This window comes from Desmodus rotundus, chromosome 4 (assembly GCF_022682495.2).
Source record: "Desmodus rotundus isolate HL8 chromosome 4, HLdesRot8A.1, whole genome shotgun sequence".
Lineage (NCBI taxonomy): Eukaryota > Metazoa > Chordata > Mammalia > Chiroptera > Phyllostomidae > Desmodus > Desmodus rotundus.
The window spans coordinates 128524274-128596362 of NC_071390.1; the positions used below are offsets into that span (position 1 = coordinate 128524274).

The following is a 72089-nucleotide window of genomic DNA, read 5'->3' on the forward strand; positions in this document are numbered from 1 at the left end:
CTTTCTTTCTTTCTTTCTTTCTTTCTTTCTTTCTTTCTTTCTTTCTTTCTTTCTTTCTTTCTTTCTTTCTTTCTTCTTTTCTTTCTATCTCTCTTTCTTTTTCTTTCTTCCTTTTTGATTTAGACTTTATTACATTTTTTCCTTTACTGTTTAGTCCCCTTATACCACCCTCCCCCGCCCCAGCAATCACCACACTGTTTTCCATGTCCATGAGTCCTTATTTCTTCTTGCTCAATCCCTCCACCCCATAACCCCCAAACCCACTAGCTATCATTCTGTTCTCCATGTATGAGTCTGTCCCCATTTTACTTGTTAGTTAAGCTTGTTCATTAGATTCCACATATGAATGAAATCATATGGTATTTATCTTTCTCTGACTGGTTTATTTCACTTAGCATGCTTTCCAGGTCCATCCATACTGTTGCAAAGGGTAAAATTTTCTTCTTTTTTTATGGCTGAGTAGTATTCCACTGTGTAAATACCCCATAGCTGTTTTATACACTCATCTACTGATGGGCACTTGGGCTGCTTCCATATCTTGGCGATTGGAAATAACACTGCAATGGACATAGGGGTGCTTGTGTTCTTTTGAATCAGTGTTTTGGTCTTCTCCAGATATATTCCTAGAAGTGAGATTGCTGGGTCAAAAGCAGATTTATTTTTAATATTTTGAGATATCTTCACACTGCTTTCCACAGTGGCTGCACTAGTCCGCATTCTCATGAAGAGTGCACAAGGGTTCCCCTTTCCTCCACATCCTTGCCAGCACTTGGTGTGTGTTGATTTATTGATGATAGACATTCTGACAGATGTCAGATGGTATCACATTGTGGTTTTAATTTGCATTACTGTGGTGATTAGTGGTGTTGAGCATCTTTTCATATGTTTGTTGGACATCTGTATGTCCTCTTTGTAGAAGTTTCTATTCAGGTCCTTTGACCATTTTTTATTTATTTATTTTTTTTGTGTGTGTGTGTGTGTGTGTGTTGAGTTTTGTAAGTACTTTATAAATTTTGGACATTAACCCTTTATCAGAGATAGCAGCGAATATGTTCTTCCATTCTGTGGGTTTTCTTTTATTTTTCGAATGATTTCCTTTGCTGTGCAAAAACATTTTAGTTTGATGTAGTCCCATTTGTTTATTTTTTTCTTTTGTTTCCCTTGCCTGGGGAAAGATATCCAATAAAAAATTGCTATAGGTGATGTCTGAGATTTTGCTGCCTATGTTTTCTTCTAGTGTTTTTTATAGCTTCAGGTCTAACATTTAAGTTTTTGATTAATTTTGAATTTATTATTGTGTGTGGTGTAAGAAGGTGATCTAGTTTCATTTTTCTGCATGTATCTGTCCAGTTTTCCCAATACCATTTATTGAATAAACTATCTTTAGCCCATTGTATGTACCTGCGTCCTCTGTCAAATATTAATTGACTATAAAGGTGTGGTTCATGGAATGGAAGAATTAACATCATTAAAATGCCCATACTACACAAAACAATCTACAGATTCAATGCAATTCCTTTCAAGATTCCAATGACATATTTCACAGAACTAGAATAAACATTTCAAAAATTTATATGGAACCACAAAAGGCCCTGCATAGCAACAGCAATCCTGAGAAAGAAGAACAAAACTGGAGGAATCACACTACCTAATCTCGAACTATAGAAAGGCCATGGTAATCAAAACAGGATGGACTGCCATAAAAACAGACACAGATTAATGGAACAGAATAGAAAGCCCAGAAATAACTCTTGGTTTAAATGTATGCATTTACTCTCATGCCAGAGTCCTTTGATAACAGAAGAATTGAAAAGCTTGAAGAACAGAATATCTAGAAATAACCAACATTTATGTGGTTTTATTTTTCTCAGTATAGAATGTGTGTATAGAATTAATAGAAGAAAACTGTTGGAATTCTTACTTTGGGAATCCACAAAATGCAAATATTAAAGCATTGTTTATTAATTAAGACACATTTTAAGCATGCAGGTAATGTTAAAAATTAAATATTTTAATTTCTCAACCATCTACTGATCTTTAATAAGGATGCACACATGTAAAACATCTTTTGGTACTGTAGGAAAAGATTCAAGTGTTTTCATTTTTATATTTGAGAGCTATAGGATCTTCCCAAAATATAGGGAAATCAATTCTCAGCTTCTGAAATCAAGATGAATTTGATTTTTTCTCTATTTACTATTATATTAGAATGTGATACTGCTCTGCAAAGTAGATGGAGAAACAAGTATTGTTCTTTATATTTATTGAATGAAAAATATGCACAAAGGCCTAATTTTGTGAATTAGAAACACAGTTATATCCAATTATAAGGATTGCATTATTTGATCATGTCTTCCCTGGAAACTTGTGTTAAAAAAGGGTAGGGTTGGACACTGGCTTCAGATAAAAGGTGCCTACCCTTCTGCAGGGAGCTGGCATGGCTTATCCAAAAAGGAATCATTTTCTCTATTTAGAAAGTTAGAATAGTTTTTTTCTTTTCTAATTTAAGTTTTGGGGCTTTAAAAAATAGCTTTATCCAATGGAAATAATTCCATAGGCAAATTAAAAACAAAATTTCTATTCATCTATGGCCTGAAAGACAAGTCTGGTTCCATTATTCATGATAAAGGCATACTTGGGATTAGTAATCTTTACAGTTTCGTGCTAGCTTAATTTTTGCAAATCATACAAACTAAAGTGTTTCAATGGTAAACCACATACAACAAACATGGTAAGGAATGAGAGGTGCAGACTGTTTAAACTCTGAGGTAAAATTTGATAAGATGTTTTACATAACTTTAATGAATTGACAAACAGTTCCAGATGGCAAACATACGTAAGGGATTTAGTCAAACAATTTTTTGGCAAGAACATTATGAATTTTGTAATCAGCTGAGAGCCAATGAAATACAAAGATGAGTCTAGTTAATAATCTACAATGATGAGTTAAAGAAGTATATTAGTGCTAATTTCTCTATTCATCCTGCCTTTTTTTCTTTTTTCATCCCCACAAGGCTTTGGCACAATGAAGTGGGTCACCTTCATTTGCCTTCTCTTCCTTTTCAGCTCTGCTTACTCCAGGGGTGTGTTTCGTCGAGATGCACGTAAGAATTTTATTTTTCTATTGTTCAAATTTATTTTGTTTTCCTAGTGAAATAAAGTTGCAGTAAACCCTGAGTCTTTAAAGAAGTAATTTTCCTTTAGCATTAGTTAGTAGACTGTGATGATATTTTACATTATGAACCCTTAGGAAGTTATCTTAATATATTTCCAACATCTTAAGTGACAAAAAAGGTGAGAATTGTTTAAAAGATACTAAGAACATTATATCTTATCCAAGTTTTAATATAAAGCCATAAATATTTAATGATTTTAATGATTTTTTAAATAGTGTTATTGGTAATTAACTTTTTTGTTTAAAAGCAGAAGAAAGAGTTCACCATCACCATAAGATTTTCTGTTGTGATCAGAGCCCAGGATTTTGGAGTAAATGAATACCTAAGTCAAGTGGAGAGAAACATAAAAAATAATATCATAAACAGTTATTTTCTTTAGAATTTAAATAAATCTTTCTTTTCTCCTAGACAAAAGTGAGATTGCTCATCGGTATAATGATTTGGGAGAAGAAAACTTCAAAGGCCTGTAAGTTAAAATACTGAAGAGTGAAATTCAATGTTTCTAAAAGCATTGTTTATTATTCTGAAGTTCTTCCATTCCCCTGTCATCAGAGTCCAGACACTAGAACAGTATTGTCCACTGGAATTTTCTGCATTGGCGAAAATATTCTGTAGCAGTGCTATCCAATATGGTGGCCACTGGCTACCTGTGGTATTGAGAACTTTAAATAGAGAAAGTGCAACTGAAGATCAAAGATTTAAATTGTGGCTGATGGCTGCTGTATAGGAAAGTATAGCTCTGAAACTCTTACATAAGCTGGCTGCCGGAAAAGCCTTTAACATACGGTACCTTTTCCTGCACGGTGACTAAATTCCTTTACCTAAAATACAGATCTGTGGTTTCTTGAGAGCATCCTAATATATATTTTTTAATATAGTAAAGAATGAGAAAATGGTTTTTTAAAGGTCAATTTCATTCTATAGCCTGGTTTAAAGGAGGTATGTGTGCGGTTTTTGCTTTTTGTTTTAAATAGTCAAAGAGCCTATTTAATGCCCCTCATCTAAACAATTAGATCTACTTAGAATACATTTTCCCTGCTTGCTGTATATGTCCGCCTCTATTCACATGCACACATATATTTAAACATGGGGAAATACATACCTCTTTGCTTAGAAAACTGCATATGGCCTCAGAGAATTGCTGATGTGAATAGGCTTCCTGACTAATAGTGAGATGTGTAAAATATTATAGAACACATACTGGTCACACAATGTATTCCCTAGCACAGCCACCTACTTTATACTAAAGTTTTATTGTACTACGCTTTTCCACATCCTGTGTTCCAGTGTGCTGGCTGCCTTCTCTCAGTATCTCCAGAAGACCCCATTTGAAGACCATGTGAAATTAACAAGTGAAGTAACTGACTTTGCAAAAGCATGTGCTGCCGATGAGTCAGCTGAAAACTGTGGCAAGTCACTTGTAAGTACATTGTGACTTTGAGTGTTATTTCTTGTTATTTTAAATAATCCTTGTCATTACAATGGGGAAACATCCCATTTAGTCTTTCTCAACTATTTAAAGACCATATTTGTAAGCAACACTCACAGATGGGTAAAAATGGAGAAATTCTCGCTATGCCCACAATTTAAAGAACATTTCTTTATTGACACCACTCACAATGGTCATAGTGTATTTCAATGGAAATCTGTCACTTGTAAAAGTCTCTTTTTACAATTTAAAGTTTGCTTTGTTTTCATAGAGGCTGATAGAGATGGCAAGCTTTTTAACCTTCAGAAAGCACTCAGCTGATTTTTGTGCTAATTTTGTTACCAGGATAAAATAGTAGTCCAGGTATATAGTCCTCACTTTAGGGATACTTATATTTTTACATTCAATGAAGTATTGCAACATTCATATGTTTTAAAGGACTTTGAGCTTTTGGTATTTTTAGGTAGGTTTTCAATACAAAGAGAGGCGTGTGTTTTTCTCACCACACACTTTATATATACTCTTCTGGATGGCAAGTCTGTTTTTTATTTATCACTGAAGCTTTTCCTCATCTCATCTTATCTGTCCCTCGAGTCAGAATCAGTACTCTAACTTCACACAGTGTTGTGGCTCTAAATATAAATTTTTAAAATGCATTTTTTGAAAATTAATAAATTCTGTTTTGAGCAGCATGTTTTCCCTGGAGTTATAGTTATTTTCATACTAAAAATTAATGGGGATGAAAGAATTCATTTAATGGAATGTGCTTTGAGGCAAATATTTCTAAAACAAAAAGATCTATGTTTTAATGCAGCAACAATTGATATATAGAGAACTCTGTTACTTCTCAGTTGGACCAACTATGTGTAATTTCTTAAGAAGTAACTGTCACACTATATTAGTTACAGTGGGTAAAACAGAAGGGCAAAATGACAGCTGGACCTCTCACAAAGGAGCAGATGGAATGAGTAACTGCCCCCAACGCTTTCCTTTCTAGTGCGAGTTCGCCTGCTACTTAGAGGATTATTTCCCCTTGATGTTTATTTACCGCAATCACTGCTACTCTTTAGCCTCAGGTGGAAGTCGAAGTAACATTCATGCTTTAAAGCCATTGACTGTCATTTTGCCCTTCTGTTTTACCCACTGAGACTACTAGTGAGACAGTTACTTCTTAAGAAATTACATGTTGATGGTCCAATCAAGGGAAGCTCCCTAAACCTGATGAAAAAAAGTGGATTTTTATATGATTTCCTCACCAACATTTACCAGTACACATTTTTAACACTGTTCTTGGGTGTGAGGAAAATAAACGACTGCCCAGCAATTTAAAGCCTTTTCTCTTCCATTCAGCATACCCTTTTCGGAGAGAAATTGTGCGGGGTTGCGTCTCTCCGTGACACCTACGGCGAGATGGCCGACTGCTGTGACAAGCAAGAGGATGAGAGGAACGAGTGCTTCCTGAAGCACAAGGACGACGACCCGGGCCTCCCTGAGCTGGTGAGACCAGAGCCCGACGCGATGTGTGCTTCCTTTCAGGAGAACACACAGAAGTTTTTGGGAACGTAAGTCATCAGATTTTTATGCTTCAGAATTAAAAATTCTAAAATAGGTCAAGGCTCATTATAACCACTACTACAACAAAAAAAATTAAGACTTTGAAGCTTTTGTTCTAATGGCAATTTCCAAGGAAGTAATATTTGATACTATACAATTTTACACAATAAAAAATTTGATCAAAGATCTTTTGAAATTCATTGGAACAAGACATGATCTGCATGAAAAAAAATTGACATGTATTAAGATATTATGAAGATATATATTTATTTATTCTCAAAATAAATTTTATTTTAGTCAATAACCTTATCACCAATATTTAACTCTTTTGTATATGTGTATATGCTATATATATGCGTGTGTGTATATATATATACACACACGCATATATATGTGTTTAATTTTTTCCACTGGCTTTAAAAATGACAAAGGGAAGGTCATCACGTGCACAGTGAGTTTAACTGGTAAGTCAGATGTCTTTGGGTTTTGGAGTTTCTAGGGAAAATGTTGATATTAATTGTTCCTCTAATACTGTCTGTTACAGAAAAATGACTGTCTGTTCTTCTTTGTAAAAATTCAGATACTTATATGAAGTTGCCAGAAGACATCCTTACTTTTATGCCCCGGAACTCCTTTACTATGCTCAGCAGTATAAGGCAGTTTTGACAGAGTGCTGCCAAGCTGCTGACAAAGCTGCCTGCCTGGGACCAAAGGTACGCCCCAGCAGAAGACTCGAAGACCCAGTTCACACTCCAGGCTCCCATCTGGGATATCTTACCACTAGATTTGGGGCACCGAAGTCTCTGCTGCTAAATTTCTTTACCTGGTCAAAAAAGCCTTCCTTATCTTACCTACCTCATATAATTTTTACCCCTTTTGAAGGCCCATGACATCCTCCTTCCTCCTAACTTTTGCCAAAGTGAATCTGATAGAGGGAATCATTGTGTATATGTCTAAATATCCCTCTTCTTTTTACAGTGAAATACACTGTAGAAGCTCATTTGTAAAATTGCACAGCAAAGGGCCAGTTTTTTTATCTTTTCATGAACGTTTCTTATTGAGGAGGAAATACAAAGTGGAGGCTTTCACTGCATCTAGAAGCATGGATTTATTCATTCATCTTGTAAATATTTATTATGTTCTGCATCATCTTTTCTACAGACTTCATTGATGTGCAAGTTGGTGAAGGAGGGATTGAAATTAACTTATGCAAAATTAAGAAGTCAGCAGAGTTATATTCCCTGAGATAATAGTGTACTCTGTTCTTCTACTTTTCCCATCAGTTCCATTTTTCGTGGCAATGCCAGCGTAGGCTGTTAGCTACCAGGCTTCCCCTATGGCCAGATGGTTTTTCCTCTAACTACATAACAAAATAATTATTTGCCAATAGTGAGTACTTGGGAATTTAGGTGTATATTATATCTTTAAAACTTAATTTGTCATAGTCTAGCTGAACTTATGAGGGGTGTTTCATGTAGAATCTTTAAAAATATTTTCAAAATTATTTCTTTTTTCAGATGGATCCTTTGAGGATCAACATACTGGTCTCAGCTGCCAGACAGAGACTGAAGTGCTCCAGTCTCCAAAAATTCGGAGAGAGAGCTTTCAAAGCATGGTATTTTAAATTTAGTTTTGCACTTTATAATGATGTAAATGATGGTGGTTCTGTTGACAAAATTGTATGTTTATATGTGAGTACTTATACAGTGCCTTTACATACATCTTTCTGGTTATCTAAAAGGTAGAAACTTAATAGAAGTAAAATGGGCATAAATGACAATTTGTCATTATTTTTTCTCATATTTTTTCAAGGTAGTCAAAAATTAGAGGATATTTTCTTTTGCTATGCTAGGACAGATATTGAAACTCCTATTTATTTATAAAGAGTGTGGATCTTATTCCTTTTTTAAGTCACTTTTTATTTTTTAGTTACAGCTGACACAGAATATTACATTAGTTTCAGGCATGCACCCCAGTGATTGGACATTGTGTGGCATACGGGTCTCATACCCATCTGACGCCATGCATCGTTATTAGAGCATCATCCACTATGTTTCCCGTGCTGTATTTCTCACCCCATGACTATTCTGTTACTACCAATTTGTATTTCTTACTCCCTTCCCCTTTTTCACAGAAATCTTATTCTAATTGTCCACTATTTTTATACAGTTGCAATCAGGGTCTTTAATTTAATTTTGTCTCCCTCTGTCCCCTGCAATTATCTGAAGCTGTCTGCTTGTTCTTTTATGTTCTGATCAATAAATTCAGCCATCAAAGGTTACTTCTCATTTCCTCATAGGTCCAGCTCTGTTCTTAATTTCTTGTTTTTGCCTGGGCCTTTATTTTTATATTACCTAGCTGGTTCTAAGAATATCCTTCAATATCTGAGCTCAAACCCTCCACACTCCAGTCCCCAATCCATCACTTGCTAGTCAACAATTAATCAACACAAACAGAAGATACAATGGAAATAATACACATTTTGCAAGGTCTCTAGAAACCATCATTTGCACTATCTGCCTGTCACCTCTATCACCTACACCAAAATATCAGACAAATAAATAAAAAGAACCACAAAGTGAAACAACACACAAACAGGCTGTGACTCTGGGGGGAAGAAGTATCTTTGATCTGATTTAGGCAGCTCTGAAATGATTTGTGAAAGCATGTGGATATTAGTTAGCCTTTTACATTTCATCGTCGGGCTTAAAGACTGTGCTGGATCAACTTCGTGGGAAAAATAAACTTAATGAAAGCTCCCTAATTTTGGGAAGTTATACAATTTCTTTTCTCAGAGTCCTTCAGAAGTCAGGAAATAGGCTTTTAAATTGGTAAAAAAAAAAAAAAAAGGTAACTGGAGTTTGCATGACCCTTTCCAGTTTATAAAACGCTTTCCTATGCATTATGTGATTTAACCCCCACAACAATCCTGTGACTTAGCACGCAGTTATGACGCTGTAGGGGCTGAAGCTCGAGAGTCTAAGGAACTTGCCTAGAAGGACACTGCTAGTTCGCAATGAAGTCGGATCTGGAGGTCAGATCTGGGCTCCAAACCTGATGCTTCCCAGAGGTCACCCCTTTTAGAGTCTCTCTTTGATTTCTGATTTCATGAATTGCTGCCTTCTTTCTACCCACCGCTCACTCTCACACTGGACAATTCTGCCCTAAGGAAACATTTTACCCTAAGTTAACAATTTGGTTCAGAACCAGCACTAAAATAGGAACTAGTGAATTTTAGAAATTGTTTCCATATTTCATTTGGTCCTGAATTTTTTGTTATAAGTATTATTTCCCTAGTACTTTCACATAAAATATTGCATGTTAATAAAGTTTTGATGGGGGAATTTTCTTTTTAGGGCCGTAGCTCGCATGAGCCAGAAATTTCCCAAGGCTGAATTTACAGAGGTTAACAAGCTGGTGAATGATCTTACCAAAATTCACAAGGAATGCTGCCATGGCGACCTGCTTGAGTGTGCAGATGACAGGGTAAAGAATCCTCAGTATTCTCTTTGGTAACTTTGCTTTGGTGACATGCTTCAGTTGATATAATGAATTTGTTTAGTGTAGTTGGTGACAGCTGACAGTGAATTGAAATGGTCTTTTATGCCTAATATGCTCAATTTTTTCCCTGACTTATTGTACTTTAAAAAAAAATAAACCTGGCTATCTGACTCACTAAATGATCTGATAAACATATTCACTAATTTGTAATTCCTGTGAGTCATATTCTGGGAACAGAGGCTTGAAGTGAAGTAGGACAGGTGCAAAGGTAGTTTTCTCAGAAGATTTTTTGGGAAGATGGGTGGAGTGGGAGAAGAGCTGAAAAGACCTTTGGAAATTATGTAATTTTTTCTATATGTTCTCCCTCAATATACAAATATTTAGCAAGACATGTTTTCCCCCTGAAACTTAAATATATGACCAATACTAGAATCTTAACCTCTTAGGACACTTTCTGGAAAATCTAAGGCAGATATTTGACATGTGTAAGTAGGTCTGTGAGCACAACCTTGACTAATCCTTCAAAAATCTCTCATGCTCTATTTAGTTATTTGATTTCAAAATGTCTGCAGTTAATGGTGGGGAATGTTTTGAAAAAACAATACTGGGTTTTTAAAAATATGCAGTATGCAGTATATATATTTACTTTTCAATTACAGTTACATCCAATATTATTCTGTATTAGCTTCAGATGTACAGCATAGTGGTTAGAAAATCATGTACTTTACAATACAGAGTGACCACCCATGTTTCAAGCACCCATCTCTGTGATTATTCTGTAACAAAAATTTGTACCTCTTAATCCTTTTATCTTTTTCACCTAGTATTTACCCTTTAATACTAGATTTTAATTACAAAACTAAAATGCCTTAAAGGCAGAAATATAAAGTTAATAAATAACTGATATGGGTCCCTATTACTGAGTAGATTTTAATCAAATGGAAATGTTTTAGTAGGTTCTATCTGAGTCTCCAGGTTTAGGTGCACAGACAGAAAACGTTCACAGAAGGCAGGTTGGTATGTATATGGCTTTAGAATGTAACGAGACGTGCTCGGCCAACATAACAAAATATAATAAAAGTCTGTAGAGAAAGTATACTGATGACAGTTTACGTTGAGTAATTTTCATCAACTTGCTGATAGGCGGATCTTGCCAAGTACATGTGTGAGAATCAAGATGCAATCTCCTCTAAAGTGAAAGGATGCTGTGATAAGCCTCTGCTGGAAAAATCCCACTGCCTTGCCGAGTTGGAAAATGATGACTTGCCTGATGACCTGACCCCACTAGCTGCTACTTTTGCTGAAGATAAGGATGTTTGCACAAACTATAAGGAGGCAAAAGATCCCTTCCTGGGCATGTAAGTGGATAAGGAATTATCCTGTCATAGCTTTTATATGGTCTGAGGATTTAGGAAACAATTCTAGACTTTTCTTTGGAGTTGTTACAATTGTTGCCTGCAATGCTTAGTTACCCGTTCCTCTTTGAGCCTTTTAAATTTTTTGCAAAAATTTAATTAGTTTTAAAAAATTGTCACAATAATAACTGCTCATAGCAAAAACTCAATCAATAAAGAAGAGTATAAAAGTAATAAGTCAAAGTTTCTGTCATCTACCCCTCCATTCCTTACTCCTTAGGGCTATTTCTGGAAATACCTCTACAAACATTTTTGTGTATACATAAATTATATACTTATTATTCATTTATTTATTCAGAGTATTTCTAGAACTTACCATGATACATACATATGAATATATATAATACATCTTTATGTCTCTGTATCTATCTATCTATCTATCCAGCTATCAGTCATCTAACCTACCCATCTGTCTGATGGCAGCAAAGACGGATAAAGAGAAGTATGGAGTCTGCTGCCAGGTGCTTTATATTTGTTTGCAAAGGCCAGATGTCCAGTACCATGGCAAGGCAATATACATTATATGACAAGATAAATGATCAAATATAGTCAGTGGTGATAAACTTTGAATTTTTATTGTTGGAGCATAATAACATTATGTGCACCAAAAAAATTTTTTATAAAATTATGTACCCTTCAAGATTTCATTCATACAGAGGAAAAAGAAAAATTTATAAATATCTATCTATCTATCTGAAACTTTTTGATATGTAGTCCAAATCCAACAAAGTATACATAATAACAGATGTCATTTATCAAACATTAATATGTGTCAGTGTGTGGTATGCATAAATTTTGTCATGTATTTCTCACAACACTCCCTACGAGATAACCTGTTGTTACCTCCATTCTAAAGAGGAGCAAACTGGAGTTCCGATAGTTTTAGTAAATTGCCTAAGGTGAAATAAGTGTCAGAGCAATGAAAGTAGCTTTAACTCTGATCCCCAGACCCTTGGCCACCAAGCTTTACCGCGTGGGGTTTAGTCAAACTGAGACCTTCGGGATATGAGTTATTCTTATGATTAGTTATATGATTTTTCTTGCTTATTAGCTCAGCTAAGTCTATTTTACTTTCATCTTAATTAGGTTTTTGTATGAATATTCAAGAAGACATCCTGAATATTCTGTTTCATTGTTGCTGAGACTTGCCAAGAAATACGAAGCTACACTGGAAAAGTGCTGTGCCACCGCGGACGCTCACGCGTGCTATTCCAAAGTGGTAGGTTTCTCAAAGGAAAAAACATGCAGCTCTTTGACTGGTGATTCCAATAATAAGGAAGAAAAGTAATGCCAGAATGCAAAATGTTATATAGTAAAATTGAGACATTCTCTTCAGATGGTCTCAATCTTTTGCTCTTAAAAATTTTAGTGACTCTTTGGCTGGTGTGGCTCAGTGGACCGACCACAGGCCTGCAAGCCAAAAGGTCACTGGTTTGATTTCCGATCAGGGCACATGGCTGGGTTGCAAGCCAGGTTCTTAGTCAGGGGCGTGGGAGAGGCAACTGATAGATGCCTCCCTTGCACATTGATGGTTCTCTACCTTTCTTTCTCCCTCCTTTGCCCTCTCTCTAAAAGTAAATAAATAAAATCTGAAAAAAATATTTAAAAAATTTTTAGGGAAAAAATAACCTTAATAGAATAGCTAATAAAACCTAGAATAGTCTGGGGAAAAAAAGGATCTGAAGAGAGAGCAGTGTCAAGATTTTACAAAATCTTGACCCTGCCTTTTCTGTTTTTATACTCTTGAACAAAATAAGATAAAGTAAATTTAAGTATGTATTAGAAGTGATATGACTTAGATATAAAGTTAACCTAATTTCAAGATTTATCAATTATTAAGAATTAGTATCTTAAAAGGAAGGTTGCAGAATCTATTCATTTAGAATGTTTTCAAAAAATTTTCAGATTGGCTTTACAAGAAAAAAAGTAAGAAGAAATCTGTTCTGGAGGATTTTTAGCATATTTAGCTATGCTACAATGGGATTTTTAGCATGTTTAAGCTACTTAGCACTATAACTGATATGGTGGTTTCCAAACTTTAGAATCATAGGGAGGTGATGTTTTCCCTCTACCAAGAACCTGCTATATGCCAGGCACTCTACTGGTTCTCATAACCAAGGTACAATCTCTTCTTTCAGAGAGCTCAGGATCCAACTGGAGAGATGGACTAATAATAACAGTGACTCTAATCATAGCTGTATTTTATTGAACTTCTACTATGTTCCCGGCAGTTTTAATTTAATTAGCTCAGGTTGTTTTTACAGAGGAATTCTCTGAGATAAACACCATTCTCTGAGGTTTCTAAAACTTGGCGATTGGAAGTAACATTCACAACTAGAAAATGAACCAGATGACCTGGCTCAAATACCAGCTGTGCTCTCCAGAACCTGAGTATTCTTAATCACTTATACCATACACTTTGGATGTACTCTAGTAGACTTGTCATCAAAGATCTATTTACATTGCTTTGGGCAGAAAGGAAGAAGGATCTTATTCTGCCTAGAGGGGTAAAAAACAGCCTGCATCTTGTTCTTAGGTGGAATCCTGTAAATACAATTCTTTTATCTTTTAGTTTGATGAATTTAACCCTCTTGTGGAAGAGCCAAAGGAGTTAGTCAAAAAGAATTGTGAACTTTTCGAAAAAGTTGGAGAGTACGGCTTCCAAAATGAGTATGTATTTTGTTTTTGACTAATTTTTTCTGATCAATTTGTAATTTTTTTAAGATGTAACATATGAAGGGGGACCCAAGAAAACCAGAATTTATAAAAGATTGTGTATTTATTCTCACATGTTTAAACTTTAGTCACTTTCAAAATACTCTTTATTTGATGCAATATACCTATCAAGACATTTTTCCACTGCTCAGAACAGTTTTTGAACTCATTGGTTTTGATGCCTTTTAGTGCTTCTGCCATTTTTCCCCTCACCTATTCTATATTGGCAAAGCCTTTCTCTTTAAGGACTTTTTTCATCCAGGGAAACAAAAAATGTTGCTTTGAATGAGACTGGCTGAATAGGGTAGGTGGGGCATGGGGGTCATGATGTTTTTGGTCAAAAAGTGCTGAGCCCTCAGCATGGTGTGGGCAGGTGTGGTTGTAAATCACCCATCAGGAAATGGGTAAACACGTTCAAGACTTTTCAGTAAAAAAAATTTACTGAAGTTGAATGCAGCCTCTCAAAACACCACCAGCTAGTACACTGATACAGATGGGTTTCTGGAACACCCACCTATCAGGAGAAACTTATACTCCAAGGGGCCTGCCCTCCTGAAGATAAGTACAGTCTTTCTTTTGGTTCCCCCTTGTAGATAGCACCTGCCACAGAACTTTCAATCATGAAAATACAGTATATATTTCTAATCCCTCTCCCTCAAGAAAGACTGGAGAAGAAGAGAGAAAATAGTTGATGGGATGTAGAGACCTATATTTGAATGTAGTTTAAAAATTAGACTCTTGAGCCTGGGAAGGAAAATACCAAACCTTGGGATACAGGAACTGAGGATGACCTTTGAAGGTTAAGGAATACTTACTTTATGGACAAACTAAAGACACCAACACTTTACAGAATGGAAAATAGTTGGACTTGAATAGGAGTGACTGAAGAAGGGTTGTAATATACGTTGACAGACTGATGTCCTAATCTAATACAGCCTACCTGTGGAGGCAAAAACAAGAAGGGGCACACCATTCAGTAGATATTTATTGTGCAACTTACACATGTCAGCACTCTTCTACCTGTGGGTGCTGGGGATAACAATAATGAACGAGTCTCCTCTCTTGAGTAGATTACAGTTATACATTGACTTTCCATGGTGATTGGAATTCTTAATAAATGATTGTTCCATGCTAGATACAATGTTTGGCTGACTGCATACTTTATTTCTTTTAAGTTAATCCTTGCACCTTCCCTAGTGAGTCAGGTATATTTCTTCCTATTTTATAGCTGAGAAAATTCATCCCTATCTTCTAAAGTTAGCACAGTGCTGATGTACAGGGTGGGAAAAATTAGGGTTACAGTTGTGAGTACATGAAACATAGAGTTAATAAAGCTATCATAATAATCATGACCTGTATGTCTTTTTCCATATGAACAACTGTAAACCTACTTCTGCCCACGCCTGCATATTAAACTGAGCCGGCTTTATTGAAAGAAACAATTAATAAATATATTAATGTCACTGAATTATACTAAGTCACTTTCTTAAGATTACTCAGCCCTGGTAGAATTTAAATTTAGGCTTAATAGTTGCTTAGGACAATGCCTTCGCCCATGCTACCCCATCAACATGGAGGTGGAGATAATTTTATGAACAGAAAAACATTTTAATTGACTTTGTCTAAGTATTCTCTGCTTCACCTACTATGTTAGAAGAAAGTAGTTTTTTGCCTTGCTGAAAATACATGGATTATTTTGTTATAGGCTCATAATTCGTTATACCAAGAGAGCACCCCAAGTGTCAACTCCAACTCTTGTGGATGTCTCAAGAAAATTAGGAAGAGTGGGCACCAGGTGTTGTAAGCTTCCTGAAGCACAAAGAATGGGTTGTGCCGAGGACTATGTGAGTCTTTTAAAATATAATAAGCCAATAGTGATGCATTTTTACCTTTGGATATTTACAGGCTAATTTTTAGAAGCAGGGGTGAAACAACGTGTGTGGGGGGAGTAGGGGGGGCGGGTAGTAGCAGCCAGGACTTGTTCACCTATATTATCCTGAGTAGCAGAATGAGGATTTAGATAAGATCCCAAAGATGATAAATTGTTTTAGAAAAAATCAATGAATTTTTAATGTTTCATCTTGACATTTAAACATTTTTTAGTTTTGCTGGGGGTGGGGGGAGGTCTTTCGCTTAATGTATCATATAAAACTGCTTTATCTCCACTCCAATACATACCTTAGGATTCACCTCAAATTGTTTTAATAAATTATTTTCTCAAATAAATTATTCTTAAAATGTAGGCATATCTAAAAGAGAAAATGCTTTTAAACATCTGTTATTATTTGTAGTTGTAAATTAAATCAACCTTAGATTCATTTGTGCTAGGTCAAATACAATACTGCCTTTGGTCCACTGAAAAGTAGGAGTTTATGGTAAACTTTCCCCCCATATTTATTTATTTTACTGTTGACACTATTACATTATGCTTCTTTTGAATTTCTGCCCTACTCCCTATTCTTCAGTTGTCCGTGGTGCTGAACAGGTTATGTGTGCTGCATGAGAAGGCGCCAGTGAGCGAAAGGGTTACCAAATGCTGCACAGAATCATTGGTGGACAGACGGCCATGCTTTTCTGGTCTGGATGTGGATGAAACCTATGTTCCCAAAGAATTTAATGCTGAAACATTCACCTTCCATGCAGATGTATGCACACTTCCTGAGGCTGAGCAACAAATCAAGAAACAAACGTGAGGAGTATTTCACTACTGCATGTGTTTGTAATCTCAACAGTCTGAGAAATGTAAATTAATTGGATAACCTTCCCTAAAGTACTTATTATATTTAAAAAAGAATATTTAATATTGGCCTTAAGTTGACAAAAGTGTCAAAAAATGGATAGGTTTTTCTTTTCTTATCAAAATGAATGAACAAACAACAATGAAACTATGTTATAATCTTGCCTAGAAATCATTCAGAATAATCTTGTGGATAAAGGCTTCAGGAGAGTAATATCTTAGTGCAGGTTCAGTAGAAAAAGCTGAAGAGTTAACTGATTCATTTGTACAGATAGAGAATCAGTTAGTAAAAATCTTAAAATAACTTTCTATTTTAAGTTTCTTCTATGGAAACCCACAGGCAAGGCAAATCTCCAAGGTGTAACTAATGAGAATGGAATTTGGGATAAAAAAACCTCTAGAAATGCAAGTTCTGAGGCTGGACTCCCTACTGCAGTCACAGAGGGGTAGAAATGTAACATAAGGTTGCTCTCGTCTCTGGTGGGTTCTGATAGTGGCCATACACTTAGGAGTAATATTGCAAAACTTATTGCCCTCACATATCTTTCTCTAGCACTTGCACGTGTGCAGATGTTAATGAAACAGAGCCATCAGCTCCCATGAGTTTGGGTGGTCTTCTTTCCTATGGCCTCCCCTATTCACTTTGAATGGGTCAAATTCCAAAGAATAAATATAAATATACTCAGATTAGAAACTTTTATTTTTTTAAAGATTTTATTTGTTTATTTTTAGAGAGATGAGAAGGGAGGGAGAAAGAGAGGGAAAGAAACATCAATGTGTGGATGCCTTTCGTTCACCCCCTACTGGGGACCTGGCCCACACCCCAGGCATGTGCCCTGATGGGAATCGAACTGTTAACCCTTTGGGTTGCAGGGTGGCATTCAATCCACTGAGCCACACCAGCCAGGGTGGATTAGAAACTTTTTAATGGAGTCCAGGATAATTAAGTTTTAAGGATCATTAAAAATTATTCTATAATTTTTATAGCTCTTGCTATAGACTTCAATATGGCATAACTTTCAACATCTGAATAATTTATAAGTGCAATGACATAATCTTTTCTAAAGACTTAACTGAAAAGAGATTTATTGATTTTTTGAGATTTATTGACACTACGGACATTGAGCTATATATGTTTAGGATTTTATTTGCTCCTTCCACCAACCCTCTGAAGATAGATTTTATTCTCCTCATTAAGCAAATGAGAATATTGAAGAAGTGTATAGAGGTAAGCCTTGGCTTCAAGCTCAGAGTTTCCCAATTCTAAGACTTGTGATTTCAAACAGCAGCACTACTGTCTTTACCATCTCCATTGTTCTGTATGTGAGTAACCCTTTCCTGTTTTGTTTTTACTTAAATGCAGTGCACTTGCTGAGCTGTTGAAACACAAGCCCAAAGCCACCGAGGAAAAACTGACAACTGTTTTGGGGAATTTCTCAGCTTTTATACAGAAGTGCTGTGCAGCAGCTGACAAAGAGGCCTGCTTCTCTGAGGAGGTGCTGGAGTCATCCTCATTTTAACGCACCCAACTTCCTTTGTCTTTGTGTTTGGTCAGGCTAGGGATTAGGGGTTTCTGTATCTGAAGGACACCTCGTATGTACGTGAGGGACAGGAATCTTACTCTATATACAGTTGTCTGGAAAATGATTTAAATTATCTCTTGTTTTCTATCTCCTTCTACACTAGAGCTTATTATTAAATGTTTGTAATATTTGTTCTTTTTCCAAAGTTGGGAGGCTTATGAATACAGATAGAAATATTCAGAAGTTCTGAGATCTTTTGGTAGAGACGTCATGAAACCAAAACATTAATTTATGTAAACATATTTTTAAAGGTGCTGGTTTGTGATTTGGTTGAATCTGAGTGCTTGACTTGACAAGTTAGTGGGGAAGTTTACATTGAAATTCCTGAGTCATTTAATATTTTTCCCTATGACTTAACAGTAATGTTTTTATTCCTTTGGGGCAATGGGTGTCAGTAAGTTTCCTTTTAGAGATTTTAGTGCTAAGCTGGAATTACAGCATGCGAAGTATAGAAAATTACTTTGTAATAATCAATGCTGTATAAATGTTCATTTTTATCTTAATAATGATGCTAATACTTCCCCTAAATCTGTCATTTCTTTGTATTCAGGGACCAAAACTTGTTGCTTCAAGTCAAACTGAGTTAGCCTGAAGGCAGCACAATCCCAAGCACCTCAGGTAACTACACTCTAGATTTTCATTAAAAAAATAATCATAATAGTTAATATTAAAATAACAAACATCAACTAACCATTTGCTGATAGCCATACGGACTATTGCCAATCACTGTTTTAAGCTCCTTGTATATATAAAATTATTTAATTCTCAAAATACTTGCCTGAGTTGAGTTCCATTACTATTTCCATATTTCAGATGAGAAAGTGAAAGCAAAGATCAAAGCATAGGCTAAGTAGTTTACCCAAGGATCATGCAGCTGGTGAGAGGTGGAGCCACAACTCAATATTCTCGTGTTCTGACCTAATGTGATGCAGTAGACAGAGCCATTCAACTAAGCAATGGTTCAACAGTGGATAACTGCAAGTGTTAGGTTGGACAACATGCATTTTTGTAGGTTAAATGAAAAGTTGAATGACGATGATTTCACAAAGCTCAACCCAATAGCTCAATAACAAATTCATGTCATTGGAGAATATGATAGATTTACTTTATGTGAACTATACTTAATAGTGAGTAATATACTACTAAGTTGCCAGTGTGTCAACATGCTAAGTTTTTATAGATATTCTCTTCTTAGGACAAAAAAGCCCACTTTAAAATTTTAGATCTTTGACCACAAACAGATTTTATCCACTTTGGTTATAATATTTTGGGGAGAATTTTTTTTAAAAGGATGAACTTTCTTTTTAAAAACAAGTTGTTCAACTATATTTTAGTATGAAATTTCCAAACTGACCATGATGCTCATTCCACTGCTAGACTTGAACTTATTCTTTGCCCTCGTGGTCATACCCACCCGTGGGGCATCCAGGCAAAGAAGCAACTTTGTATGTCTGCAGATTTGATAGTTTCCAACTAGTTTTAGTCCTAACTGCGCAGATTTTCTTCTTAGAGGTCTAACTTGGAGAAGACCCCTTGTTCTATTTTCACTGGTGAAAATTGCAAATTGCAGAAAGACAGTCTAAGCAATTTGATATTCATTTAAATAGATTTGAAAACTCATCCCACTTTAGAAATAGTACTCATATTTGTCCTTTTGTTTTACAGATTACCCTGGACGAAGGGGAATGAAGACTCACAGCTTATTCACCTGGTTTTCTTCTTGTTTGGTGTAAAACCAACAACCTATCTAAAAAACATAAATTTCTTTAAATATTTCACCTCCTTTCTGTGTGCTGAAATTAATTAAAAATTTAGAATTCTAATGTTATGGCTCAGGACTATTATTTTTCAAAGAATAGTTGCCATCCTGAAAATTTCATCGGTTCTATGGAAGTCCTGCTGTTCTCTCTTTCCCCATTTCAGTAGAGGACTTCTAGTTCCTAACGGACTAATTAATTAAAAGAAACATTAGTACTCCTCTGAGTGGTTGATTATAAACATTTAAAGTAATTTTTAACATTATGATAATTCTGAATAGAAGAATAAAGACTGCAGTATAGGTAGAATATACAAAACATGCCTTTTCCTTAGTACCAGAACTCTCTAAGAAATGTGAGGGGTGAAGAAGATAAAGATGATGATAAGGATAGTCAACTGAGTGGGAAAGAGCACTGACCCTAGAAGAAATTCAACAGTAGGACGACAATACACAAAGAGTATACAAAATTTAATGGTTTTGGAGAAGCATTAGTGGGAGAGGGAGTCAGGAGATCTGGACAAAGTGCAGTAGGGCATGAGTGAGGCACTGAATTGAGGACGTACAAGAGTTGGAGAGTAAAATTTTCTTGTAAAAACTGAGATATTATACTCACTATTGGGCCTCTTTTCCCTGGTCCCAGAGGTAGCCACTGACATCAGATCATTGTCTAGGAATTTACCTACTTAAAAGTCATTTATAGCCTTGTTAATGTGTATACTTTTTATTTTTGTAGAATTGATTTCATACTGTACATGCCATTTCACAACTTATTTTGTCCTTACTAATAATAATGCCTTATAGTTTTAAGTATGATGCTTGCAAAAGATTTTGATACCAAGTTTAAAAAAAAAGGCTCCTTTTGCATCTGAAATGTTTTGTTCCACACTCTCCCCCATCTGCACACAACCCCCACTGTGGCTGGCCTCAAGTTGACCGTATCAGATACATTTCCACATTGGCTGCAGTTATCACAAAGGTCAAAGAGAGCCTGGGAGGGGAGAAATGGAGATGGAATGGTCTGTTGAGGGTCTCAGAGGCAGACCTAGGAAATTGTGAGTAAGGAGTTTCCACGTAACTGGACCTCCACTGGACTAGGTCTGAGCACACCTACCAGGAAAGCTTTGCAGTCCAGGCACTGAAGGGGAATTAAAACATTTGGAGAAAGATGTTCCAAAATGTGAGACTCCTGGAGCAGGATGAACCAGATTCCCAAAGTTGCCCAAACAGTTGAGCCTAAGAGTGATCCAGGAGCCCAATGCCCTGGCTGGTTCTGAGACAGTGGCCTGGAAAGTGCATAGTTCTGGCTGGCTGACTCTCACTGTATGTCTTTCACCACACAGCACAGGGGACTGGGCCACTGTAAGGGTGCAGACACACTGGGGTGTGTGTGTGTGTGCCTATATGTGAAGCGGTCTTCTCATTTTCTACCGACAGGTACAGGATAGTCACATGACTTATCACCAGGGATGTTAAGATTGAGCAGTTGGTTAAGGTAGTATTTGCCAGTTTTCTCCACTGTATGGTTATTATTTTGCCCTTTCTCTATCTGGTTTTAAAAGCAAGTCACTAAATCTAGCTCACCCTCAAAGGGAGTGAGGGAGGGGATAAAGCTCCTGGAAGGATGAGTAGTATCAATATATATATTCAGAATTCTTTTGTAAAAAAGGTTTGCCACTTCATTTATTTATCCAATTATTTAAACCACTATGAACTCATGTATACTTACTTTATACTTGGGGTTATAATTCAATGCTATATTATTGACTCTGTGACTTAAATTATTCCACCTTTGGCTTCTATAGGTTCTTAAGTTGGCTCCTTGTGTCCCTTGGACATGCCCCTAAACTTTGTTTTTTGAACACATCTTAAGTTTCTGGCATACAAAATTCTTCAGGTCCATCTTGTACTTTTCCTTCCTTTAGTCCTGGAAATTACCACTTCTTCAAGAGTTCCGGTTCTGTTTACTACAGAGTGGTATTAGAAACAAAGTTCCGAGCACTGGGTGTGCTCATTGCTACTGGGATATCAGCGCTTCTAGATTGTTTCAGGGAACAGAGCTAAAAATGTAGGTTGGTATGCCATCCCATGTACATATACATCACTGTAATCATGTCTGTATCTATTTATCTGCCTACCCATATGGCTACATATGAGCTCATCCTGATGTCTCTGCCTCTGCTCCAGAACCAGAGTTTACTCATCTTCCCTCCTTGTTTACTTGTAACTTCCCTCTCTGAAAGTGAAAAATTGGGCTACCACTCTCTACCATCCATTTACATATTGTTCGACCTCCAGATACCTGTGAAGGAGTATCAGAATTATTGACCCATACCTCCAAGAGAAATAAATTTACAACTAGAATATAGTGTTTATGTACAGTTCCTTTTGTCTTTAAAAATTATTTTCCAACATCAGTGAAAACATCATTTTCCAAAGTTACTTGAGTCAGATCCATTTTTCTCCTCCTCCTTCAGTGAGATTCTGACTGGTGCGTTTTGGGTGACTCACTCACATTAGGCACAATGTGAGTTTGCGGTCTGGGCCGTTGATGGAACTTTGGGATGATCTGCATGTGTGGGCAGCTCTTTCCTGTCTGTGTTCCAATGGGGCAGCCTCTGTCGACAACACACAAAGGTGGCTCCCTGCCCGTGGCAACCAGGGCAGGTGCTCCAATTTCTTCACAAACTTCACATCAATCATGATGCAGTCTTCAGGGGTGGACAAGTTCATCTTTTTTGAGGGCTCTGTAATGCCCCTGAGCCCTTCCAGCTGATGTCCTCCATGGCCCCTGTCATATTGTGCTCCCCTGGGTTCATCTGGAGCCCTGCCAAGCATGCCTCTCAAGAATGGGATCACTCTGCTGCTTCACCACAGGCCCCTCAGCTGTCCTTCCCTGTTGGTTGCTATGTGTGGAAGTCCAGGATGTAGTTAACGTTGACAGAGATCACATTCTATAAATGCAGTGATTGTGGTCTGAGAGTTCAGTAAAAACAGTGTTGAAAGATGGGTTTATGCTGAGAAAGGCATGGTAGTAAATTTCAGATGACCAGAGACTTGCATTTGTGGTTGTCATCAATGCAATGGATAATATAAGGGAGTCATTGGGAGCTAGAATTCACGGTAACATGACAGAGAATGCATCATCACGAATAACTATAAAACCAGTATTAAATTAAATACATGACAATAAAGAACTATCAAGACAAGACAGTTTATTTGTTGCAATATAGTCTGTAAGGAGTCATTGTATCATCAGTAATAATAGCATTGCTACCTTTTTCTTGAGTTAGCACATATAAAATCAACGAGGAATGAGATGCACTTGACAATAAAGAAGACAGTACAACAAAGAAATGGTACCTGAACCTGAATGGGAAGATATGGTGCTTGGACATTAGGGAGAATTTTCTTGTGCACAGACTGGACAATAAACAAGTATGTAATTGTTTTTATTCATTATTCAAAATCTTAATTGATAAATTAGTATACTTTATCACCCTGGCCCATGCTGGTGTTTCATAAATCCAGCGGACATCATTAATGTAGAATAAAATGGGAAGGGTGCTCTCTGGACTTAAGCAATAAGAGCTCAGTTGTTTTTATTATTCTTGTTAACAATTTTCAGCATTTGGTTTATGAAGGAGCAGCTGAGAATATGATAAGACTCCTGTTTTATAACAGATGTGTTGAATATGTAGAAATTTCACAAGACCACATCATTTCTACCCTTCCCTTCTCACATAACAGTTTTCTTTGCTCCTTTTCATCACTTTAAAAACTGGCTCATTGTCTTTCCGATCTCTTTTTTCAAACTCCCTTCCACACTCTAATCTAAACACACTGTGCTTTTTCATATATACTTTTCCTTCCACCGGGGATATCTTTCTTTCTCTTCTTTATCTGCTTAATCCAATGCAAAGGTCACCTTTGAGGAAACGTTCCTTTATAGAGTCAGCCACTTCCTTCTCTGAAGTCCCTTCTGCCCTTGAACTTTACTTATTACAGCTTTCACATTTTATTCTAATCATAGTAGATTTTATGTACATTTTAGTCTGTAAAGTCTGAATTCTAAACCTGGAGTTTGAGCACACATAGCTCTGACTCTGGAGAGCAGGCTCATTTAATGGTTCATTGATGTATCTTTTGCTTCAACGAGACTGCATTTCTCAGCAGAGTGTAGCGTGAGTTAGAAGTCCGTGTGTGCCCCTTGGTACTTAGCATAACCTGGGACGTAACAAAACTTGGATGAATACAGTGATTTACACTGTGGTCTATAAACAGTCTAAACTACAAATCACAGAATCTTGACTTAAAATAATTTCCTGCAAATTTGAATCACGAAAGTTTCTGCTTTAATATAATAATGATAAATTCTATTTTGACATGTAAAATAATATTCTCCAAAATTACAATATATCAAGAACTGCATGTACAAAATTGATAGACCTAGTGATGTTGCATATGATGGTGTCACCTTTGCATCAGTTTCCCTGGTCTAAAATTATCCTAATTATCTCTCTTGTAGCTGAAGAATAAATATACGCCTATTTGCATGCCACCAAAGAAAGTGCTTTAGCATTTTGAGGTACATCTTTTAGAAAAGGTGGAATTTTTTTGTGACTAATGAAAGATTTTATGTTAATAAAATGTTACACCTGATGGTTAATATATAGGTGGCTTAGCAGCCATTTTTCCATTTTATTTAATTCATATGAACCTTGTATAATCTCTTCAATACTAGACTATGACCCATTACCTGGACACTATCTGAAAAATACTGCATGCAAAGGAGCAGGTGACTTTTTCATATTTATACTTTATATCCATTCAGGTCTTACTCAGTTCTGTTTGTTGTAAATTTCTTCATTTATTCACTTAGTCGATTGATGTCTGGACCTTAGGGACTGGTTGCTCAAGAAGCTAGTCTTAAGGAATTTAAGAGAACTGAAGTCCCACTTCAAGTGGAGTAATTTGCTTGAGGAGTGACACAGTTGAGTATCAGAAGACATAGACATCTTCCAGCGAAGGAAGGGACCATCAACAAGGCAGATACATTCTAAAATTTCAGATAACCTTAGCCCACATCCTTGGGCTTGGTATTAGGGCAAGAGGCTATAAGGGAGCAGAATGCAGGGTTAGCTCCAGTGGTTGTTAAGAAGAATATGTGCCAAAATTAAGATGCCTCTACATTATGAGAAAGATGGTATCTTTAAAAAAAATTGCAGTATGAAAAAAATGTGGAACACCACAAACAATATCCAGGTATTTACACCACTGCTTCTTCCCAGTGCTGAAGGATTGGCTCTTCCATATTTAGAACAGTAATTGGATGAGAGAGTAGGCCTCTCTAATTTCGTGATGAGATGGACAACAAATGGATTGCTTGAGAAAAAATGAACTCAGTGCAAAAATGATCGCAAGGTACCGAGTATGGGAATGGACGTGTGCTCTGACCCACCCTATTACCTTTCTCGTGACAGAGATTGAGAGGCCACAGCACCATCCACTCACAAATTTCTCATCTCCCACAGACTATTAGCAAGCACATATATTGTTCTTTTTAAAAAGACCATCAAAAGCAAGCAATATTTCTTTAAATAAAAGGAATTGCTTAGAAATATATAGTCTGTGTTATGGGAGCAGCATGATTTACTTAAGGACAATAGATAATAATTCTAGCTTTTTATTCCATATATTTTCCATGAGAAAAAGAATGCATGTTTACATATTTGTGTGTGTGTGCATCTTAGTCTGCTCAGGCCGCCAGAACAAAAACCATAGAGTTTGTGGCTTAGACAATGTAAATTTTTTTGTTTTTTCACATTTCTGGAGGCTGGCAGGGCTTACATTTCAGGGTTAGGGCTTCAACATATGAATTCTGGGAGGACACATTTAGTTCACAATAGCGTGTGAAACCTCTGGTCCATGTAAGGAATTTTTCTGAATCTCTTATGATAATCAGCCATCTTGCAGCCTAGCTGAGGAAAGGGAGTATCTAGCAATTATGTGGATGATGGCACAAGGCCAGAGGCTACCTTTGTTATTTGTCATCCTCTGTCACTGCTGTAGAAGCTGGGAAGAGAGGGGTCATAGTATTTCTTTATAAGACAAAGTATATGTCATTATAAAAAGTATTTAGAAAGTGCTTTCTCTATACAAGTTATTGCTCTAGGAATTTTAGGAAACACTTTCAAAATATGATTATTTTCCTCAAGCAGTTTATAATGTATTTGACTCTGTGGACAGTTCAGTTATTTTAAGGACCCATGCTTAGCCGAGCATAATCAGCCAATACATATAAAAAGAAATGCTGTTAATGAGTCATAGTTTTTTGTGAATTTTTTTCTGATTGACTCCTGACTTATTTTGCTCTATGTGTGCTTGACTTACTTATATTGATGTCTTATTTAAACTTGCTGACCTCACTGAACTTTCATCCTTTTAAGTTTGGCAGGCAGATAGGTTGCTTTCTCTAACTTTGATACCTCTCTCTCTGTTCCTAGTGTAGAAAGAGGGGAAAAAATGCCCCCTACCAAAAACAAAACAAAACAAAACAAAGGCAAAATTCCTTTGATGCAGGAAAAACACTCTCTAGCAAAGTACTTTGATAGCTTTTAGGAGGTAGCAAATGTGGGAGGTGGTCTCCTCCCTCCAGATAATTATTTTGATAGGCTCAAATTAAACGAAGACGAAGATGGTTCGCTCTGCCTGAAAACAGTTGTAGAAAGGGAATGTAGAAACCAGAAATAGATGAGAAAAGATAAGAAAGAAGGAGGGGGAGATACCAAGAAAGGAGGTTGGTCAGGGTACAACATGAGAAGTTCAGGTGGTGTTGATACAAGATGAAGGACCTTTTTGTGTTTGATTTCAAGTTCCTTGATATAAACTTGTGTTGGGATTCTTTGAAAAAGTGATTGAGTCGTAACCAATGTAGTGTGCAGGACAAAGAAGAGAGAGTATGTATAGGAGAGAAGATAAAGCATAGGTAAAGATAGATGTTAGCAGCATTAAGAAATAAGAGCCAGCAATGTGAAGGATAAATGCAAGCAGTCCTTCCTAACTCTTAAATTCTTAGAAATCTGGAGAGGGTGGTGGTGGTAATTCTGGTTGTTCTCCACAGGTGGGATCAGCATGGGGGTAAAGGTACTACCTCTAAAGGGACAAGAGCGCCCTATTGGGCTCAAGGACTCTGGGGGCATTCATCCCCCAGAGATGTGAATGTGAATTATATCTACTCTGTGGAGTTTAAGGTCTATGACTTGTGATCATCCTCATCAGCTTCCTCTCAAGACTCTAGGCATTGTCCTCTTCTCACATCTGTCCCAAGGCCTCTAGACCCTGAATATCAGAGAAAATAGAGATGCAAAGATTTTAGTAATGCTCTGTGGTAAGAAGGGTATTTGTGTAACATTAGTGAATGAGGACAATCAGTGATCCTGACAATCTGTTCAATTAGTGATCATAACAATCTGGTTCGGGACTATTCGTTTTCTACCCACAAGGGTTCTGTTTTGTGCCAGACATTGTGCTAGGTATCACAGGACTCCCAAAGATGAATCCTTGAATCCAAGAAGTCACCTATCTGGGATGAATGGCATAAGCTTGCAAATGACCGTGATATAAGGCCAAATGAGAAGCACCGTGAAAAAACACCCAACCACTCAAATCAACCAACAAAAAATGAAGTGGATCCCAGAAAGAATAAGTAGTCCAATATTGTCTGAAGATAAGGCATTTTCTAGCAATGACATGCACAGCTTTCATGCCGTGAAGAAGAGCACATATAAGTTTAACACAAAGAGCAATGCTAATCGTGAAAGTAATTGTTATCTTTTTCAAATGTCTGTGAGGTATTAGACATATAAATGGATTATTCCATCTATACCTAAAAAATTAAGGGGGGATATCATTTTCATTATATATATAAGAAAACAATCAGAAAGATTAAATTATTTGCCCACTGTCATATGGCTAATAATTGACACAGCAAGATTAGAATCTGTGTAATACCAAAGTCCAGTTTACTGTGCTTTGTTGCTTCGGAGCAGTTCACAGATTTGTGAGAAAGCAAACAGTCAGAATGGAAAAGAATTTTCTGTGAACTATGTACTGAGACCAAACTTTGAGCAATGACATATAGATCAAGGCTTGTTTGCAGTTAGTAGACAAACTCCAGTTCAAAGCTCTTTACTGCTGTCTTTTAAAATTTGGTGTTCTCCCAGATCCCTCTTTTCTCTACAATTTCTCTTTCTCCTCCAATCACATGGCTACAATAACCCTCTACAAGATTATGATTCCCAAATCTTCATCTCCAGCCTCAATCTTGTTCTGGAGGGTAAGAAGCACTATTCAACTGCCCATCAACTTCTCGTCTTCAAGGTCTTAAAAATACTTCAACACATGAACCAAGGGGTTCTGCTTAATAATTACACTAAGTCAACAGGCATAAACCAGATCTGTTTGAGTAAACTGGTCACTTGGTCTCAAGCTCGATACATCCCAAACTGAACATGTACTCAGTAAGTTCTTCTGATTTTATCTCATCCTTACCCCTTAACTTCATACATAGCTCTCATTTCCCACTAGCACTATCTCAGCCAGGCTACTTGCTGGATCATATGTTGCAAAAACTTCCTAACTTACCTCCTTATCACAATCTTGTCCCCCTTCATATCAAGGGAGACGATTTCAAAGCACAGATGTGAATTTTTATTAGCTTCCCTTTGTAGTATCTCATTATCTTAAGATGAAGTGTAAACTTGATTTAAAAGGTCTTGGAGATGTGGCCCCCACCAAATTTGCAGCCAATTTCCTTGATAGGGTAAGTTCCCTCATCTTTAAGCTTTGTGTTTTATTGAAAATTCATTTCTTCCGATTCTTTATGTACACCATGCTCGCCGTCACCAGAGGACATTTCCATGATTTTTGCCTGCACACTCTTTCCTCCCTTTTTATTTAGCTCACCTCTAATGTTTCTTCCGATCTCCAGTAGGACGGTACTTACTTCAGGAAGGCTCACCTGATGCCCTCCAAAGACGACAACTGTTTTTGTTTCCAGTCTCCTTAGCACTGCATCCATCACACCACTCTGTTGATTGCTGACAGAACTGTCTGTCTCCTCCACGAGATGGTAAATGCAGCAAGAGTAGGATGGTGCCTGCTTCTTGTTACTGACTATCCCCATCAAATCGCAGTGTGTGGCATGCAAACTTCGTCTTTTTGTTGAGTGGATAAATAAAACTTCCTTCTTTTAAGTGCTACTCTGTGCAATGCCCTTATTCTGAGCCTCTTATGCTCATTAATTTATTTAATCTTCATTCACTCATGATGGAGGTCCATCACCATCCTTACTTTATAGATGATGAAAAAAAAGCCAAGAGAAATACCTCACCCAGAGTCATGTAACAAATAAAAGGAGAGAAACATGTAGACGTGGTCCCACGTCCACACGTCTAGCTATGACACTGCACTGCCTTTCTGGTCATAGGGCAGAAAATCGCAGAGGCCTGCTGGGTGAGGAAGACTACGGAGAGAGGTTAAAGGAAGACACAAAACAGCTCAATGTCAGAGGAAAAGTCCAAAAAGGACTAGACTGACAGTAAAGTTACTCCTGGTTTAATCTCATCAGGGTCTCAGTGTTTGAGACTCGTGACTCACAACCCACCTCCAGCTTGTGAGTCACGTATTATTTATAGTTACTTGTCTATATATATCTATAATATTAAAAAACCCATAATTTTATAAATTCCTATTTATTGTCAAGCTTCTTACTTATGTCCCTTCTAATCTTTTGATAAAATAATGAGATTGAATTGTCCAGCCTTGAGCACATTTCCATATCATTAAATTTTCTTCCACAAAATTATTTTTAGGGCAGTGTATTATTTCATCTTATGACTGTGTCATACTTATTTCTTACTATAGCTTATTTGTTTTTTGAATAGTAACTATAGAATAGTGAATCGCCTGTGAAGCTTTAGAAAAAACTAATGTATAGGTCCCAACTCCCAAAGATTCTGATTTAATTTGTCTGGGGTGCAGTCTAGGCACTGAGAATTTTAAACGTTCCTCTAGGAAATTTAATGTGCAGCCAAGACTGAGAACCCTCACAGAGAGGGAAGCTATGAGGTGAATTCCTAGGATCAGGTGGCATTTCCAAGTGCTCTTTATTGAGTATTAACACAATCATGTTGAGTTGCTAAGTGAACAGTACAGCTGACCCACTTCAAAGTTTGGCATACATGCAAAATTATTTTGTAACAAATGACACTACTATAGGACTTGGTTCACCAGGGTTTGTGCTCTAACTTTTGTATGTTAAACCATACCCAGTATTCTAAATACTTAAAAAAGGACCTTATGCACCTACAAAGGAGGGGGAAAGGATTTTTGAGCTAAACAACATGATAATCAAGCAATGGCTTCTTCAGCAAAAGCCTGAGTTGGTCACTGTGTCCAGAGCATGGCGTGCGATGAGCCTTTGGTTGATACTTTTAAATGGATTCATGTATGTAGTTAAATTTCATACAACCTGCTCTCTTTTCTTTATAGCCTCATTAACTTTTTTATTTGAAAGCAAGTAATTCTTGTACAATTCAGGGAAAATCATCTCTTTCACTGGTCTGTAGTTTGAGGAGAATATTTGTTATATTTGTAACATGGAATGAATTTGGAAGTTTTTTTCTTTTTCCACCCCAAAGAAGCCTGTGTCCTTGAACATTAAATACAAATAATCCCTGTGCTGTTAATTATTGGCAAGTTGTCCATTTCAACCTAAGGAAATAAAGTGACAGATATACCAATAAAAGATTACTAGTTAACAGACATTGCTTGAGAAGGGTATAAAAGAATTTCAGCATGGTTTTCAATATTCTTCCCTGACCTTTGCCAACAACAACAGAATAACTAATCATCATGAAGTGGGTGGTATCAATTTTTTTAATTTTCCTACTAAGTACCACTGAATCCAGGACAATGCATAACAATGCATACGGAATAGGTAAGACAGTTTGCATTTTATTTTTTGTCTTTTCTCTGTATCAAAATCGTAAATTTGCATTTATTCATTTGTCTTGATTTATTTATCACACTTACTCTTCCACCCAGGGAAAAATATTTAATTAGTGAATATTTTTAAATGCATGATAAACTTGTAGCTTTATAAGGTGTTTACAAAATTATGGAAGTGCTTAACATTAAGAACGGTTTGTATTCTTCATGTTGAATTAATTTTTTTACAGAACTTGTTTAATAGATATATATGTATATCATATATATTAGACCATAATCTTGGTTCCATTACACACAACCCCCCTCAGACTGGTGAACTAAGTAGTATAAGTAACATCTTTATTCTTTACTTTAGAAAAAATGGGTCATTATCTGACTGAAGAAGGATCAGTGGAGCTGGGATACAAGTGGGAAGGAAACTGTGGTGTACACACTGTTCCAGAGGATGACTAAAATCAATACTTCTAACCATTTGATTTCCAAGCCTATTAGAGCATCACAGTACAGGAGAGAAACAATTTGAAAACATAAAATCTGGATTTTAGTGCTGTCTACTATAAATTATTCTTAACTTTAATTCTTAGTTTTCTCAAGTACAGAATCAAGGTGTTTAGAGAGATGATCCCTAATGTCTCCTCATTTCTAAAATTGTATATTTCTAACTTGAATATATTTACATGTAATAATGATTACTTTCCTAGTTGCAAATGAAACCATTATTTCTCATGAAGTTTATCTTGCTTTCCAGCCTCCGTATTGGATTCCTCCCAGTGCTCTGCAGAGGTGAATTTAGTCGACCTGTAAGTTTTGCTTGTATAAATTCATTTGAAACATGCAGAGCAGTGACGATTTTAGTTAACTAATTAAATGAAACTGGGCAACCCTATGAATTTTTAAAGTATAAAAGCGAATTGGGCAATGCCAAGAAAAGTCATTTATATTCAATATCAAGCTGATATTGAGGAGGTTGAGCTGTTGGCCTGTGCCTTAGATGTTAACTAGACCTCTAGATTCCTTGCAATTCCATGAAACAAACCAAATCAGATGTTAGAAGCTGAAGATTAGCATCTGATCAGTGACAACCAAAAAGAATTAAGAAATTCTTCTCAATACCAATAAGATGATATTGCAGTATTCTCTATCCTGAATACTATTTAAATACAAGTAACAAAAAAGAAGAGGTAAAATATTTGATTTTCTGTTATTTATAGAGGGTGTATTGTTCATTTGAATATTATATTTCGGTTCCACACTTCTAATAATGAATTTAAAAGAATGTACTGCTACTACTGTTTGTACAGGGAAGCCTGCTAACGCAATGCTTTGGGTCAATCCGTGAGCACTGTAGTCTTGGATCAAACCTTGATTATGCTGAGTAGTCACAAGCAGAGGTCTGATGACTAGTTCTTTGCTTAAATTTAAATAAGGTCAAGTTCAAGGAGTTCATCATCACCAAGCCCTTATTATATGAAGTGTTGAAGGGATTTATGTAAGAAAAAGAAGATTAAAAAAATGACAGCAAACTCACAGTTATTAACAACCACACCTAAAACAAAAACAAAAGCATACTAAGCAAACAACTAGAACAGGAAAGAATCACAGAACTGGAGATCATATGGAGGGTTATCAGCAGGGGTGTGGGAGGGGGAGAGAGGGGAGAAAGGTACAGAGAATAAGTAGCATAGATGGCAGGTAGAAAATAGACAGGGGGAGGTTAAGAATACTATAAGAAATGTAGAAGCCAAAGAACTTATCTGTATGACCCATGGACATAAACTAAAGTGGGGGAATGTGGGTGGGAGGGGGTGTGCAGGGCAGAGGCGAATAGAGGGGGGAAAATGGGATAACTAATAGCATAATCAATAAAATATATTATTAAAAATTTAAAAAAATAAAAAGAATATCTATAAAGAACATAGATACTCTCAATTACAATTGCATTGCAAAAAGGAGGAACCACTCTTATGGGAAATTCACTTATTTTGATTTTTAACAGATATATGTAGATTTATGGGGAAAGGGGACAAGAAGAAGACTGATATTTTTCCTGTATAGCTGGAACTTAATTTCCCAGTAAGTTTTAGTAAAGGTCATCCCCTAAATAGGTTACAACATAACAAAAAAAATTACAAAGAAAAACTAAACTTGAGAAAAACAAGCTTGATATGTCTTCTCCTTAAGCATTTACTATATTTTTATTTCAGAGTTACCATATTTTTTGCCCAGTTTGTTCAAGAAGCCACTTATCAGGAAGTAAACAAAATGGCAAAAGATGTATTGGCTGTAATTGAGAAACCCTCTGGCCATGAGCAGACTGCAGGGTGTCTAGAGAGCCAGGTGAGTGAATAATAATGATGATGATGATGATGATAATAATAATAATAATAAGATATTTGATGAAAATTTACCATGTAGAAGAGAAAATTCAGGGGTAACATGAGAAATACATTTAAATATTTAAAGAAATGTTGTGTGAATGAGGCATTAGATTAGTTCTGAATTGCTAAAGATGGTAGAAGAGAGAATAATGAGTACCTGTTATAAAGAGACAATATAAGCATGATGGCTAAGGGCTAAGGTTCTGAAATAAGAGTATCTGGGTGACCACAAGCATATTTCTTAACTGCTTTGAGCTTTAATTTCCTTATTTATGAAATAAGGAATAATCATAACTTCCACTTCAAGATTGTCATGGAAAATGATACGATAATAGTAATAGCAATTAATTTTTATTAAGCACACAATGACAAGCATTGTTCTAGAGAGTGTTACATACATGTGGATGATCATAGTATTTTACGACATAGAGCAGAGACAGCACTCACGAATCAGAATGGATATCCAGTGAGCCAAGAGACCCTGGCTGGGGCTTATTGGCAGAATACCTGCTTTGCTTACAAATGCAGACTTATTAAATCTCTATGATAATTCAAAAGATAGATGCTAATCTTTCAGTTGAAGCAGGTGAGTCATAGAGAAGTTAAGTAACTTGCTTAAGGGATCCCAGACCCAACCAGGATTTAAACAAGGACATGTGGCTCCAGAACAAACACCCTTGGAGGCTTCATCACACTAAGCCCACACTATAGGGAATGTGAAGTGCATGGCACATAGGCTTGCCAGATTTAGCGAACAATAAATAACAAAACATGAAGATTTGAACTCAGATAAACAATAACTACTTTTTCTAGTATAAAGATATCCTAATGTAGAAGATCAATAAATAATAAGTGTTGTTATTTTATCTCATTAAGAAATGAACTGTATAATAGTTAGAGGTATCCAATTATGGAACAAAATGCCCAGAGAATCCTTTGACATGATGGGTTGATGAAGTCGCCAAAAGATAATGTGTCTGGGATATTGTAGAGGAGATGCCCTTTTAAAGTATTTTCCAACCATAAATTTGATGATTTAATAAAAATCTCTCTTTTGCATCTCTATTTTTTACATTATCCTGATAATCTTTTAAAGATGTGTATAAATTAAACAACATATATTCCTTATTGCAACTTTACCTCAGAGGAGAAAGTCAAGTAATTTTAGATGGGTGATTTATTTCTTATAACCTTAAAGTCGTGGTTTTTATGTAGATTAGGAACTGGAAGTCTTACTCAAGATAGCCATGATTCTCTAAATAGTAGCAGTAATAAAAGCTGAAGTAAAGGTTTCCTGAAATGAATGAAACACAGTATTCCTCACAGTCCCTCTGCAGTAATATTGGTGTCATTGTGACCTTGGTAAAATTTAGGCAATAAAGGAAGGCTTCAAACATTAAAAATGTACCTGTTCAAACATTTTAGCTAAATCTGTGATTATGACCCACAAAAATGTTTACTGTTATTTTTTTAATTTCAAGTTATTTTTATCTAAAAATAATATCCAATTTTAGATCTATGTCTTATCATAAAAGTCCCATGTGGAATGAGGTTCTCTGTCAGAAAATTGACTTAGAATAAAAAAGGAGAGCTTACACTTGTCACAGGCCAAATTGTTGGTAAAAGAAAAGGGTACAATAAAATATTTCATATTTCTTGAGGGGGAAGGAAATAAAATACTGCATGGTTCTTTTTCTTTTTAAAATAAAAATTTTGTTTAATAGTCCTGTGTATTACTTAAGATTGGAAACCAAAATTCCATTTCCCAGAAGGCACCAAAAAGAGCTATTTCGTCCGATTGAAACTAAATATGTTGGAATTTGTATGGGGAATTATTTTCTTAATCTGTAGTCCGGGTGTTGGATATTAGAAAAGTTTTAATGTGTTTTATAGGTTTTGTAAAAGTAAAGTTAGTTGTCTTTCATTAAAAACAAATCTTTCTGATAGCTATCTGCCTTTCTGGAGGAAATTTGTCACGAGAAGGAAATTTCTGAAAAGCATGGACTTTCACATTGCTGCAGCCAAGTTGAAGAGGAAAGACACAAATGCTTCCTAGCCCACAAAAAGGCCTCCCCAACGTCCATCCCACCTTTCCAACTTCCAGAACCTGTCACGAGTTGCAAAGAATATGAAGAAAACAGGGAGACATTCATGAACCGGTAAGGGTCCAAGTTAGTTAGAAGTGAGATTAAAACCCCAGAAAGGGAGCAGTACCAAGCAGAATCCACTATTTCTGCAAATTATAGGTGTACTCTAAAACATGGAGAAGTAGAAATAACATTTGGCATTTGATATCCTGAAGTCCTGGATTAGGAAATTTGGTGAGCAACTTGCAGTGTACCTTGGTTTCAACAACATGCCAGAGAGGCGCGGTGGAGACTGCACACCAGACTTGCCAGTGTTTCTTTAGCCTCTTGTGATACACCTTGGTTTTTCCCGGCTAATCTCTCAATTTTAGTTTGCCCAAGGATGCATTAGTACCTTGCAAAATGACTCCCTCTGGAGCCAAACACTTTTTTTGTGTGTTGAACAAATTTCCTGGAAACAAAAAAGTGCTAGTGATCCAGGAATGGTTAAGATACACTAACAGGCCTAATGTTGACCGTGCACTTAGGGTGTTCCAAGGACATGTGTGCTTGGAGCATACGATTAGATGAAGGCTCACAGCAACCTGGGAGGTCTCCTTGTCCTCTTCCTCCTTATTCTTCTTTCTCTTTCCATTTTGCAGATGAGGAGATTGAAGTTTAGGAGGTTAGGACAAGTGGGTGGGGGCACACTGCTAGTACATCCCCAAGTTGGGCTTGGACGCAGGTTCTCTGTTAAGAATGCCTGTATCCAACTCTTAATCACTTGTGTCTCCTGTGTTGCTGTGTAAACCAGAAGACGTGGGAACCTGCCTTTAGACTATCTCTGCTCTGGAGACTGCCAAGATGGATAATTCCATTGTGCACCAATGAAGGAAAAAATAAATCTACCATTCTGTTTTACTTAGTGGTGGTCTGGCATTGCTGTCCCTGGAAACATGTCTGAGTAGGCTTATTGAAAGGATGCTTTAATAAGAACCATAGGCAGCATCCCTATCTATTTTGCTTTTGAATTAGAGTATGGTATCAGTTGTCAGATTTCTTTCCCCTGGGGATTTTTAGTGACAAAAATTTTTCATAGCACATGGGGAAAATACGATGGTTTTGTGATTCTTTAAACACATTCCAGAGTTCAGTTCCAAGCAGTAGTAGTCTTATTTTATGTGCTTGTAAACCTTATCTGCTCTATTTCATTTCACAGATACATCTATGAGATAGCAAGGAGGCATCCCTTCCTGTATGCACCTATGCTTCTTTCTTTGGCTGCTCACTATGACAAAATAATTCCCCTTTGTTGCAAAGCTGAAAATGCAGTCGAATGCTTCCAAACGAAGGTATTATATTTGTGTGAATATCTGAACCAGGACTTTCTCTGGCTATGACTCATTAAAACCAAACAAAGTTAAAAATGGAAATATGCTTTGTGTGTGGAATATCATTTCCAGAATAGAGCGTAGTTCAGTATTCCAAACTCTTTGGGCTAAACAACCTGGATTTGCTTTGTTTTTCATTCACTTAGTCATTCAGCCAAAATTATTTTATTATTAAGGAAGTGAGTCCATGGGGAATAAAGAAAGATAAATGTAGAGGTGATAAATGAAAGAGAAGAGGAAGAGGTGAAAGAAGGAAGTAAAAGAAGATGGAGTGGGAGAAGAACAGGAGGAGCAGAAGAAGAGAGGAAACAATGCAGGGAAAACTATGATAAATGCTTTATATTCAATCTTTATTTTTTTGTTCAATAAGTATTTTTATTTTTTATTTTATTTTTTATCATTTTAAAATTAATGTTTGAGTACTTTATTCATTATCTCTTTTACTCCTTAGAACAAATTTGAGGTGTAAGTACAGTTGACCCTTGAACATTATCAACTCCTATGACTTCAAAATCTGTGTATAATATTGACTACCCCCCAAATTTAACAACCTTGGTATCCGTGGAGGATGGGCTCCAGGACTCCCCAGGATACCAAAATACATGAATGCTCAGGTTCCTTATATTAAATGGCCTAGATCAATGCATATAATCAGAACTCCACACCCACAGACTCCTAACCACAGTTCAAAAATAACACAGGTATTTATCAACAAAATCCACATATAAGTGGACCTACACAGTTCAAACTCATTTTATTCAAGGGTCAATGATATTATTGTCATTTAATAATCAAGAGAACTTAGGTTTAGAGAAGTGAATGGCTTTCTTAGGTTCAGAGAGCTAGAATAATATCCACAATTAATTACTTGCCACCAGAACTCCTGCAACAAAAATTTTTGAAGAATTATTACTACTCCCAGAATGTCAGGCTGTTATGCAATCCTTTTGTGCAACTGAGCAGACATTTAATAAATTATCAGTCTTCCATATGTCTTACAGTTGTTTACTTATTATCCCAAACATAAAAGTTATAAGGTTTTAATTTTAAGGTATTTAAAGAAAATCTATCTGGTGTAGATGCATATAAATCAACAGGAGAGAATGAATAAATGAATACAATTCTACAAAAATGTATTGCACTCATAATTTTTAGTAAAACCTTTATAGAATTTCACGTTACCTATATCTGTTGTTTCTGTAATTATTAGAGCCTATGAAAGACAATACACACTTTCTTGATGTCTTGTTTCTTTGGATTATAGGCAGCATCGATTACAAAAGAATTAAGAGAAAGCAGCTTGTTAAATCAGCATGTATGCACAGTAATGAGAAATTTCGGACCCCGAACCTTCAGAGCCATGTAAGTGTAAGTTCTACCTAGGGGAGAAGGTGAGGCTGCGGAACTACCATTTTACAATCTAAGTCCGTTTTCTCTCGGTCACTGGTGTAGCAAACACAGTTTCCTTTGAGGAGAGCTAATGTGATTAAGAATCAGGAAGTCTTAGGATTGGAAGGAAGCTCACAGTTCACTCTGCTGTTTCACGTTTATTAACCTAGAGGAGAAAATACTTAGAGAAGACTTCCCAGATTCATACTGTTGATCTAGTTTAGACACTCGTAAGTTCCTGGCCTGCAGTCACATTATGCCTCATAACGTTAACCTATGTTTTCCTAGATTCTCTTCAAAATAGATTAGTCTTCACTGATGTGTCATTTAATATTTTTAGCTTAAGAACAAATTTTTAATATCAATTCTGCTTCCTAGTCTGCTGAAAAGTCCATTATGTCAATTGTTCCTTCCTATGAAAATATTTACTTAAGTCAATAATATAGAATCGAGTGTTAAGAGCTAAAAAAAATAGTCATGTTTGAAGAACTAGGATGTATTCTCCTAGCTGATGAAAGTAATGCAGTTCACCGAAGTTTGTTTTCTTGTGCCAGCTGCGAAAAAGCTCAAAGGCAAGTTTGGAATTTTTCAATGGGCCATATTAACTTACACTTACCATATTTGCCTCCTCTCATTTCTTTTGATTGTTTTTTTCTATCAATCTACCATCTGTCTGTATCTATCTATCTATCTATCTACCTATCTATCTATCTATCTATCTATCATCTATCTATCATCTTTCTATCTATTATCTATCTATCTACCCATCTATCTATCATCTTTCTATTATCTATCTATCTATCTATCATCTATCTATCCTCTTTCTATCTATTATCTATCTATCATCTTTCTATCTATTATCTATCTATCTATCATCTATGCATCCTACCTCTATTTCATATTCTATCTATGTTGTTACAATAAAGAGGAATATAGTATAAACCCAGTTAAATCATCTAGTCCAACTTCTTCATTTTTATGTACAAATAACCTGAAAGCCAGAGAGATTAAAGTACTTTACCCAAGACCACAATGCTGGACATCAGAAGCTAGTTTTTCTAGGTCCTTCTCATGATTTGTTTTCATTATACTTATTCGTCTACTATGTCACTGGTCTCTAATTGTTTATATCCTGACGATGAGACACTGAAGTCACATATAAAAATCAGAGTACCAACGGTTTAGGTGTGCTATCTGGTATGGCAGCCACATGCAGCTCCTGAGCATTTGGAAGGCCACTGGTACCAACGGGAAACTGTGCTCTCAGTGTAAAATATACACCAGGTTTCAAAGACTTACTATACAGAAGAGAATGCACATTAGTAGATTAATGTGCATTAAAGGATTTTAGATTGATAGATTTTTATGTTGATTACATAGTAATAGATTTGTAATAGATTTTATGTTGATTACATATTAAAACAATATATATAAATTTTATCTTTCAATGATAGTTTGCATTCAATATTATTTTGTGTTAGTTTCAGGTGTGCAGCATAGTGATTGGTCAATTACATACTTTACAAAGAGGTTCCCCAGATATTTCAAATACCCACCTGGCACAATACATAGTTATTACCATTCTATTGACCATAATCCCTAAGCTGTACTTTACATCCTCATGACTGTTCTGAGGCTACCAATTTGAACTTCTTAACCCCTCCACCTTTTCCACCCAGCTTCCCCCAGCCCCCTCTCATCTGGCAACTATCAGTCTGTTTTCTGTATTAAAATGATATTTTTTAAATTATATTTTTGATATGTGGTGTTAAAATATATCATTAAAGTTAATTTAACCTGTATCATTTTACTTTTTAATGCAAGTACTAGAAAATTTTAAATTATATAATTGGTTAAAATACTCTTCAAAATTTAGGATGAAATATTTCTAGTGTAGCAAAACATCTGAGCTGCTAACCAAAGTGCATTAGTTGTATGCATTCCCATTTCATTTCTCTGTTTATTCGTGTGTCAAATGACACAGCAGAAGCGTAGGTTAAAGTTTTTAGTCATGGAGTTAGATCAAGGTAGACTGAATTTTTTTCTTGGAAGAGGACAGACTTATGTTTTACCTTCTCAATCTATTAGAAACTTAAAGATTGATTCATGAACCGATTTAAATTTATCTTAGTAATAAATATAAATTAGATATTATTATAATGAATTTATTATGTGAAATCCATAAGGTTTAACTTAAATTTCGTGAAGAAAATCCATCTTCGTTTGTAAAGCAACACCAGCCGCTTCAGGGGGTAGGGGTTTTACCTAGATTTCTCCTCGACTTAATGAGATATGTGGAAGGAGCAAGAATTGTTTTCTTACTTCCTTTTTGGGCCACACTACATGTCTGGGCACCATGACACATCTGAATGTTTAGTCTGCTCCACCTTCTGGACCCATTTCATTTATTTTCACGTATGTGCCCCTCCCTGTATTCTCAGAAGTATTCCCCCCACCAAGTAAAAAATGATTATCACTTAATTTTCCATTTCTTCATTGTTTATCCTTTTTAATTTTTTTCACCCCACTCACTATTCTGACCTAAATGCTCAGCATCAGTGGTGAATAGCAAAAAGTGCTTCCAGCACAAATCACAGGAAGGGTTTTAGGTAAAGATAAATCCCCTCCAAACCATTTGTGGGGCCAGGTCATCATTTACAGAGCCACTGCCTTGGGAGATCGCTGCATCTATAAGACTCATAACACTTTCCTTTCTATTTAAACAACAAGAACATCAGGTCTTTGTCTTTGGAGCCGCAGCTATATTACTACTCTATAATGTTATTTCGTTCTGATAGATAACCAAGATTAATTTCTTACTCTTTTTCCCCTTCTAGAACCATTACAAAACTGAGTCAAAAGTTTCCCAGAGCTAACTTCACTGAAATCCAGAAACTGGTCCTGGACGTGGCTCACACCCACGAGGAGTGTTGCAGAGGAGACGTGCTGGAGTGTCTGCAGGATGGGGTGAAGAGTCTCGCTTCCTAAAAAAGAGATGTTTCCACTCCCCGTTCTTTCTTTTGCCCTCGTGCTAAATGGGAGAAATCTTTTTGACCTGAATTGGTCACAGGTTATGGCAACAAGCTGACTTAGTGAAGTTACAGACGTCGTGCTAGTGAGAAACTCTTCTGTTGATCCTGCCTTTCACTCAGGGATGTTCTCCCCTTGTGAGACCAGCACCCAGTCACGCTCAGTTGTAAAGGAGGCGGTAACCTCTCAGAAGGCCTTCCCAGGGGAATTCTGGGGGTGGACCCTTCACTTTTAATGTCTTTGTTTTTTATTTGACACATATGTAGTAAATAATTTTTATGCAGTAGCCTCTGTGAGGGATATTTGTTGTTAAGGCACAAGCTGACCTCAAGGCATTTACAGGCTCATAGCAGAGATAAGCCTGGTGACCTCCTTGGGGGTGAGGGACTGTCTTTCACTTACTGTTATGGCCATAGGCTGCCAGCACCATGTCTGGTACCTGAGAGGCACTTTATTATATATTCATACAGCTAGCCCATGAATACAACAAAGTAACACAAGACACAACAAAAATAACACACAAAAGTATTCTACAAGGTAAAGCTAGCCCTCCCAAAGAGAGGTGCAAATAAAGGGCTGTGGGAGGATTAAAAAACAAAACCAAACCACCCAAACGACAGAAGCACAACTTCAGCACGGTGGCGTTGGTCTGTTTTGACCAACCCCATGCTTCTAGATATTGTACGAGAGGCCTGTCTCTTCCCAAATCACTACCTCTCTGGTCTGTATCATATACCTTCTTCTCCAAGGAGGCTTAAACATGGCTTCCAGAAGGTTGAAAGCGAGGATAAAATGTTCGTTTCAGTGGCATTTGGCTGAGTCAGTCTTAGAAGTCAGTGAGAAGCCAGGGATGCAGGGAGGACGGAGGGCGAGGGTCTCGGGGCCCAGGGAGAGATCCTGGGGCAGGAGTTGGAGATGAGCAGAGAGGGGGCTGCCACACAGACAGATTTTCTTATTTCATTTATTTGTGCTTTTAGAAGTATTACCTGCCTATAAGTGGCAGTGATAAACACTATTTTTGTCTTTCTCTGAGGTCAGTTTTCTCAGTTTTAACTGATAATTTTATTAATTTGTATAACCCTTTAAAAAATAGTTTTTTCAATTTTGGAGCTCATAACCACCTTTTCTTTTAAAGTGGAAACATTAATTTCCATATAGTATTTAAATTTGATTTTAATGAATGGGTAATTAGTTTTAAGTGTCCTTGTGGAGAATGCACAAATATTCAATCCTGTCACTGGACTGTGTAAGTTCTGCTTCTTTCTGGCCACTTAAGTGCACTGTCATTTTATTATACATAGACTGCCCTCTGGAGGTCATAGTGAGTCACTGCAGATTGTTTAAAGATGGAGCAGTTTGCTCTCCATGTTGTGACATCAACAGCAAATGTCTAGTAGCAAATTTCAATATTAATAGAAAGATATACGTAAATGTGCATGTAATTTTTTGAGGGGTACATTTCTCTCTTGTTTTTAAGAGCTTCCTATTAAAATAAATGAGTAGGTTTTAGCTGACATCTATCAAAAGAAATTGTCCAAACAGGGGTAGGTGGAAAGGAGTGAAGAACAGCAAACTGGAGAAAGCCTTAAAATAGGTGACAAGATAGAATGTCTTCTTTCCTGTTCTTTCCTTCCTATTTTACCCTTCCCTTTTCTCTTTTCCTCCCTTCTCTTTTTCCTTCTTTCCTTCCTAAAACTGGTCCTAAGGCCCTACATTAGAAATAAACCTTAAAAATTTGTACTTTATTTTTCCCATTACAGGGAAAAATTATGTCCTACATATGTTCTCAACAAGACACTCTCTCAAGCAAAATAGCGGAATGCTGCAAATTACCCACGCTTGAACTTGGTCAATGCATAATTCATGCAGAAAACGATGACACACCTGAAGGCTTGTCTCCAACTCTAAACAGGTTTTTAGGGGAGAGAGATTTCAACCAATTTTCTTCAAAGGAAAAAGATCTCTTGATGGCAAGGTAAATGCACTCTGTAAACGTATGTTCACACAAGCAAAGGTTATGCGGTTGACAGTTTTGGGGGGTTGAAATGGGGACAGAAGGCTATGGTTTTTGAGCTCTGTTGGTGAGAACAGTGCTAGAGTGTCCTGAACTAAAATATATATAACAGATAACTAGGGAATAAGGAATGAGATCTATTATTAACTGGCTTGTTTTTGGCTGTATTTTTTTTTTTTGCATGAATTTCACTGGAATCTGAAGCATTGTCATCCCTGTATAGGTTACTCATCTGAAGGTCACTATTGAACTTGCACATAGGGTGTGAATATTTTTGTAATAATAAGGGTTCATGATTAAGAATGTGATTTTTCACTGTGCATGTTTTAAGAATTTCTCCCCCCAGATAATGCTAGTTAAAAGGGCTTTTATTGAGAAAGTTTATTTGGTATTTATTGAATTCATGTTTTATTTTTGTAAGAAAACAAAAAGGTGTTTAGAGACATTTGCAGTATAGTAGTTTGTTGCGATGTAATTGATATGACACATTGTCATTCTGTTTGCCTTTAAGGGAAGCAATCAGTTAACACATTTTCCTTTATTGTGTAGTGCATATCTGGACGGCTATGGACACTATTAGAGGAAGGATTTGTGCAGCTCTTACGAAATTATACTTAATGATCTCCAAAGGTCTTTCTAAATTTGAGAGTCTGCTTCTAATGTAGTAATGAAAATAATGACCCAATTTTCTCCTTAATATTCCTTGAGGATATTAGTTTATTGTTACATTAAATTTAGATACCCACACATTGTTTGCACAGCTAAATAAAATTATGCAGATGCGAACAAAGTCAAGATTTAAGAACCCATGTTGACAATTTATTGCTGGCAGAACTAACAACCTCTTTCTATAACCTTGGAATACAATTGGTAAACTCGAGAATTATCTTTAAATTGGTATATTCATATACTTCCACGGCTTATTGTTTATGTAATAGAAGCAGTTCTTCAATTGGAAAGGTTCTTTGCAGTAGAAATTTTCTCCGCTGAGAATGATCTTTCTCCAGATACTAGTGTGACTCCTTTCACCCAGGTGTCTGGTCCAAAAAAGCCACCCAAAAAGAATTTTCTTGACCACACACTCTAACTTAGGTGTCACCTCTTTCTTTCTCTTCTAACTTTATTTGTCTTCGTTTATTTAGCACTATTGAAAATTAGATCACCTACTTCTTATTTATCTGTTTCCGCCTCCCTATCATGTGTGCTTTTTAAAAAAAATCCTCACCTGAAGACATGCTGATTGATTTTAGAGAGAGAGGGGAAGGAAACGGGAGAGAGGGAGAGAAACATCAGCGTGAGAGAGAAACATCGATAGGTTGCCTCTCTCACACGCCCCTAGTGGGGGCTGAACTCACGACCTAGGCATGTACCCAGACCAGGAATGAAGCCCACTACCTTTCAATTTATGGGACGATGCTCCAACCAACTGAGCCACACTGGCCAGGGTTATAATGTATGCTTTGGAGAGGTCAGGCGCTTTTATCTATTACATTATTGAAAATTTGCTTAAAGAATGCTTGCATAGAGTCGCCACTGGACAATTATTTGTTGAATAAATTAATGTAAAGTCAACAATTATAAAGCCAAACTGAAGGATGCAAAACAAGATGCATGATTTTAAAACACTTTGAGGGATTTTAGTTTGTACTAATAGTTTTGTCGTGCATATAGTTTAAATCATGTTTGATTTCCAGGGTTATTTATTTGGACTTTAACTTCTGATTACCATATAACAAAGGAAGGATTTTTCTCTTAATTCTAATAACATGATTTTTTCACACATATTTCAGATTTACTTATGAATATTCAAGAAGACATACTAAGTTTGCTGTCCCAGTAATTCTAAGAGTTGCTAAAGGATATCAGGAGTTACTGGAGAAATGTTCCCAGTCGCAAAATGCTCTCGAATGTCAGGACAAAGGGGTAAATTGCTCTAGCTTTTTAAGCAGATTCTGAAATACTGGATTGATGTCATCCATTAAAATATGCTGTTAGCTTGAAAGTATCTAGTTATTAACTAACAGTTAGCTTGTTGTATCTGTTTACTAGTATCTAGCTATTAAGTAGTTATTAACTTAGTTGTCAATAACTAATGGCTTACTTTCGAAATAAAAATGATACTCAAAAGTTCTTTGACACACAAAATAAAAATAATGCTAATTTTTGACAGCTTAACAAAGGCAAGATTTTGTATAGAAAGAACTGTAATCCTTAATCTAAAGATTGAATTCTGTCATCAGATAGCTTGGTGATTCACAAAGTTTTAAACTTAATCTTCCCAGGGTCCATTTGCTTTAATTCTCACAATTCAAACTTTGCCATCTTTAATATTTAAAATTTCATCTAAAATTGCTTTCTCTAAGATTGGTATCATAGAATACAATATTATTGGGCAAATTTTACATACAAAGTTATGTGTCTAAGAAGAGAGAAAGATGTCTGTAATGATGCTTGTATTGTCAGGAAGAAGAATTGGAGAAATATATCCAGGAGAGCCAAGCACTGGCAAAGCGAAGCTGTGGTCTCTTCCAGAAGCTAGGAGAATATTACTTACAAAATGCGTATGTTTTATTAAGCAGTATTTTCAGTAATTAAAAATTATGAACCGTTGAGGGAAATATACTTCTGTATTAGTCACCATGGCTACTCCAATTCCAGCTCCGCTTTCAGATTGGCAGTCGGTGTAACGTGATCACCCAGCTTTCCCCGAGAAGGCAGCTTTCCCGTTCCCCTGGATCAGGAGGAACAGGAATGGCCTGTGAAGTCTGATCTGTGTCACTGGCTTTGGGTTCCCCCAAGTCATGCAAATTTTTGCAGGAAAGATATCCATTCTGCCATAATCTGTCCGAGTTAAAACACTGCTAAACCAAAGTTAAAATCAATGAAGCTTCTGGCATTGGGAATAGGAGTCAACCTTCTGCCCAGCGCTTGTTTTCCCATTGTGATATGTTGGCCTAAGGGGAATATAAGGAGTGGCTGTTAGAGTAATCACATCTCAAAAGTTGGTCCAGTACCATGTGGGTTATAAAATGAGTCCATGTATTCGGGTACCAAAAGAAGGTCTTTGGGAAGAATGAGTCCCAAAACTCATGAATGACTCAGCAGGATTTGGTGAAACATGCCTTGCAGGTTTCTTGTTGCTTACACAAAGAAAGCCCCTCAGCTGAGCCCGCCTGAGCTGCTGGCCTACACCAGGAAAATGGCAATCGCAGCAGCCGCGTGTTGCCAGCTCAGTGAGGAGAAACAGCTGGCCTGTGGTGAGGGCGCGGTGAGTGTCTCATCTCATCCTGTCTTGTTTCTGCCCTGTTTGAAATGGCCTCATGGTTCCCACTGAGGGAAAGTGGCAAAAACCAATGTGGAGGTGGCTGAGAGTTGTCTGGACAGTTACAGTCGGAGGGGGTGTGAAAATTTAGCTCTGGATAGTTAGACGTGGCCAGGCTTCTGCCCTTCTAGAACAGCTGGTGAGAGTGCAAACAGTTCACTCAACAGTGTCTGAGCAAGCTCGATATAAAGGGAGGAGAGAACAACCAACACATCATTCACTATAGGATTTTCTTTTCTTGTTCACTAAATACTTAATTGAATGTTTAAAAGAAAAGATAAGCTTCATCTCGATTGATTAAAATTAGTCATTTAATTTTAGCCATACTTATATTTTTACTCTTTGTAGTATAGTATTCTTATGGCCTTAGGAATAATTTATTCCCTTCAATAGGGTACAGGGTACAAAACAAGATAAATCCCATGTTCTTAATAGTAAAATGACTAATGTCACTAGTGCCCTATGATTATGGGGATTTTTTTTCATTATTTTTTTCCTTAAAGTTGCAACTATGACCAAAATTGTATACAAAGTTTTCCCTTTTCCTCTTTTTGATGAGGGAGAATGATTTACTAGTTAGTCTTCATGTCTTGAAACTTCTCACCAAAGATTAGAAGGAAAAAGGAGAATTTCCTGTGATTAAGCATCGTCTTTGTCATTTATTGAATTCTACCGTGTTGGCAGGAGGCAGAGATGCAGGGTGGTGTGATGGCTCAGGAGTGTGTTTGGGAAGGCTCCTGTCTACAGTCCCTTCCCACTTTCAACATGGGTTAGTCATGCCACTGGGGGAGCTAGCTACCTCACTGAGCTTGAACTTTTCATCTGATATTTGAGAACAAAAATTGTGCCACCCTCATTAGATGGCTGTCCAAGGTAATGTGCCCAGCTCACTCAGGACTAGCCTAACACATGGTGTGCACACAAAATGTGTTGGCTCTTATTACGAGTTACTAATAGGTACTTAAGAAATATCTTCAAAGTGTGGAAAATAGGAGGATTCTACATGGGGAAAACCTTAAAGGCACACACACACACGTGTGTGTGTGCGTGCCCTATTTCTTTTCAATTAGGAATGACTACGTTTACACTATTCTTACCTTCAAAAAGTGATTCTGGAGCCCAAAAGTAAAATAGAAAACTCAGCCAGATAAACATGGAAAATGTAAGCCCTGTATTGATTTCCTAGGTCAAGGCAGAGATTTTTTTGTCCTTTGGAAGGGTGGTTTGAGTAGCTGACACAAATAGCTGGAGGAACTGTCTTCAACATCACCTATAGGCCATCTGTCACTAAATGCTGAGGTTCATCCTGAACAAATGGGCAAACAAGAATCTATAATGCAGCAACAAATGATCCTACAAAAACAGCAACTTTTCTTGTAATATTAAAAATGACCATACATTAAAAATTATTGTAACAATTTTCTGGAATCATTGTAATCTATTTTATGGCTAATGCTCCATCCCCTTTTTTGTTGGTGTTTTCCTCATTCTCCTAACTAGGCTGACCTTATTATTGGACAATTATGCATCAGGCATGGGGAGACTCCTATAAACCCTGCTGTCGGCCAGTGCTGCACTTCTTCATATGCCAACAGGAGGCCATGCTTCAGCAGCTTGGTGGTGGATGAAACATATGTCCCTCCACCATTCTCTGATGACAAGTTCATCTTCCACAAGGACCTGTGCCAAGCTCAGGGTGTAGCCCTGCAAACAATGAAGCAACAGTAAGAAATTGTTATGCTATCATGGAGAAGAGTGACTATGCCAGATAGCAGCTGATATTTGTGTATGCACACCCAGCACTCTTGGGCTCATCAGGAGAACATTATTACTCCAAAGCACTTAAAGTGGCTATCGGAGTGGTTTTCTCTCAGTACCTTGACAGCCTCACTTGGGTGTAGGTCTGGGAATATTTAGTAAGAAATTTAGACAATTTCTTGTTTATAAAAACAGTCTCCATTGTAACTATTGTGGTAATGTTATCTTGAGATTGAGAGAAATGAGAAATCTATTTTGGAAGATTAGAATAGATCTTTGCAGTGTCTCTGGGTACTTTCATTCCTACTGAATGAAACACTACTGAATCATTTTTCACATTGTTTACTTTTTGAAGAGAATAACCATAATGTTTGATTTACCCATGAAGTATGAGTGTTGAGACATGGAATGCACATTTCAATTTGTTGTGGGAGGCATTCTGTAACGGTGATGGTAATGCAAGTCAATGAAACTGATGGTGTCCAATGCATTTTAATGGTCCCATGCATTTTAATACTCTCTTGCTTTGTGAATGGTCTTCCTTCATTTTGGAAAATGTGTTTTTCCCTCTTTTTCTCTGTTAAAATCTGGTACATGTTTCAAGGTACAGTAAAAATGTTACCTCCTCTGGCAAGCCTTTCTTATTATCCCATTTGACATTAATTCCAGTGTAAAAGTATTGCTAAATGAATAGAGCAGAGAATTAGTATCGCCAGTGCTCCGGTAGAGGTGTCGTAATTACAGATGGCAGGTGTTGGGAAAGCCCTTGAGTATGGATAAGACAATTTAGAAGAGAGAATTGGAAAGGATATTCCAGATAAGTAAGAAAAATACTGCATTTCACCATGTATAAGTACGATAGAACTATGAAATAGTGTTTCCTCTATAATGTGCACAAATGCAGACCAGGGGAACGCTCGGCATGTTTCTAAGCTGTCTTTCCAATGAAAGTATTAGACAAGGTGTATGAGCTAAGTCATAAGATTATGGGTTGACGGAAAGAAGGTTTATGGTAAGGTTGCTAAGGCTCTGAAAATTCTCTATTGGGAAAGCTTAAGAAAAATATCATTGCATAACAGACTTCCCTTGTGTTTTGTTTTGTTTTAAATCATAGGTTTCTCATTAACCTCGTGAAGCAAAAGCCACAAATAACAGAGGAACAACTTGAAGCTGTCATTGCAGATTTCTCTGGTCTACTGGAAAAGTGCTGCCAAGGTCAAGAACAGGAAGTTTGCTTTGCAGAAGAGGTATGTACAGCTCATTTTCAGACTCAAAATGCTTGGTACAGAATTTTCTGCAATGAATAATGAAAAGGACACCCCCTTAATCTATAACTTTAAAATAATGCCACAGAGATTTAAATTTGATTTAGAAATAGGAACAGTTTTCTCACCAAATAGTAGAAAGAAGTAAAATTAAAAAAAAATATTAATAGAATTAGTCATTTTATTTCTTAGTAGAAAAGACAATAAAGTGAATATATAGTTAATTGATGGTAATTTAGACAGTTTCTGACCTAAAATTTATCAGTTCAGCTAAATGGATTAAAAGAATTTATTAGCAAATGGATTGCGCAAATAGGATTCTAGAGGAATATTTATAGAAAATATATCTGAACTCATTTGGAAACATGCCTTAGAATATCAATAGAGTAGTAATTAGGAATTATCTTAATGTAATTACTTAGCAATTTTAGCTGAATTTGTAATTAGCTACATTTTGTAGCCTTTAGTTTGTATCACTAAACATATTTAAATATAGCATCACTATATTTTTAAAATGTATTCCATAACAGTCATTTTGCCAATTTTATCTATTTCATACTGCAAGAGTTTGGATATTTTTGTATAAGTTACAGAGATATGTAATATTTAGAAACATTTAGTTTTCCCATAGATAATATAATTAAATGTGCTTGAGTGTGTGCACTTATCAGTATGTGGCTGTGCTTTAGACATTGGTGTAAAGCAAGCAAAATCTACTACTGATGTGGGTGGGTTTTTTCTCTCTCTGGCCTCCACTGTCGCAGCTTGCTGGCATCAGAAATGTATATCTTTGTTTTTAACTAGGTAAACCTATAAACATGTGGATTCACCCTTGAATAGTGGAAAATTAGCTGTATGGCTGGCACAGTCATCCATTTCTTTATCTGAGGATTCTTATTTGTTCTTAATTTGCAGGGTCCAAAACTAATTTCAAAAACTCGGGCTGCTTTGGGAGTTTAAACTACTTGAGGTAACAAAAAATTTCAGACAAGCCTAAATAATGTTGATTTTCTCCCAAATATCTATCTATAGTGAAATGCACCCTAAGAACTACCATGAAATGCTTTTCTTAAAAACTAAGTGTAATTGAATAAAAATTTTTATTTTAAAGATACTGAAACAAAATTATGGCAACAATGTTAAATTAATGACTCAACTAACTCAAAATTCTTTGAGGTTAATTCAAAGGCTTCAGAGAAAGCCATGAGAAGAACTTCTTATTTATCTAATATTTCTCTGATATAAAATAATAAACCCTTTACCTTCTGCACCTAGTATTTAACTGTGCTTAACTTATTTATTTAACCTATTTAATTGGTTTATTTAGTAATTAATATATTTTTGTTCATATTACAGAGTGAAGAGAAGATAAAATACATCTTTGGGGTTTGGTGTGAACTTTTAAATTCTAAATGATTTTGGTACTTTTTATGAATTAATAAAATGATGAAGACTTTTATGTGAGATTTCTTTATCATAGAAATAAAATATCCTCAAATATTCCTTTTCTCTACCTGCTTATTTATGAAAATGTAAAGGTAGTTTCTTTAGTTTTGTATACCATTGTCTGAAACAGATTCTAGTCAACAAGCAATGAGTATTGGTTATGGTAGGAGGTTAAATCCAGTCAAGGATGGATTTATAATTCTAAGGTCTCGAGTGCTTGGTGAACTAAAAAATTATTCCCAGTTAAGCACTGCGTGGTGCTGCCAGGCCACATCTTCCATTAAACAACCACGTAAGCATGCTGACAGATAAGCTGGAGAAGAGAAAAGAAATTATGCTTTTATAGAATCCATCAAGAATGATTGTACTCAAAGTTTAGCCTCTTTTTCTCACCCGTGTTCGGTTCTCTATTCACTGACATTTGAAAACCTAAGTGTTCCTGCACTGTAGTTGTTTTAATTGAACATAATTTTCATCGATGAATTTTTTTTATTCCACAAATGTTTATTGAGCACTGACTGGGGACCGGGTGCTGCTCTCTGTGCAGCCACTGGCCTGCAGTTGCTTCGGCAGAGAAGGGAGCAGCTAACAGCAATGCAAGAAGATCATGGCTGTCACAGAAGTGTGACAAGTTGTTAATCAAAGGGTGGGTGAGACCCGTGTTGACTGGGGAAAGTCTCACTCTGAGAGACCATCATTTAAGAAGAATGTTAGATTTGAGTGGGCATTTATCAGTTCAAGTAAGAGAGATGTCTGATCCTTGAAGGAGTGAAATGGCCTACAACAAAACATGTTCAATGGTTTGAGGGAGGAGGGCAGGGTGAGCAGAAGAGCACAGACATGGAAGCCATGTGGGACTGAGCCAGATTCTCATGGACTTTATTCCAAAGGGTTTGAACAGTATCTTATAGGTAACAGGGGACCAAAGTGATATTTAATTAGTAATGATCTTCCAGAAAGATATCTGTGAGATATGGAGGACGGAGAGCAGAGGTAGGGGAAAGAGTACAGAGGGCCAAGGTCAGAAAATGGTGAAAAAAAGATCAATCTACCAGTAGGGAGGCTGTTTATTGTATTAGCTTTGAATAGAAATCTAAAAATTACATTCCTACTCTGGTCTCTCCTCCAGGAGGAAACAGTTGCTCCAGAGCAATGCAGTAGGCTTGCAGTTCTCACTCAATGGCTCTGGACCTTCCACTCTGTTGCAAAATCCCTAGACTTCATTTGATTTTGTTCTAATTCTGAAAGGTATTAATTTAGAGGTCATAATAAGGTAAAATAGAATTCAATATGAAAGCGTTAAACAAAGAAAAATAAATTTCTTCTTAAGAGGAAAGTTCAATGAAAATAAAATGCTTAGAAAAATTTATGAGCCAAATTATGTTTCATTGAAATATACAAGGGAAAAATGATTGGAAACACTAGGACGAATGACATCAATACAATGGCAAATTGGAGATTTTAAATGGTTTTTACTTCTTTGAAATAATAAGTTAGCTAAACAAATGAAGATTCAGGGTAACCTCTAGTCAAGGTTACCAGTGACTCCCATGCCTCAAAAATCCAATTTCTGTCTTCAGTTTACTTATCTCTTTCAGTAGAATCTGGCACAGTTGGTCACTGTCTCTCCCTTGAAACATTTTTCTACTTGACTTTTGGATTTTTTTTCCATCTTATGGCTGCATCTCCTGGGTCTTCTTTGCTGCAATTTCTGCAACTCTTTAACCTCTAAATGTTGAAGTGTCTCAGAGCAGCCTTCCCTGAATCTAAACTCGCTCTCTACGTGGCCTCATCTAGATTGGTTCAGTAATACCAGCTAGATGTGGACAACACCTCTTTATATTCCCAGCCCAGATTTCTTCCTTAATTTCCAGGCTCATATGTCATCTTCCTTCCTCACATCTCCATGTTGATGATACAGAAGTAATTCAAACTTAGCACATTCCAAACTGAATTCTGCCCTGTCCCAAACTTGCGTTTCCCTCTGTCTTGTCAATTCTTCTAGTTTCTCAAGCCAAAAGCCTTAGAATTATATGGTTCTTCCCTTCCATATCACCCCTATGAGCAAAGCCTGTTGCTCTTTCTTCAAAGTATATTCAGAATTTAACTCTTACTCAATACCTATAATACAAACCCCAATGATACCACACATGGATTATTTCAGTAGCTTCTTAATCGGTCTCCTTTGCCCCATCCCTAGCTCTGGTCTCAACATACTAATTGAAGCGATTCTTTACATTTAAGTACATCCTGCAGCCAAAAATTTATGAGAAGGTTGAAATTCAGGGGGATAACAATGGAATAACTAGGAAATGTCACCAAGAGTAAAGATGTTTCATTAGATAACAAGACTAAGATCACCCACACCCTCAAATTCTCAATTACTATATACGGCTGTAAAAACTGAACAGTAAAGAGGGATGATATAAAAAATTGATTCACTTGAAAGAGGGTGTTGGAGGAGAGCTTTATGGATACCCTGGACCACCAGAAAGATGGACAACTGGGCCTTAAAACAAATTAAACCTGAGACATCCTTGGAGGCAAAAATGACAAAATTGAAGCTGTCTTACATCAAGCACATCATGAAAAGACATGGTTCCTGGGAAAAGACAATAATGTTGGGAAAACAGAAGGTGGCAGGAAAGAGGAAGACCAAATATAAAATGGGTGACTCCAATAAGGCAGCCATAGGCATGGATCTACCACAGCTGAGCAAGGATGTTAAGTCAGGACATTGTAGAACCACTCACTCATTCATAGGCTCACCAGGACTTGGACCTCACTCACTAGTCCATCACACACACACACACACACACACACACACACACACACACACACGCACACATTATGCCGCTTTTTTACTTAAAACCTATCGTGGCTTCCCATCTAACTCAGAGTAAAATGTAAAGTCTGTCCAATGCCCCTCCACAATGGTCCCTTTCTGCCTTCTTCTCTTTCTCCTTTTTCAGGCTAGTGGCCTCCTTGCTGTGTTTCAAGTTGCCAATTAATTTCCTGCTCAGAGTTTTGCCTTTGTGATTCTTCTTTCTTGGAAAACTGCCCTCAGATATGCGTGGGGCTCACTCCATCATCCCTCACACTTGTACTCATTGTCATCTACTGGAGGCTTCCTTTACTGCTTTATCTTCTAAAAGGCACACTGAGGAGAGGAAGCATGGGTCTAAAAATTAACATTAAAAAATGAGAAAATACATTTCTTCTCCATGAGAAGGTTAAAGATCTGGTGCGTGTGCATCTATGTGTGTGTATCTGTGACAGTCCAGGGTAATTGGCCTTAAAGAGGATGAAGAGGTGGAAGGGAGATAGAATGTAACATGTGCTCTTGTCTGCACACTACATTGCAAAGAAGACCGTCACTTCACCCATTGCCTCTGTGAGGCATAAAGCAGAAGCAGTGGCCCAGATTGCCTGGTGTCAACAGGGTTACGTTACCTGTTTTTTTTGAGTGAGCTTTGGTAGTTTCTATCTTTCAAGGCATTTGCTCATTTCATCTAAGTCATAAAATTTATTGGCAAAATATTTTTCAAGATATTCCCTTGTTATTATTTTAATGTCTATGATTATGTCACCTCTCTCATTCCTGATGTTTGTAAACTAAAAACTCCTGCAGAGGTGACAAACTGTTGGAGAAAAGTGAGCACAGAGCAGCCACTCTTAGGAATTAACTCTTCTAAAATTTCCCCTGCCCTCTCTCACCCCACCCCAATTGTGAATTATCATATAAAGAATTTGTCTCCCCCAAAGAGAGTTAAGTGAGATTCTAGAGAATTGCTTGATAGCATGGAATTAAATTTGTGATAAATAATAGTGGGGTCTCTGAATATCCCAAATTGGTCATGAACTAAATCACTCATTTCTAAAGAACTCGTGAATCAAAGGAGCAAAAAGAGCATTTAAAAATATGTTGAACTGAATGAAAATGAAAATATCAGAATTTGTGGGGTGCCCCTAAAACAAGGAAGATCTCAAACCAATGAACTCAGCTTCTACCTTAAGAAAAAAAAATAGTAAGCATAAGAAAGGAAATAATAAAGTAGAAACTAATCAAATAGAAAACAGAAAAAGCAATAGATAAAACTCAATGAAACAAAATACTTGTTCTTTGAGATTAATCATATTGATAAACTTCTAACCAGACTTATCAATGGAAAAAAGACAAAAGACAAATGACCAGTATTAGGAGTGAGAGAAGCAACATCAAGCACATACATATATAAATATGTTCTTATTACACCATTCTACCTCTATTACACATATTACAAATGTTGTTCAATACCTTGCTTTCTTCACTTAAAAATATAATTTTTTAAAAAAATTATTTTATTGTTGTTCAATTACAGTTGTCTGTATTTTCTTCCCACCCCTCTACCCCACCCCAGCCAAACCCACCTCCCTCCCCAGCTTCCACCCTCCCCCTTGATTTTGTCCTTGTGTCCTTTACAGTAATTCCTGAAAATCCCACTGTCCCCTCTCTCCTCCCCTCTGGTTATTGTTAGATTGTTCTTAACTTCAATGTCTCTGGTTATATTTTGTTTCCTTTTTTCTTTTGTTGATTATGTTCCAGTTAAAGGTAGGATCATATGGTATTTGTCCCTCACGTCCGGCTTATTTCACTTAACATAATGCTCCCCAGTTCCATCCATGCTGTTGCAAAGGGTATAAGCTCCTTCTTTCTCTCTGCTGCATAGAATTCCATTGTGTAAATGTACCATAGTTTTTTGATCCACTCATTTGCTGATGGGCACTTAGGTTGCTTCCAGTACTTGGCTATTGTAAACTGTGCTGCTATGAACATTGGGGTGCATAGGTTCCTTTGGATTGGTGTTTCAGGGTTCTTAGGGTATAATCCCAGCAGCAGAATTGCTGGGTCAAAAGGCAGTTCCATTTTTCGTTTTCTGAGGAAATTCCATACTGTTTTCCACAGTGGCCGCACCAGTCTGCATTCCCACCAACAACGTAGTAGGGTTCCCTTTTCTAAAAATATAATCTTGACAATCAGCATTAGCATAAGTTTTTCCTAATTTTTTTTAAAAAAAACAACTTCATAGAATTTCTTTCTGTGGATGTGCTATAGTTTATTAACCAACCTTCTACTAACAGGCATTTGGATCATTTCCAATCTTCTACTACTACAAATAATGCCACACTGAATCAGCTAGGTTTTTAGTCATTTAATAATAGTGGCACTATATTTTTAGTATATGTACCAATCAGAATTTTTTTTCAGCTCAAAGGGCAAATGCATGTATTTTTTAGATATTGCCAAACTCTCCTTTATAGATACTGTATCACCATTTTGCATTCAAATTAGCAATGGATGGGAGAACCTATTTCCCAAAAGTTTAATCCTCAAAATATATCAGCAAACTTTCAGATTTTTACAGTGAGATAGGAGAGACATGGTACTGGGGTGTTTAGATTTGTATTTGTATTATTACCAACATCTTTCTTCATGGTTAAGGCCCATTAGTTTTTCTTTCATGTGTACTATCTGCTTATATCATTTTACTATTTTTCTATCAGATTGTTGTTCTTTTTCCTTTTCCCTCCAATTTCTAGGAGCTCTTTGTATATTATAATGCAGATTGCAACTATCTTTTCTGTTTTTCCTCTTGGTTTTTGACTTTGTTTATAGTATTTTTTCCATGTAGAGTCTCAGAAAAAAGTTTTATGTAGCTGAATTTATTTCTTTTTCTGGGCTTTGCATCATATTTTAAAAAATTCTCCCCAAATTATTTGTATGTTTTTAGAACATTTATTTTGTTTTCTTTTTACATTTGGATCTCTGATCTATTAATCATTCTAGTGTATGGATAGGCATTTGAATATAATTTTAGATTTTTAGATTGTTGTATTTCTCTCTTGATTGTGTGTCATTATAGTTATAATTATTATAATGGTTTAGAATTTGTTTGACTATCCAGTAGTGCTGCTTTATACTAGGCCTCACCCCAGTAGCTTGTCTTTTTAAGGTGTCATGATTATTATCCTTGCTCATGTAAACCTCAGTCAGTAGATAAATGCCCCAGCTTCCCAGTCCTCTGCTAGGGCCATTCTAGGAAATTTTCTACTCCTTAGACAGTTCCCAGTAAGATTACACCCAGTTGCCTACACTGTTACTCTTCTCATTAACACCTGCTTTATTAGCATTTTTAAATTATGTACTTAAAAATATTTTCATAGCTAGAATCATGTTCTTAGTATAGATTCAAAAACTTGAGTGATCGGCTTAAATAACATGAATATTTTTAAGACTACTGAGCCTTATTAAAAACTTGTTTTCCATAAGCTTTGAACATATGGGTACCTATTTTGCTATGTGTTTACCAGAGTAAGATATCTTAATTGTTTTCTTTTTCCTAATTCTATCAGGTATATATACATTTTTATGTTTAAATTAAAAGTCCTTTGATTACCAGCAACATTTGACATCTATCTAGTTGTGTTTTCTCTTTGGTAAATTATTTATTTTAGTTCTTTTTCTCTTAGCCGTTGCAATATTTCAAGATATTTTTTCAGTTGTCTATTTGATTAGATACTGTGCATACTTAACCTGTGGACTTTTTCTTTCTAACCAATAGATTTTTCTAGTGAAAAACAGAGATAATTTTTCCCAGTTAATAATTAGCAAGAATTCTGCAGTGTGATCAAATAACAATCAAATTTGAGGTATGTGAGAAATAGGTTAAACAGGTTACTTTTTTACCAGTAGTGTCAAAGAATAACATAAAAACCTGATTTTCCTCAATCACATTACTTTCCTGTGTGAATGTGGTTTCTAAAGAAATGAAACAGTTAAAACTTACAGGTTTTGTTATTTTCTTGTTCTTTTTGACTGAATCCCTAAACTTGCCCACAAAGCCTCAAGATGTAGGTAAGAAATTTACTTGTATAAATCAGCTAAGGAATGACTAAGTTGTGATCATTTCTATTATTTTAACCTGTATTCTTTCAACTTAATTTTTCATTTGTTTTTTTCTCCCCCACACCCCTACTAGTTTATCTGTACTGATCAGATATCCTGAACTATCCCAGCTTTTGTATTTTGGTGGCCATATTACCCAATCTATAGAGACAGTTACCACACCCAGCAAATGGTCACTAGTCCTACACCAGTACAGGAAGTGTTGTTGGGGAATATAATTTGGATCTTAAAATACTCATATTTCTTGCAAATGTGTAGAGTACATGATAACAGTGGAATACTCTATTTGAGTTGGGATTTTTCTGGAACCTTTGGTTGTTTGGCATATCTCTTAACTGGGTAGAAAACACCTGCAGGGATTGCAGGGCCTCCAGTTTATAAATCTCCTCAGCTTTCACACACCCCTGCCCACAAGTCTGCCCGAGGCAGTGTCAGCCTGAAGGAAAGGGTGACTTTTATATTTCTTCTAATCAAAGGGGTGGCATTTGGAGCTTCCTCTAATCAGAGGAGCTGTCTCTTTGTAATCCCTTTGGCTTGGAAGGAGCACCTTTTTGTAACTTGCATAAAGGTGCCATAAGTGCCACGGTGGCCCCAAAGGTGGGGATTGTGTCTTACTCCATTTGACACCCCCCACAGTGCCTGCTAGTGAGACTCAGTCTCAAGACTTGAGCAGAAGCGGTCATTCTTGAGTTTTCCTTCTTGTTTGCCCCTTGTAACAACCTGTTCAAAAATTCGGTTGATTTTTGTCTCTATCTTTCACATCTACGGTTTCCTTTGCATTTCCATTACCCTGCCAAAATCCATGTCCTGCTCAGTTTTTCTTTTTAACATATTTTTATTGTTGTTCAAGTACAGTTGTCTCCATTTTCCCCTCACCATTGCCCCCATCCCTGCCCTCCCCACTTCCCACTCTTGATCCTACCCCTTTGATTATGTCCACGTGTCCTTTATGCATGTTCCTGAAATCCCTTCCCCCTCCCCCCCTTATCCCCTACAATTGCAAAAGTCTCCCGATGGGTTTCTTGCTTTTTCCATCCATCCATTCATTATTCCGTCCATCTATTTTACAAATAGTACTTGTCACTTTTTATTTATCAGGCACTGTAGGAGGTCCCAGCATATTAGACATACTAGTACTTGGCTGGTATTTCTTGGCATGTAAAAGTAATCATTTTACATAAATATTTCAATGGCTCTTTATGTTTTCCAATTGAAGCCCAAACTCCCAGCTTTGTATGCAAGACTCCTATAACCTGGACCCAAGTCCTCTCTATAGTAGGTTCCATTATCCTTCTTTATGACCCATGTTCTCATCAAAGTGGATTAATTGACTTTCCCTAAAAACATCCCAAGATTTCTTACCTTTGTGCTCTTACATCATTCTATCCACAAAAAAAAGAGCTCTCTTATTTTTTTTGTTAGCTGAAATCTTGTACATTTTTTCAGATTCAACTCGCATGCCACTCCTCCTATAATCTATCTCTAATTCCTCACCCATCATAAAGCATCCTTGTCAGGTACTTACCCACATTATTTTAGGATGTCATATACATTTTATTTTTTAATTTTTCTTTTTTTTGAAATGTACTCCTTTTAAAAAATTATATTTTATTGATTAAGCTATTACAGTTTTCCTGATTTTCCCCCTTTGCTCCCCTCTACCCATACCCCCACTCCCTCAGGCATTCCCCCCACATTTGTTCATGTCCTTGGGTCATGTGTGTAGGTTCTTTGGCTACTCCTTTCCCTATACTGTACTTTACAGCCCATGGCTTTTCTGTAACTACCTATCTGTATTTCTTAATCCCCTCAACTCTCACCCATTCCCCCATTCATACCTCCCTCCCATCCTTTTATCTTCAACCTTTGCCATTTTAATTATGGTGTGTCTTGGAGAGAGCCTCTTTGTGTCCATCTTAGGTGGGACTCTCTGTGCTTCTTTGGCTTGCAAGTCTATTTCCTTCACCAAATTAGGGAAGTTTTCTTTCATTATTTTTCCAAATAGATTTTCATTTTTAAAAAAAATTTCAATTATAATTTACAGTCAATATTATTTTTTATTAGTTTCAGGTGTACAGTGTAATAGGACTAAGAAGTACAACTTGGTAGTTACAAAATAGTCATGAGGATGTAAAGTACAGCATAGGGGATATAGTCAACAATATTGTCATAATTATGCATGGTGCCAGGTGGGTTCTGGAAATAGTGGGGGGAATGCTTTGTAACGTATATGATTGTTTAACCACAATGTTGTCATATACATTGTACACTGGATTACACATAGTCATGTTCGTGGGTCACTTAGGAGCTTGGGGTCCAAAGGAGACGTCTTGGTCATCATTGATTGCTGATAACGTACAGCTCTCTAGTTTGCAAAGGTAAGGACTCCACAAAAGTAGTCTATGTGGTCACATGTAAATGTGCCAGGGTTGTGCTCATGGGGAAGGAATCGGTGATCTGAGACTAGCTGGAGATCATCTAAATGTGTGTGTCTGGCTAGCACCGTAAACTGCACTGGCCACCGTGTGCTATGGCAGCACCCGTTTGTCCCTGTTGTAATACTACATCACCGATCAGTTTACCTTCATGTTACTTTTATAGTCAAACATGATAAATCCTGAACATGGAAATGATGTCTGTATTTGACATTTGCGGCTGAAGTCTGGTCAGTTTGAGATTAATTCAAGTCAATTCAATTAAATAAGTATATGTTGAACATATAATTAGCTGTAATTAAGGTTCCATATTTGGTTCATATGACTTTTTTTCTTTCTTGTTAAATATACAAAATGATTTCTACCTCAGTTCTCTATTTTATACTTTGTATTGATAAATTTAGATATTCTATAGAGTTGTTTATTGGGAAAATGTCAAAACACCAGCATATAGAATAACTTAAATATCTTTGCTTTTCAGATTTCAGTACTACCCAGAAATTTATAGAGGAGAATGCTGAACATATGTGAGTTTCTCTAAACTCTTTTTAATGATGATGGTGTTTATCATAATCTTATCTGATATATTCCAGAACTGTTAATGCTTCTCAAAAGTAATTTAATTAAGTAAAAACCATATCAAAAAGGTAAATACAGTAAATTCAGGTGAGGTAATTTACTGGTCAAGAACTTGCATAGTTTGTATCCTCACACTTCGATAATCTCCAGAGGCTAGTCCACAAGCGCATGTCCCTATGAGTTTGTTGAACATGCACGGCAATTCTACAGGTAACCATTATGTACTCTGTGTGGATTGTTGCAGCACCATCATTGCATTTGCTCAGTATATTCAGGAGGCATCGTTTGAGGAAGCAGAAATGTTGGCAAAAGCCGTGACGGAATACAAAGATCAATGCCTGGCCAACAGCACACTGTCTCAGTGTTTAAAATCCCCTGTAAGTAAGCTGTCTGCATTTCTTAAACAAAATAGCTTATTTGTCAACACGGAGAAAATTTTTGGCTTGAAGGTCTAAAAAGAGAGATACTCTGTGCCCCTCATTTTTATTTTGCCTGACTTTGGTATTTAGGATGAGGTAGTTTCCTAAGAGAGAGGCAATTCTGTATTAAGATGCACAGGGGCCCATGACTACGAGATTGCAGTCCATGCACAGCAGGACTTGACCATGACTTGCCGTCCATGCCATATGTGACCAGGCACAGGACAGCCAAAAGCCTGGTAAGGTACACAGGAGTACAGAGGTGCCCTCCTCAGCTGCCTCTCTCAACATGTACTCTCCTATCACACCCTCTTTTCTTGGCTTTTCTCACATAAGGTCACTGCCATCTGCGTCTCTAGAAAAGTATTACTGAACTCCACTGCTACTTTACCAACACCTTCCCACTCTGACTTCACCACCCTGGGAGAGGGGGAAAAACGCTGTTATGCAAGTGAAATATAAGCAGCAAAAAAAAAATAAGAGGTTAAAGAGGCTTAGGATAGGGTAGAGAAACTTTCATGAAGTGTGAGATGGTAGTCAAGGGTGTGGGTCAAGATGCTCTGCTGTTGATGCTGGGAGAACTGCAATCTGTTCCCCAAAGGGTGATACTCACTGATCATTGTATCAACTCAAAAGGCTGAGAAACTTCACCATGAATGAAAAGTGTCTTTTACTTCTCTATTGTCCAGCAAGATGTTTTACTGGAAACAATATGTGCTATGGAGGGGCTGCCACAAAAGCATAATTTTTCACACTGCTGCAGTAAGGTTCACGATGAAAGAAGACTCTGTTTCTTCCGTAATAAGAAAGCTGATGTAGGATTTCTGCCGCCTCTCCCTACTCTGGATCCTGAAGTGAAATGCCAAGCTTATAAAAATAACAGTGAATCTTTTCTAAGCAAGTAAGTTTCATTTTAATTAAAAATGATGTAACTGAAGAATTATTCTTAGGCTAAAGAATATCTTATATCTATTTCAAAGGGACACAGTGGTGCTCATTGAGCAATTAAGTCATTCATCACTTATTGTGTATCAGATTCTGTGCTCAGTGTTGAGAATATAACCATGAATAGGATACGAAACCTGCTTCAAGGTCTTTTCATTAATGATGTTTATTTTCTAATGTGACGAGCCCTAGAACAGAATTGCTAGTGGAGGAAATAATATTGCCTTCCCGAAGGGAAGGTGCAGCTTTACTGAGGGTAAACATGAAATCAATAAATGTTTAGTAAAAAACTGTTTTCAGTAGTGCAGCAATGGCAGAAGCAGGAAGCTGGTGAACTCATTGAAACCTAAATTACAGGTTTATATGAACATAAGTGAATATGATCCCTGAATCTCAGAGGCAGTGTGTCTAGGTGTGTCTTCTTAACATGGAAGGGACAGAAGCTGACCATTTGGCAGCATGGGAGGTAAGGACAATAGTCACAGCTCAGTGCTCAGGGTTAGAACTGCAATCATCACTCACTTTAGAGTTGGCAATTCAATGATAAGACTCCAAAAGACCTTCACTGGAGACTGGATAAGGCTGCCTTGTATCAAAGACTTCTCTAATGGGAAATCCTTCTTCCTTCTACTTTCATTTTCACAACTGGATCTTGTTGCCTTTTCCCATCTTCCCTTCTGTTTTCTTTCCCACCCCTGTCTACCATTCCCTTACTTCTTTTCTGTTTATTTCCTATCCCTCTTTCTCTACTTTTTTCTTTTATAGTTATATCTATGAAGTTTCCAGAAGGAACCCCTTTGTCTTCGCCCCTACACTTCTTAGAATCGCTGATCTTATTGAGGAGATGACTAAAACATGTTGCGAAGAACAAGACAAAGCTAACTGCTTTCGAACAAAGGTAGGCATTGCGCTTATTCCATGGGTAGGGATAAGGAGTCACCCAACACAGAAGATCCTTATAGAAAATTAAGTTATAGCAAAGAATCGTTTACCATTTATAACCATTCTCTTCTTCCTTTTACTGGTTTTCAACCCATTGACCCCCTGTTGCTGATCTAAGTTTTTATTTCCTGAGACCCTTGAAAAACAATCACCAGTTTCCAGGGCCTCTCTCTTCCAGCTTTTTCTAAAGAAAACCCTAGTGAGTGAATATGCAGGGTGAAATTTGACATTTTATCCTCCATCCTTAGCAGGCTTCTTTTAGCTAACCATTCAGTGGAGTCATGCCAGTGAAGACGAATCAGCTCACAGTGCACCACATGATTCACCTCCCCACCGAGTGCAATTCAGTTATCAGGAAGACTGGTTCCGCCTTCATAATGCGCCATGAGTGCTTGGTTTTTTTCTGATATGTAAATTTACTACAATAAAAATCCCATAGATTTTTAAAAAATTTATGAGCAAGCTTTGGAATAGTTTGGTTGACACGTAGCTAAGAAATAAGAGAATAGTGGGATTTTGCTCTGCTTCAACAGGATTTTCTTTCTCCTTCAGGCAGAAACTGTCATACAATATTTAAAAGGATTATCTTCCTATCAAAAAAATGTCTGTGGGGCATATTTGAAATTTGGACCACGAGTTTTAAACTCTATGTGAGTTTTATAATATGTATCTTGTCTGTGCTTGTATTTTCTTGTCTGTGTTCTACATTGTTAAATCGTTGGTAACTTTATACCCACCCTAGTCCTTGAGTCTATGCAGATAACTGAGAACCAGGACTCTGTGTCGGGATGAAAAAAGACTTGGGAGGTGGGAGAGCCCAGAGAGAAAGAAGGCTGCTTCTGAGATTTTCTTTTGGTTAGTTGGGAATCCGAGCTGGTAGGCCTGGGAGTTCCCAGCTGGGAACTAATCTTCCATGTGCTTTAGTATGACAGAGATGTCCATCTTTGACTTTAAAGACTAGGAAACAACTTTATACGGATAAGTTCTATATCACTTGGTCACCCTAATCCTGGCGCTAGGCAGGAGGAACAGCTTGAGCAGAGCCCCAGAGGCCCAGAATGGCCTGCTGTTTGGGGGAACTCAACATAGTTCATGGGAAGCTGGAACAGAGTAGGAACAATGCGCAGCCTTATTATTCCAGAGAAGAAACTAGGGGCCAAATCAGCTTTTAATTAGTAATGGTACCCGTGCAATGTTTTGAGAAAAATTCTGAGATTTCAAATTGATGAGCAGGAAACAGCTCCTGCTCATCATAGGTGAGCATAGAAAGTGGGGGTCCTTACAAGGTGTGCTTTGCTATAAAAGTTATGGAAGAGAGCACATCTCTCAGACCACCCCCTCCTCTCCCCAGCCCAGGACTCAAACTAGGATTTTCAAAGAGGTCAGGCAGGTCATGCAATGCATGAACAGTCTTTGATAAAGACATCTGTGAAAAAGCAAGGCTACCAATGCTTTTTTGTAGCTACTTATATTGTATCATCAAATAACTCCCTTTCATCTTACCTGCTGTTCAAGGTTTTTTAGTGGTTTATCAATTCTCTTTCCAGATACATTGTTATACTTAGTCACAAATTCCCCAAGATTGAATTTAAGGAGCTTACTTCCCTCCTGGAAGATGTTTCCTCCAAGTATGATGTGTGCTGTGAAGGGGATGCTGTGCAGTGCGTCCGTGGCAGGGTAAATATTCTCCGAAACAGAGTAAAGATCGTGGCCGTGACAGCCATTTTTTATTCAGAAATAGCACTCATTCATAGCTACTCTACTGCAATGAAATGAGAATGTTAATGGATTGTTAAATAATAACATAAAATAAATGTAATAAAAAGTAAAATGTTAACAAATAAGTCCAAATAAAACTTTGGGTTTTTTAAGTATATGGGATTGTTTTTAGATTATTCAGCAGATTCTATTTCATGTGGCTAAATATCTTTGCCATAAAACTTCATAAATTTAGGATTTGTGAACATTTATTTAGACAAGCTAAAAGTATTTTTAACACTGCAAATCCTCTTTTAGAGATATTAGAAATCCATAGTAAAGTCCAGAGAATAATTTGTTACCTTTGTTTTTAAGAGCTGCTTTCTCTGAGTTTCCTCAGGTTATTTAGGAGTGGTCTTTCTGAATAAGTGGATATGTTAATTTAAAATAAGGAGGATACATGGTAATGAAAAATACATTAAAAATAACTCTTACTCTGTTCTTTAACATTATTCTCTAAGGGTGTATACTGGTAAATATATTGACCTAGTTTAAGTTGTTTATGCACAAAAAGTAACAAATTTCATTAAAAGTTTCCTGGCTTCTTAGTTGAAATAAGACTTTTTCATAGTGCCATTTAATTAGTTTTACTTTTTCAAATTTTCAGTGAAAGAATATGTTAATTAAATAACTTGAATTTTAGAACATGAAGATATGCATGTTTTATTTTAAGCACTGGACAACAGATGTCCCCAAGAATTATTTTGTTCCTAAGCATACTCCAGTTAAAAGCAATCTCACCAGCTATTTATTTTTGTATTGTTTGTTTATGGAGATGTGGGTTTTGACATATAATGTATTGAGTTAGGGTATAATTCAAGATTTTTCTATGAAGTTTGGAGCTGAGAGAAAGGGATCATATTATATTCTTAATATCTTCTTTGATGTTTTTATAGAGAAATATGAGGCATTAAATTACTGTTCATTAAAAATAAAAATGAATTCCAGACAATAAGATATATGTTGCCTAATATAGTAATGGCCTTGAGTGAGATGTGCGTGTGTTTGCAAAAACTGGGTTCAGGGTGGTTTATTGAAAACATGATGCCAACCCTCATTCCGCTTCTCACCTCAACCCAGAGCTTCATCCTGTTCTCCACCCTCAGTGTGCGCCAGAGAAAGGCGCTAGGCAGGAGGAACAGCTTGAGCAGAGCCCCAGAGGCCCAGAATGGCCTGCTGTTTGGGGGAACTCGACGTAGTTCATGGGAAGCTGGAACAGAGTAGGAACAATGTGCAGCCTTATTATTCCAGAGAAGAAACTAGGGGCCAGATCAGCTTTTAAAGAACTATCCAACTATTGTGTAAATAAGATAACTTCACCCTCCTATTCCTACAACTTTATGTGGAGGTCAGAATTGGGATGAAGAGAGAGAGTAAGACTTTTTATTTTATACATTATTTAATAATCTGAACCGCTTCAAATCAATTATGTCCATCAGATAATGACAACAATGAGTAAAATAGTTTGTGTTTCAGAAGTCTTCATGTGGTAGTTGCTGTAGTGGTTCCTTTGTTTACCATTTTTTCTTTCTTATCAAACACTTATTGAGCTTCTACTATGTGCTTGGCAATGTAGTTTCAGGCCACAAGAGAAGAAATCTAGGATTAATGATATTAAAGTAACATGTCTTTGGTGGCCCTCATTAATGCACAGGTAAACTTTTATTGGAAAGAAGCAACATGTAGAATTTAAAATGCCAATATATCAGAGAAGTAGGGGTAAATTATTTAAATGATTAATATTTAATAAATGTGAATTTATAATAAAGTCTTATTTTCATAGTTATATCATCTAAAATCTTGAGTAATAAAGCTTGTTTAATATGAAACTTCATGTGAATTAAATTAATACAAAATTTAAATAAGTTTTATCCTTCAAAATGAAGCAATTTCAGATGTTATGCTCATGATTGGCTTTGCATTCCGTTTTGAAGGAAAATCTAGTCCTGACAAAACTGTCAAAATAAGTTCATTTCATTCTTACTTGGTACAGAGCAAAGTTATGAGCCATATTTGTTCAAAACAAGATTCCATCTCCAACAAAATTAAAGAGTGCTGTGAAAAGAAAATACCAGAACGTGGCGAGTGCATAATTAACTCAAATAAAGATGACAGACCAATGGATTTATCTCTAAGAGAAGCAAAATTTACTGAAAATGAAAATCTGTGCGAAGAACGAAATGCTGACCAAGATATCTTCATGGCTAAGTAATATAACTCTATATTGAAATTTATAATCATAGAACAATCATAAAACAGAAACTTTTGATTTGACCTATTTTGGCTAATTTGGGTAGAAGAAATGGCAATCATTTAAATCATTGGGTATTACATAATTTTAAAAAGTCGGGGTCACAGATTATGGTATTTTCAAAATTTCCAGAAAATGCAACTCTGTTATTATAGTGATGGCTGACATTTATTGAATCCTTGACATGTGCCAGACAGTGGGCAAAGTATTTTATATAGATCATCTATTTCAACTCTTACAATGTCATGTAAAAAATGATTTCCCCCAATTTTTCAGATGAACAAATTGAGATAAAAAGAAACTAAATAATTTACTCAAAGTTTACAGCTAAAAAAAATGACAGAGTAAGGATTTGACCCCAGAAGTTCTAAGACCTAAGAAATTGGAGGCTTGACTGCCATGCTGTGCCACCTCTAGCTGTTCATGGGAACGTTAGTGGACTTGGAACCAAAGGGACAAGATTTGAGTCCTTGTTGAGTCACTGGGACAAGTTAACTTCTCTGTACTTTAATTCATCATATATAAAATTCATGGAATATTCATCCATTCATTCAAAGTTTACGGGTAATGAAGTATAATCCAGGGACTTTAATAGGTTAGACAGGGTCTCTATCCCCAGTCAGCTTTCTTCAATAAGAAGTGAACCTGAGAAGAAACAGAAGTATAACTGAGTGCAGGAAATGTTCTTTTATTTCCAATAACACTACATGCTAAGTAATGCAAGGGCAGAGGGGAAAGCGGGCAATTCTACCTAGGGTCCCTAGAAAGGTTTGATCAGGAGGAAGTTCCTGAGGAAATTTTGGTAGTTGAGACATGGGGCAGAGGGTGGACCAAAGTATAAATCCACTTCGTGTGCGTGTGGCTATGAGGAGCGAATCTGCAGTGAGCAACAGGGCAGTGAGTGGGAAAAGGGGCCAGGTCGCGCAGCTATGCTAAGTAATGAGATGCCACTGAAGGGTTTTCAATGAAGAATAAGGAAGGACAAAATCACTTTTGTTTTTTAGAAACTTCATCTGGAATGAATCCCAGTTTGGGACTTAGGTGGTTGGTAAGTAGTTTTCAGATTCAATGAGATGGGAAGCGTGGGTAAAGGAGCAGGTGTGGGGGATAGGATAGTGTGTTTGGATCTATGCTCACTGACTTCGCGGTTCCTGTAGAATAACTGGTTGGGTCTGTCATGAGACGATTTCATATGAAAACCTGGAGCTCTGGAAGGGGGCCTGGACTAAAGATAGAGTTATTGAATACTTACCAAATTTTAAGCGCCTCTCACTTACTAACAAATTTAATTTTAAAAACAACCCTCATCTGAGGTTAGCACACTTTTATTATTCTCATTTTACAAGCAAGAAAACTGAAGCACAGAGGTTAAAACTGAAGCAACTTGCTCCGAAGTGACGTAGCTAATAAACATGTGGTAGAGCCCAGGTTCAGATGCAAGCAGGCTGACTCCAGACTCCTGTTCTTATAACCACCGTGCTCCATTGCTTCTGAGAAGTCATGGTACGAAGTGAAATTAAAGTAAACCAATTGATAGATGTAATGCATTTCACTTGAGCCTGGCACATGTGCTTACTAAATGAAAGCATCTTTTATCATCATCATCATCACTATTATAACATAAGTAGTATTTGAAGTGTGGGGGAAATGATAGAGCAACAATGAGCATGTTGAGTCAGAAACAGAGTTTTAAGGTGCCGTCTTTCTGGATGTGATTGTTTGACACAGGACCTCAATGGATCTACCAAGCAAAGGTAGACTTCCAGGAGGTTTTGTGTGCAACATTTTGGTGGTATGTTTTAAGGTATAATTTTATTCTTGGGGAAATGTCCATGACTTAGGTCAGATATTAAGAGCAGTCCTTCATTCTCTGAAGACTAACCACCTCTGCTTTTGTACATGGGAATATATCACACAAGTGGGACTGAGAAGGCAGATGAAGAAGCAGGAGAGATGAGGTCAGAAAAACCAAGATTAATCAAGACAGTCAAAGGCTGCCAAACAAAAGAGTTAAAAAGAGTTCGCTGGACTTCAAAAATTCTCCTGAAGTATTGCTCTTTCAAAGCATGGAAGGCCATTTTAATTTATTTTAAGTGGATAAAATTCTTTTATGAAGAGGATTATAAATGTGCAGCTGGGATATTTAGAGAAGATACTCCTCTTTTGAGAAGAGTCTTTAGAAGAGTTTTATAGTTTTAAAAAGAATGAAGTAGGCATCACATGGAAACTGGGTTCAAATTCTAGACTTCCACTAACTGCAAGGTGCTGAACTGGTCAGAGACATAGTATCCTCAGCTATAAAATAGTACTTATCTTGAGACTGAGTGTAGAGAAAGTGTAGAGGTTACAGCTGGTCCACCCTAAGTTACTGCTCCATCAGCCTGATAAATCCTTTACTGCCAACAGCATAATTAATTCTAAATAAGTCTAACATTTCTATCCTCCATGTAAAAGCATTGTTAGTTTAAAACATAATATAAACTTAAATGTTTGGCCCCAAACCATAAAAATCATAGAAGAAAACATAGGCAGCAAAATCTTGGACATTGCTCATAGTAATATTTTTTTGGATATATCTTCCCAGACAAGGGAAACAAAATAGAAAATAAACAAATGGGACCACATCAAATTAGAAAGTTTTTGCACAACAAGGGAAAACATCAACAAAATAAAAATGCAACCCACAGAATGAGAGAATGGGTTAATATCCAAAATTTATAAAGAACTTACAAAATTTAACACCAAAACCCAAAACCAAAAAAAAAAAACCCCTGAAAAACAAAACGTAACAAGCCAATTAAAAAATGGGCAAAGGACTTGAACAGACACTTCTCCAAAGAGGACATAGAGATGGCCAATAGACATATGAAAAGATGCTCAATGCCACTAACAATCAGAGAAATGCAAATTAAAACCACAATGAGATAGCATCTCACATCTGTCAGAATGGCTACCATCAATAAATCAACAAACAACAAGTGCTTGCAAGGTCGAGGAGAAAGGGGAACCCTTTTGTACTGTTGGCAGGAATGCACACTGATGAAGCCACTGTGGAGAGCAATATGGAGGTACCTCAAAAAATTAAAAATGGATCTGCTTTTTGACCCAATGATCCCCACTTATGGGAATACATCTGAAGGAACCCAAAAGACTAATTCAAAAGAACATAAGCACTCTATGTTCATTGCAGCATTACTTACAATCACCAAGATGTGGAAGCAGCCCAAGTGTCCATCAGTAGATAAGTGGATAAAATAACTATGGGACATTTACACAATGGAGTTCTATTCAGCTATAAAAAAGAAGAAAATTTTACCCTTCATGACAGTATGGATGGACCTAGAGAACATTATGCTAAGTGAAATGAGCCAGTCAGAGAAAGACAAATACCATATGATTTCACTCATGCATGGAATATAATAAACAAACTGAACTAAGAAGCGAAATAGAGACAGACTTACAGATAGAGAGCTGGATGACAGCTAAGGGGCGAGGGGAGGGATTGAGCAAAAAGGAAAAAGGTCTCATAGACATGGACAATAGTGTGGTGATTGTGGGGAGGGGCAGGGGAGTATAAGGGGACTAAATGCTAATGGAAATAAACAAACTTTCAGGAAGAACAACAGAGAGAGGGAGGGAGGGAGGGAGGGAGGGAGAGAGAGAGAGAGAGAGAATGAACATCTAGGTAAAATGAACACCTATAGTCAAAATGCGTTCCTGAATCACTCACTGCCGGACCACACCAGCGGAGGAGCATCATTTGAGAACAGACTCAGGATTAGATCTCACTACACTGAAAGATAGCAGGATTTGGTGTCTTGCTTTCCCTAAATCCTAATATACACAGTATTTTACATATCGCAGGTTTCTTTATGAATACTCAAGGAGACATCCAGAACTGTCCACACCGCAGCTCTTAAGAATTGCCAGCGTGTACGACGACCTCCTGAAAGAGTGCTGCAACGCTGAAAACCCCGCAGACTGCTCCGGTAATGCGGTAGGTTCCAGCCGGGAAATTGACAACGACTCAAAACAACAAATACTTAAAAATTGATGTCAAAGTGTTACTTTAGTCTTGGGGGTAGAAAATAGGATTGACCAATTTGAGTCTATTTTAAATTCAGTGCAAGCTGACCACAGGTAAGACCAAAATCATTAGTTTGGTTTATACATAATGTTTTGAACTACTAACCCTGTGTTGTTGATGCAAAAAACTCTTCTCATTGAATATTTTACCTTTGTATACTTATTTATGTATTCTGTATTTTATTGAACCATATTGGAAATTTTTATGATTGTAAAAGTTATAAATGATTATTAAAGATGATTAGAAAAGTGCCAAAAGTTACAAAGAAAAAAAATAAAAGTTTTCTGTCACCAAGACATAGCTATAACTAACATTTTCTTTCATCTTTTTAATAAAAATAAGCATATACAGGGAGGGACAAAAGCAGGTTTACAGTTGTTTATATAGATAATAATGCAAGAATAAACTCTGTGTTTTGTGTACTCACAACTGTCAACCTACTTTTGCCCCAGCCTGTATATGTGTTTGTTTAAAATAAGACTGCAATACTAGTTCTTGAGGAATTTTTGGAAATCTTTTTTATGTAGTGTTATATAAAACATTATGTCATTAAATGGACATCAAAATGTACTTTATATTTTAAATGGTAGCATACCATTATAATAATTTATGTGGCTGCTTTCCTGCTTTGTTGAGCATTTTAGATGTTTAGTTAGGTTGTTTTTAATTTTATAGGTGACCCTGAAATATCTCATCCCTCATTTTTATTAATTATTATTTTTAATTTATATTTCTTATTTATTGTGGACTGTTACAGAAGTCCATATTTCTCCCCAACCCCGTTTTTGC

The 72089-nt window shown here is 36.7% G+C and overlaps 3 protein-coding genes across 4 annotated transcripts in view; all 3 read left to right on the plus strand.

Moving 5' to 3' along the window:
- Positions 1–2985: 2985 nt before the first annotated feature.
- On the plus strand, positions 2986–19933 carry ALB (albumin). The gene is made up of 15 exons (XM_024577358.3): positions 2986–3104; positions 3585–3642; positions 4464–4596; positions 5956–6167; positions 6740–6872; positions 7677–7774; positions 9516–9645; positions 10804–11018; positions 12162–12294; positions 13648–13745; positions 15496–15634; positions 16256–16479; positions 17891–18023; positions 18661–18728; positions 19776–19933. The coding sequence occupies exons 1-14, from the start codon at positions 3026–3028 to the stop codon at positions 18700–18702; spliced, it is 1827 nt and encodes a 608-aa protein (XP_024433126.1). The 5' UTR covers positions 2986–3025; the 3' UTR covers positions 18703–18728; positions 19776–19933.
- A 10816-nt stretch (positions 19934–30749) lies between these two features.
- Positions 30750–50985, plus strand: AFP (alpha fetoprotein). Of its 2 annotated transcripts, XM_024577350.3 has the most exons (15): positions 30752–30868; positions 31628–31679; positions 33084–33216; positions 35205–35416; positions 36543–36675; positions 37979–38076; positions 40941–41070; positions 42894–43108; positions 44938–45070; positions 45611–45708; positions 46277–46415; positions 47970–48193; positions 49342–49474; positions 50408–50462; positions 50849–50985. In XM_024577350.3, exons 1-14 carry the CDS (start codon positions 30784–30786, stop codon positions 50450–50452), a joined length of 1830 nt encoding a protein of 609 aa, XP_024433118.2. In that variant the 5' UTR covers positions 30752–30783; the 3' UTR covers positions 50453–50462; positions 50849–50985. The 2 variants fall into 2 exon arrangements, with proteins under 2 accessions (XP_053778964.1, XP_024433118.2); XM_053922989.1 differs by lacking the exon at positions 50849–50985 and having other exon boundaries at positions 30750–30868; positions 50408–50463.
- Positions 50986–57684: 6699 nt separating this feature from the next.
- The window catches only part of AFM (afamin), a 20892-nt gene continuing 6487 nt past the window's right edge, over positions 57685–72089 (plus strand). Inside the window, exons 1-9 of the mRNA XM_024578937.3 lie at positions 57685–57833; positions 60801–60846; positions 61143–61275; positions 62007–62218; positions 63028–63160; positions 63757–63854; positions 64752–64881; positions 66956–67170; positions 71078–71210. Coding sequence (XP_024434705.2) covers positions 57746–57833; positions 60801–60846; positions 61143–61275; positions 62007–62218; positions 63028–63160; positions 63757–63854; positions 64752–64881; positions 66956–67170; positions 71078–71210 — 1188 coding nt within the window. The 5' untranslated portion in view covers positions 57685–57745. The remainder of the gene's footprint in view (positions 57834–60800; positions 60847–61142; positions 61276–62006; positions 62219–63027; positions 63161–63756; positions 63855–64751; positions 64882–66955; positions 67171–71077; positions 71211–72089) is intronic.

What these genes read in the sequence shown, in the direction of transcription:
- ALB (XM_024577358.3), top strand. Translation starts at nt 3,026, where the DNA reads ATGAAGTGGGTCACCTTCATTTGCCTTCTCTTCCTTTTCAGCTCTGCT. An exon ending in GAAGAAAACTTCAAAGGCCT is followed by an intron (nt 3,643 to 4,463) that starts GTAAGTTAAAAT and finishes CCTGTGTTCCAG; the next exon opens with TGTGCTGGCTGCCTTCTCTC. An exon ending in ACGCGTGCTATTCCAAAGTG is followed by an intron (nt 12,295 to 13,647) that starts GTAGGTTTCTCA and finishes TTTATCTTTTAG; the next exon opens with TTTGATGAATTTAACCCTCT.
- AFP (XM_053922989.1), top strand. Translation starts at nt 30,784, where the DNA reads ATGAAGTGGGTGGTATCAATTTTTTTAATTTTCCTACTAAGTACCACT. An exon ending in TAACAATGCATACGGAATAG is followed by an intron (nt 30,869 to 31,627) that starts GTAAGACAGTTT and finishes CTTGCTTTCCAG; the next exon opens with CCTCCGTATTGGATTCCTCC. An exon ending in GAATATTACTTACAAAATGC is followed by an intron (nt 45,709 to 46,276) that starts GTATGTTTTATT and finishes CATGCCTTGCAG; the next exon opens with GTTTCTTGTTGCTTACACAA.